Source organism: Nicotiana sylvestris, chromosome 7, assembly GCF_000393655.2.
Source record: "Nicotiana sylvestris chromosome 7, ASM39365v2, whole genome shotgun sequence".
Taxonomy (NCBI): domain Eukaryota; kingdom Viridiplantae; phylum Streptophyta; class Magnoliopsida; order Solanales; family Solanaceae; genus Nicotiana; species Nicotiana sylvestris.
The window spans coordinates 26234411-26306499 of record NC_091063.1 but is presented as its reverse complement, the minus strand read 5'-3'; the positions used below and the strand labels follow the sequence as shown (position 1 = coordinate 26306499).

The following is a 72089-nucleotide window of genomic DNA, read 5'->3' as shown; positions in this document are numbered from 1 at the left end:
ACACAGCAACAAACCAACAACCACAAGTGTTTTCCACAGTCCACAGACAACCAGCAACAGTTTCCAGAACAAAGAAAACCAACAGATGGTCGAGCACCAAACAAGTAATCCCAGAAAAGAGTAGTGAAACAACAGAAATAACAGAGTATTCGATGCAGCAACACCAGCAGTTCAACAATCACAAGCAGCTCAATCAGGGCAAACAACAGAACTTGGCCAAGACAGCTTGACCAATATGAATTCTTCTGTAGTTTTCAGACAGTGTTTGGTTACAGTGTTTCTGGAAATTTCCTTATATTTTTTCAGTTTCCTTTAACTCACAAGACCTCTCTCAAGACTAAAATTTCCAGCCACTTTTAAGTTCTGAAATGGCCTATTTATAAGCCAAACAACCAGTGCAGTCAAGCTGCCTGGATCCTGCCAATTTGCAGACTGCCCATACCTATTAAATCCCACGCCTAAGCATCTTTTTGATGCCAGCCATTTTTTTCCCACGCTTGGCCTTATTCTTTAATCAAGAATTATGGGTTCATTTGAGTATTCATTTTAAACCCCCATACTCTTGTGTCTTGTTCCCCATTTGCATTAGTTTAATCCTAAATTAGTACCCTACTTGTCAGCTCACTTAAACTAAGCTTTTTCCTGTTTTTCTTGAACCCCAGACTACCCTTGTTAACCTTGATTATTACTGCCCTAAACCCCTTGCAGCATCAGGGCATTTTGAACTTCTGAAAGTTCTATTCAAGACTGGCCTAGCCTGATTCTTTTAATTTGTTTACAATGCAGTTACAAGCTAGTAGTCACAACTAATGTCAAGCATCTAATTAACAATCAACAGGTTCATTCACTTACGTGAAGTTGTACGAATTAGAATATTTGAACATTCAGTCGTAGGAAGTTAATCGACGACATTTATCAAGTCGACTATAATAATTATAACAGGTAACAATCAGTCGTTCATATAAACCAATACATACAGGGACCTAAAGGGCTTTAGACAACTTTGGTCAATCACTGGGAACCTATATAAGTTATTTATGCGACGACTATCCTAATCGGATATGTTTATCATAGGATACGTTCAAATCACACACAGAAAACAATCGACCAAATAAAAGGTCTTTGACAGAGATGGAAGAAATCCGAATGAAAAAAAATAACAAAAATAACAAACAAACACAACGAAACATGCTGACAACTTAATTAGCAGTTGAATAAAACAAAAAGGAAAAGAAAAACTTACCGAGAAATGTCCAAACAAAATTGATCCAAATCTGACTCAACTCTGACCCTTTGAGGCCGAACAAACTTTAATCAGGGTGTTCTCACATGAGAACACCTTGATTAAGGTCTATTAGACCTCAAACCCCCGTTAAGGCTAGCCAGATTCCCAGGTTCATGTGTTCTAAGGTCTGGATTTTCAGATCTGGTTTTTAGAAGTTGTGGGTAGATTCGGACCAAACCAAGCTTGGTTTGGTCACGAGGGGGGTCAGGGGAGTGTCTGGTATGAAGATGGTGAGGTTTGGTATAGGTCTGGGTTCGACTCGAATCTTCAAATGAAGATTCGAGATGAAGGAAGGGGATTCGAGGCTAGGGGTAATAGATCCATGTTCAGGAGAGTGAGGGGGTCCTAGGGTGTTCAGGAGGTGGTCACCGGCGTTCATGCCGCCGGGTTCTGGTGAAGGGGAAACTCGGGCAGCTGCTAGGGTTTCGGGGGGTTTCAGGGCTTGGTGAGGAAGGATCTGAGTGAAGGGGGGTTCGACTAGAGGGCGTGGGGTGTGATAGAAAGCTTATATATGGTCTAGGGGTTTAGATCTGAGCCGTTGGATCAGATGATCTCAACGGCTTGGATCTGATGGTGAGGGGTGAGACGAGGTCGTTTGGTATTAAAACGGGGTCGTTTGGGTTTAAGTGATGGATTGGGTTGGACCGGCTAAACAGGTCGGGTCACGGGTGCGGATGTGGACCGTTGGATCAAGAGGCTTAGACGGCTCAGATCGACTTGCCTGAAACGGCGTCGTTTGAATTGGTGCTTGGGCAGGCCGGATTTGGACTGGACTTGAGTGCCGATTTTGGGCCTATTTCGTTTCATTCTTGGGCCCAAACCGATTTTCAACTCTTTTCTTTTTTTGTTTTTTTCTAATTTTAAAACAAAAAAATGAAAAATAACAAATAAATAGTAAAACAAACGAAATTAAAACAATCAACAATGTAACACTTCAACACCATTATCACACCAAATTAAAATGTTCAAGTAAGTTAAATCACAACCTAGAACGAACAATGCACATATATTTTTGAATTTTCTTTTAACTACTGAATTACGGTTTGATTAATATGATAGACATACCTTGTGTTTTGACTGATAAGATCAAAAAATGCAAAAAAAAATGGGATGAACCACAAATAACTAGCAGTACATGTCATGAAAAAATTGGAAAATTTGTACAGCGAGGTCACTGGTCACTATTTTTGTTTTCTTTTGGAGTGCTTGTCCGTGAAGCAAAAATCACGTGCTTACACTTCCTGGTTCAGGTGGGACCAACACAGGTGGGTTTGATAGATACCCCTTGATTTGGTCGAAGGCTTCCTCACATTCTGCCGTCCATTCTACCGCAGCATCTTTCTTCAGTAGCCGAAAAATGGGTTCACAAGTCGCCGTGAGTTGAGCGATGAACCTGCTGATATAATTCAACCTTCCCAACAGACTCATTATTTCTGTTTTGTTCTTCGGCGGTGGCAATTCCTGGATGGATTTGATTTTTGACGGGTCCAACTCAATGCCTCACCAACTGACGATGAATCCCAACAACTTTCCAGATGGAACACCAAATGCACATTTGGCCGGGTTGAGATTAATGTCGTACCTTCGAAGTCTTTGGAAAAACTTCCTTAGGTCTGCCATGTGGTCTTCCTGATGCTTAGATTTTATGATCACATCATCTACGTACACCTCAATCTCTTTGTGTATCATGTCATGAAACACCGTAGTCATTGCTCTCATGTACGTTGCCCCAACGTTCTTCAAGCCAAAAGGCATTACCCGGTAGCAATAAGTCCCCCACGGCATAATGAATGCCGTCTTTTCCGCATCTTCTTCATCCATCAGAATCTGATGATACCCAGCATAGAAATCTACAGAAGACCCGATCTCACGTCCGGCACAATTATCGATCAAGATATGGATGTTGGGTAATGGAAACTTGTCCTTGGGGCTTGCCCTATTCAAATTGTGGTAATCGACACACTCTGATCTTCCCATCTTTCTTCGGCACTGGCACCACATTAGCCAACCAATCAGGATATCGAGTGACCCGAATAACCTTTGCCTGCAGCTACTTGACTACTTCTTCTTTAATCTTCACACTCATATTTGTCTTGAACTTCCTCAATTTCTGCTTGACGAGAGGGCACGCCGGGTCAGTGGGCAATTTGTGAACCATTAGATCGGTGCTTAAGCCCGGTATGTCATCGTACGACCATGCAAAAACATCTTTGATTTCAATGAGTGCTTTGATTAGTTCCTTCCTAATGTTCGGCTCAATGTGGATGCTTATTTTGGTTTCCCTGACATCGTCTGCATCCCCTAAATTGACAGCTTCAGTGTCGTTCAAATTGGGCTTGGGTTTCTCTTCGAATTGGCTTAATTCTCTGTTTATCTCTTCAAAGGCTTCATCCTCATCGTATTCTGATTCATCATCATAATCGACCTCTTGTACAATTAGTTCAAAATCAGATTGATTTTTTAGACTAGGTTGAAGATCCGTTGTGCATGCCATGTCATTAGAACCAGTATAAAGAGAACTGTTCAGAAAGAGAAAAGAAGAAAACAGAATTAAAACAAAATAAAGAGAGAAAACTTTCACTTTATTAAAATGCGGGATAACAGAGTTTCACGCTTTTGTCGAATACAAAAATAAAACTAAACTGGATTACAACTCTAGAATAATCCAGAAAACAAGAAAGAAAATCCAGAGCCTACTACCAAGACTCCCTCCGGGTAGGAAGAGGAGTAGCTGTCCAATTGTTGATATTGGCCCTAGGCCCCACAAACTGTATATCTGCCCTACTGGAACCTTCTCCATCTTCTATAACATTGACGTCGGTGAACAGCCTTTCAAAACCCTGATTCAAATCTCCATCTGACCCAATCAGAGGTCCGAGAATTTTGGGGACTAACAACCTTCTGATACCTGCTCTGACAAAGGATCTGGAAAGACGTGGAACTAGCTTGGGAAGAACCCAAACTTTCTTCTTCAACTTTCGGGCCCACCTTACATCTGCTGCCGTAGGCTTGAATCCTAGCCCAAAAGTGTCCAGGTTCTTGGGCAAAGAAACTGGCTGGACCATACCTTGCAGATTAACCCCCAAACCTTTTCCTGGTACAAACCCGCTGTTTAGCATTTCCGAGGCTACCATGAAGGTCGCAGCTACGATCCTGGGAAGTGGAAGGTCCTCGCCTTCAGAAATTTTATCCACTGAAACCGCGTCGAAAACCTGGTACACCCATGGACCTTTACCGTCATCAGTTTCTATGAATGGCACAACGGCATCACTCACAATGCATGTACCGCCATCCCCGTGCACCACTATCTCCTGCCTGTCCCATTCAAATTTCACCATCTGGTGCAATGTAGAAGGCACTGCTTTGGCGCCATGGATCCAGGGTCGCCCCAATAGAAGATTGTATGATACTGTCACGTCTACCACTTGGAATTCCATTGTGAATTCCACTGGACCAATGGTCAATCCCAGTATGATATCACCCACCGTGTCGGTACCACCTCCATCGAAACCTCGGACGCAGACGTTATTCCTGTGAATCCGGTCATGATCAACTTTCAGCTTGTTCAGAGTAGTCAAAGTACAGATGTTGGCGCTTGATCCATTATCAATCAATACTCGGGTGACCACCGAGTCTTTGCATTTCACGGTCAAATATAGGGCTTTGTTGTGTTCTGTACCCTCTGCTGGCAATTCATCATCAGAAAACGTCACTCGGTTTACCTCGAAGATTTTGTGCACTATCCTCTCCAAGTGATTTACAGAGATTTTATCTGGAACATGGGCCTCGTTCAGGATTTTCATCAGTGCCTGGCAATGATCGCTGGAATGGATCGGCAGTGATAATAACGAAATCTGCGCTAGGGTCTTTCTTAACTGTTCCACAATGGAGTAGTCTTGCGCCTTCATTTTCTTCAAAAACTCCTCAGCCTCTTCCTCCGTCACTGGCTTCTTTACCACCGCTGGGTTGGACATTCTTAACTCTACGGGAGCAAAACACCTTCCCGAACGAGTTAAGCCCTGGGCCTCACATACTTCTTCCACAACCTCCTTCCCTTTGTACATTACCATCGCTTTACTGTAGCTCCATGGCACGGCTTTCTCGTTGGTTATCGGCATCTGCATTACTGGCCTGATGACAACTGGCCCTATGCATGCTAGCTTGCTTGGTACCCCTTGTACCGTTACTTTGACCGGCTCTGGATTCTTTGCAACAATAGGCGAACTCTTCCCCATCACCACTACTGGCTTGACGTCTACCTTTTCCAACGGTACCACCTCTTCTCCACCTGTCGACTTTTCTTTTGGACTGGCACGGATCATCATCACCGTCTGTGAGGGTTTCTTTAGCTCCCTCCTTCGTGCACAAACTCGATCATGTGGGTTTCGTGGTGTGCTGGCAACAGGTTCTGATTGATATTGGGTGCCTCCGGTGTCTGGACCTCGATCTTGTTGGTGTCAATAAGATCTTGCACTGCACGTTTCAACTTCTAGCACTTCTCGGTATCATGTCCGGGAGCTCCCGAACAATACTCACAGCTTACTGAGTGGTCCATATTTTGGGGAAGGGGATTCGACAATCTGGGCTTAACAGGACTCAACAAACCTAACGGCCTTAATTTGTGGAACAAAGCAGTATAGGTTTCTCCCAACTCAGTTAATGTTCTTTGTCTCTGCACCCTTTCATTTCTGAAAGCTTGATTCCCCCGGAAACCTGGCCCTGCGGGATTCCTGTAGGCCCTTGGTGGTAGATATATGTTTTGTGGAGGTGGATATGTATTATGTGGAGGTGGATAGGTATTTTGGGGAGCCGGCGCATGCCACTGTGGGCGAGCCGGAGGCTGGGTATATGTCTGGGCTTGATGGACGGAGAAATGTGGTTCTTGTGGTGGGTAGTAGGGTTGTGGGGGTAATTTGGAGTGTATGGGTAATTTGGGTGATGGGGTCTGGCTTGGTAGCGGGGAAAAAGACCTCTTGATCTGGACCAATTACCTGCCTCTATTGTTGCGACCTCTTCTCTTTTCTTCTACCTGAGCGCACCTCCCGTGCCACTCTGAATGGGCTGAGTTGTTGCTTTGATTGCCGAATAGCTCAGGATTTTGTTGGACTTAAGTCCCTCTTCAATCATACCGCCCATTTTCACCACCTCGTTGAAATATTTGCCAACTGACGTCACCAAGTGACCAAAGTAAGTTGGCTCTAGAGTCTGCAGAAAGTAGTCCACCATTTCCCCTCTCTCATCAGAGGATCAACTCTTGCTGCCTGTTCTCACCACCGGAACCCAAATTCTCTAAAGCTCTCTCCCGGCTTCTTCTCAAGTTTCAGCAATGTGAGACAGTCAGGGACGATCTCAAGGTTGTACTGGAAGTGACCTGCGAATGCTTGAGCTAGATCGTCCCAGGTGTACCACCTGCTCGGATCCTGTCTTGTGTACCATTCCAGTGCAGACCCACTTAAACTTTGACCAAAGTAAGCTATTAGCAGCTCATCTTTATCACCTGCTCCTCTCATCTTGCTGCAAAACCCTCGCAGATGTGCCATTGGATCACTGTGCCCCTCGTATAGATCAAACTTTGGCATCTTGAACCCTGCCGGTAATTGAACATCAGGGAAAGGACATAGATCTTTGTAAGCTACACTGACCTGATTGCCTAACCCATGTATATTCCTGAATGACTGCTCCAGGCTTTTAAATTTTTGAAGCACTTCATCCTGCTCCGGGCCCTTAGTCGGCTTTTCAGTCTCCACCGGGATTTCAAAGTGAGGATTATAAGTATATGGCTCGGGTGCTTTGAGGGTAGGTTCAGGGGGTAATATTGGTTATCGTGAGCCTGAAACAACGGCCCACTGGATGATCTTTGTAACGTGGCTGGTGGGGGTGCCACGAAAACAGGAACATTTGGTGGAGGAAGGTTCTGATTGGGTGGTGGAGCTTGAGGATCATAGGGATTTCTTCCCTGATAGTAGTGGTGACTTGGGAAGCTTGTCGAAGGGCCAGGTGAAGGGTATTCTGGCGTGTGTCCTGGTGGGAGAGTAGGAGTAACGGGTGGTTCGAACCCCTTTTGTACCCTAGCCAGGGCTAGCTGCATTTCGTTCATCTCCAGTCTCATTTTTTCCATTGCCTCTTTCAACATCTGACTTTCCGTCCTTTCCTCTTCAACACTATTTTCTGAGTTAGTCATGCTTTTCGGTATGGGCCCTTTGGATCTTGTTTGGTAATAGTAATCTGCCAGAACGTTCTAACAAACTAACTGGTTTGAAATCTCTGGAAAATAACAAACTTGTTAGCGTTAGAGTTTAACACATATTGCAATTGCACGTTGGGGAATGCAATGTTCCTAGGCACTTTAACCATTTCTAACATGTCTTTGCTCCGTATGCATCATCCCGGCTTATTTTACTTGTGCCCTTTAGGTGTTTTTGAAACTTTCCTTTATTTGCTTTCTCTTTCTCTCATTTTCTTTCTTTCTTTTCCTTTCTTTTATTCACTTTTTCTTTTACTAGTAGTCGAATATTATGTAGATTGCCTACGTATCATGTCCCCGCATGAATCAGACCGTGCGTAGTTCTACCACAAATAAAGACACCAATTTTTGGAAAATTTATTTCATTACTAAAACTTCTATTACAAACTACCCATTTGGAAAAGGAAAACAAAATACAGACTCCGAAGTACTAACATAATTTGATTCCAAAAGGAAACAAACGGACAGACAACAAATGTTTGAAAATAGAAAAATACAGATTTGAACTAGGAGTACATTAACGCTTTGAATTTTGGTGCCCATGGTGCATTGTTCGGCCTTTCCGCGGGCTTTGGTGCAAGGCCCCTTTGCAAGCTTTTCAATTCTTCCATGATTCGGTGGACGTAACCCATGACTGAAGCAAAAAGGGTATCACGGGGTATTTCCTCATATGCTAGGCACCTCATGGTGACGTAATGCCCAATCTCCTCAATTCTACCCCTGATTCTATCCCTTTCCATGAATAGTTGCTCTATTTGTTGATTGTTTGCTCCCAGTACTTGAGCGTTGTCAGCGAGTTGATCTTGGAACCTCTCCATTTGTTCTTCTATTCGGGCAATTAAATCATAGCAGCGCTTCCTGTCCGTTCTGGCATCTCGGGCTTGTCTAAAGACCCGATCTTTGAGAGTGGAATTTGTTTCTCTTAATATTTCAATGCTCGCTTCATAATTCCTTCTCACTTGCCGTAAGTGCTTTGCTCGCGTTGTTGTACCTTTTGCCCATCTGGCTCGAATTCTTGCTATGCAGGCCTCTGATCTTGCCAAACCCTCTCGGCTTTTAATGACTTGGTTTCTCAACCCAGTTATCAGACCTTCGTCGGACCGGCTCCTTTGTTGGTTGTCGGCATCCATTCTGACTCGTTGGATTTGGGCTTTCAAGGCCTTATTTGCTTGAGTCAATCTGTTCTTTTTTCTTGTGTCAACATCGACTTGCACGCTATTTTCATATTTCAGATCCTCAATTTGCTGTTTCAGCTTTCCAATTTCAACCCGTTAGCCTTCTTCTCTTTCCAGCCAGCCCCATTGTTCTTGCAAGTCATTCGTGAATTGCTGGACATGGGCTCTTTTAGCAGGCCTTTGACGAATCTGGAACCTTTTCCCAAACCATGCATCATACTTCGGGTCCACCTCGCCTTTGGCTAAATCTCGCACCATAGTTTTGGGCTCAAGGAATCTGCATTCATGCCACAATTTGCGAATTGTATCTTCCGGGACTGTGGCATTCGATCTTAGCTTGATGGTATGCTTGCTCAAATCTTCATCATGAGGGATAATCTGGAACCTTCCCAATTGACGCAATACCCGATGGGGAGCGTATGGTTGGATACTACGGACACCCATCAGAAGAACATAACATTCTTTGGCCGACATGTATATTGCTTCAGTAGCGGGCAACCACCCAAACACCCATTCAATTTGGTCTACCGTTAGTGATCTCAGTCGTATAAACCAATCTCCAGTACCCTCGGGGAACGCAACACCCGTTACCCACTTCTCAAACTTTTCAATGCAGTTTAAACTAGTCAGCCCGAAGTTCATATGCCCCACTCGATGGCAGAGATGTTCCTGTATCTACAACTGAAGTAATAGATTGCAACCTTGGAAAAAACTTCCTCCTTCCTTACACACGGTCAATGCTCGGTATATTTCTGATAAGATCAGGGGAACTATAGTGCTGTCAACCCTTTTCATTGTGACATCAACCATCCCCATGAGACCTATCTCTATTTTCTTGTCATCTCGTGGGAAAACCATGATTCCCAAGAATGCCCTTATGAATTCCAAGGTTCGTCTTGATTCCCATTTACCTCTGTTTCCGGCGTGAGCCAGTCCCAAATTTGGCTCGTCAAAACCCCGCGGATTACCATAATGCTGATATAAGAACTGAAGAGCGCAGTATCCTTTTGATAAATCATTATTTTGCACAGTCCGGCTGATATTTAACAAGTCCAGAAATCGGTGTGGCGATACCGGCCTTGGTGACAACAGATACTGACTTCTCAGATTCCCATTCATACCCGCATAACCTGCTACTTCCTCCAGTGTGGGTGTAATCTCAAAATCCGCAAAGCGAAATACATTTTGGGTCGGGTCCCAAAATGGTATCAAAGCCTCGATGACATCCGTCCTTGCCTTGACATTTAGTAGACTGATGAGACCCCCAAGACTCTGACCACTATTTTTTTGCTGCTTTTTCCCAAATCATCCCACCACATATGGAGCTGGAGAGGGACCTCGCTAAAGACGGTGAATGGTTTGTTTTCACTTGTGCTCATCCTGCACATTTATTAAGGCGATTTAAACAAAAGCAAAAAATGATTTGACTCAAAAAATGATTTGACTATATTTTCAGAATGAAAGATCCGATTTTCCGAACACGACCTTTCAGCACTTCGAGGATGAAGCCTGTGAGGGTCAACCGATCAAAACTCTAAAGGATGATCAAAAGTGGTCGTTTATGCAAAGTCAGCCTTCCGGCGTCTCTTTCGGGAACACTTGGCTATTTTTGACAAAAACAACATCACTTGATTTATTTAAGACTCTTTTCTGGTTTTTCCAAAATAGTAACCCGACATTGAGAACACAGCCTTACAGAGCCTCGGGGACGAGGATTCTAAGGCTGTGTGGGCTAATTGGTCAAAATTCAAAAAAAAAATGACCAAAAGTGGTCGTTTATGCAAAGTCAGCCCTCCGGCGTCCCTTTCAGGAACATTTGACTATTTTTGACAACAACGGCACCGCTCGACTTATAATAAAATTTTTGATATTTTCTGGGTATTTTTGCAAAAAAGGAAAGTTGGACCCGATGAGGGTTGCCTACATATCTCACATCCGGTGAGAATCAAACCGATATAGTTCAGGCAAATAAAATAGACTATTTTTTTTTCCTAAATAATCTATTTTGAAAACAAGACAAACTAAAAATAAAGACTTTTTTTTTTTTGCTTTTTGAATAAAACAAACTATTTAAAATAAAAACTTTTTTTTTCATTTTCTAAAAACAATTTGGCAGAATTTCGACACTATTCGGGCATTGGTATTTTCAAAACTAGTGATTAACTCTCTTAACCCTCTACACTACTATTTCTCTTCTTTTTTTCATTTTTTTTTCATTTTTTTCCAATATTTAAAAGTCGGTCAGCATGCGAGTCCGAAGCATCTAAATGCACATGTAGCAAGTAAGATGCATCATGATGGTCTTTTTTATTTCAGGTACACCTGTCCTAGATAGACCCAACCCCTGTGTTGAGTCTCCAAAGTCAAATGCACATGATGCAAACAAACGTTCCTACTAGGGATCCGACATGTAGTTTTGTCATACTAGGTTTAAAACCTGAGTGTATTGTTCTAAACCTGGCTTACCCGAGCGGACAACTCGAGCCGAGGAGGAGGCAGCGTACCGGGAATACAGAAGCTTTACCGGCTTAGCAACTTATCCGAACCTTGTTCTAAAAAAATGGGATTGACTCTAAACAGAAAAGAAGTCACACGAAGTGCACCCTTCTTCATGATTTAGAAAACTCAGAGAGAAGATGGGTTTCGTAACAATTTATATACAATTCATAGAATAACAAAGCGGTAAAAGCAACATTTAGCACATTAGATGAAAAAAATGTAATAAAATCAGATTATAAATAAAGCCAATATAACAATTATTCCAAGCTCAAATTTCTAACCCTGAACCAGAGATTCTGGGTTCGTTCCCCAGCAGAGTCGCCAGAGCTATCACACCTCCTTTTTCACCTACACCCCGGGGAGGGTATAATAAAGGGAATTTTTTTCAATTTAAGTGACAATCGAAACGGGATTATTTTAATTAAAATTCAGAGTTGCCACTTGGGATAATTAATGGTGTCCCCAGTCACCGGTTCAAATCCCGAATCGAGGAAAAGATTGACTTTGTATTACAGTCTGCGAACACAGAAATCCGGGTAAGGAATTCTGTTAACCCGGGAGAAGGTGTTAGGCATTCCCAAGTTCCGTGATTCTAGCACGGTCGCTCAACTGTTATAGTTGGCCTATTATCTGATTTTAGTACATGTTTAAACCTATGTGCAAATTTTAACTTAAACCGCTTTTCTTTATTTAATTTTTTAAGAAAAATTCAACGTCATCTAAAACACATCTTGAACCCCGTCACATAAATGCACCCGCGGTCCGCGACGTATTTTATCCAACATTGTTGAGATTTAGATTTGGGTCACATAAATGTGCACCCGAGTTTAAGAAGATAAATTATTAAAATAACGTGCCTAAAGCAACTACGCACGTTCAAATTTGCGAGGGCCATGGAAAATTCAACTAATGGCACGCCTCGATTTCTAAAGGATTAAAATTAGTTATATGCGGGCTATGGATTATGAACAAAATATATTGTGGAAAACCATCTTCAATAGGAGAACTATTGTGGATACATCTGCGGTACATTACTGCTAAAGTAAACATTTGCTCCAATATGTGCAGAAAACAAGCATATCAAAATTGTTTGACATAGGTTCAGGTGAAACCAAAATAGAAGAGATCAAAAGATATTAAATTCTTTATTGACAAAATATCGTGAGAATATTCATAGGATTTAATAATATGAAACATGGCCATTTCACAAGTAGATATACGATACAGCACATCATTCAGGCATCTTTAAAGTTAACCGCTAATATAATAAATAAAGGCACTAATTTGACAACTACATACAACACATCGTTAAAACACATCTAAAGGACACAATGATATAAATAGCAATACTTTTCAACTTTAGCTAACAATTTCCATAACTTTTGTTGTTTACTTTCTAAATAATGAGTTTTAAATTCAAAGGAAAATCATGTACTTCTTCAGCAACCTTCAAATAAATCAAAAGGCCTTCAACTTAAACTCACGTTTCCAACTAACCAAAGATAATAAAATATTTTACGTCAAACAAATACATGGATGCAAAATCGACAATAACCAAACTAGCTGAGAAGATCAACACTGACACAGTAGTACTATCAAAGTGCTAGAAAATAGGAGCTGACCTTATCTTCCAAATTCAAACAAAACAACAGCGGCAAAGTCAAACAGGAACCGCAAGCAAAATCGAGACCTCGAACCGGAAACCTCAGAACTACGTTCTTCGACGACCTCGAAACTCGCCGGAACAGTTTTGGAAGTGGACTATTTGGGGCGTTTTATGGGGTGTTTTTCAGGTGGAGAAGATGAGCTCTCATGGATCTTTCATGGTGGATGTTAAGCTCTAGATGTAGAATTTTTAGGAGGAAGAAGACCCTCTTTTCGTTGGCTATCCGTGTATATCCAGTGTATATCGAGAGTATCTCTAGTGTATATAGAATGTATACTGACTATATATCGCATGTATACCCCCTGTCTCCGTTAAGAAGAAGCCATTTTTTTTGCTCTCTATCTTTTGAACTTCCCCCTCCCCTCTTTCTCCAGCTCTCTAATCTCTAAATAGGCATCAAAATAGTGCATCTTCCATTACAAGTTATACTTTTAACTTCTTTAATTATCCACTAGTTAGTGTTATTATTTAATTTTCATTAGTGTTAGTTTTACCCTACCAATATAGAAGCTTCCTAATTAGTTAGGTAAGACTCTTTTTTATTTTTATTTTAAATAAAACCTAAGTTAATTTCTATCCCCAAATTATCTTAGACAATTAAATTAATTAACCCTAGTAATTATTACAACTAATTAAAAACCAAATTAAAAAAAAAATTACAGAAATTTGAAAATTAAAGAGTAAAATGTAACATGACTATTTTTTTATGATCTTTTTCTATTTTTTCAACAACAACTTACTTAATTAATCTAAAAATGTAAAATAAAATCCAAAATGCAGATGCAATATATATATATATATATATATATATATATATATATATATATATATATATATATATATATATTGTATTTTTTCATAATCTAAAATACTACATAATGCATTTTAAAATAAGATAGAAATATTGCACAATACCAAAGTTAATCCTAATTAATTAAACTAAATATAAACTATTTTTGTGTTTTCGAAATTATATAAAGATAAAAATAAGGTACTATTTTTTTAAAATTATTTTTTATGAAAAGTACATAAACTAAAATACTTGTTTGTAATTTTTATTTTTCTTGTAAGAAAATAAAATAAAAGAGTTAAAATGAGTTGAAATAGCTATATTAGGCCTAAATTAAATATTTACACGCTAAAATATGAAAAAATCTTGGGGAGGGTCAAAAACTACACGTCTACAGCGCTAAGATACAAAGTCTGGCATAACAGCCTCTGGATGTATGAACTGTGCATGTGTCAATTTTTATGAGTGTTCCTATAAAAATAGCTATTTTTTTAGGATTTGCATATCGTAATATTCAGTGGGTAATTCCTGTAGACGGATCCACACAGTGGCATAGTTTGTATGAGCTAGGGCTGGATTGAATTTGGGTTCTCATTGACGTACAGTGAGATATTGGGATCCTATGAACCAAGGTCCATTTTGGAGTATTTTATTAAAGTTTTTAGTGTTCTGGAATTTGATTAGATAATATTCGTAACCTAAATCTATTAATTGAAGGGTTTCATCTAGTTGCCATAGTGAGTTTAGTTTAAGTTTAAGATTTGTGTAGGACATTTTTTTCCGAAGAGATTAATGATAATGGCTTGATGCCACGGGCGGTAAAGTCTTAGCTTATCATTTGAGGAAATTGGGATAAAAAAAAGGATGATTAGAGGAGTTTGAGTTTTCATCATCTATGGTAAGATTTTTTAAGAAATCAACTTCTAGGCCGGTGTTGATTGGAGGAGGAGGGGGTGAGAAAAGTGTGTCACGAAAACTTACCTTGCTTTTGAGTGGGTTGAGAGATTGAGTGTTGTTTTCTTTATCTTAGTTTATAGCTTCCTTAGGATTGTTAATGCTACGATTTAGTTGGTCTTCTTCTTGTTCTGTGAGTTCAGTTTCCGAAGATTCTTCCATGGAATGAGGATTTGATTAAGGAGAATAGATCAGGGCGAACGCAAACGGTTGAAGGACCCTAATTCAGGAGAAGCTGTTGAAGGGAAACATTGAGTGCATGAATTACTTGCGTAAGTGTGTTTGTCAAACATTAGACGAATAAGGTGGCAACAGGCAAAAGATTTGGGACAAAGATAAAAAGGGATTTAAATGAAAGGAAAACGACAGATACACAACCGAAGAAGTCCTCTTCATTAATGAGAGTTTGGTTAATCCGTAGTATTTCTGTTGATAAAATTGCCTGAAATTATCTTAATTTTACGAGAATGTTTTCTTAAAGAAAAATACTTTCCACATAATCGACGGATTCAAGTAATTTCCTTTACTAATGTACGATTCACAATCCTTGTGGAGTTGTGGTAAAGGAACTGAATGACTGACGCCATTTGAGCCAAAGAGAGAGAGAATGAATGGATAAATCAATTTCTAATGAAAGAAGGAGAAAAATCACTGAAAGAATAAAGGTTACTCATAGAATTGGAATCTTATAGCCTCTTCGGTCAAGCTTATTTTTTTGCCAAAAATATTTTTCTCCCCAAAGTTAAGGTATTTAGCTAAACTTTTATAGGAAAAAAGTGCTTTTGAGTATAAATAGAAGCACTTCTTGATAAGCAGAAAAAAATAACTTCTTCCAAAAATACTTTTTTGAAAAATACTTTGGAGAAAAATACACTTAGAAGTACTTTTTAACATTTGGCTAAACATTAATTGCTTCTCACTAAAAATACGTCTTTTAAAAATATTTTTGAGAAAAATACTTTTCAAAATAAGCTAATTTTAGAAGTTGGGCTAAACAGACTATTAAAGTTCACACTAAAATTAAAACTTTTTAGAAAATAAAACTATGCGGACAAGACAAAACACAAAAGGTAAAAGACGCAAGCAAGAAAAATGGGGACCAACCTACCAAATAGCCGTCTATCTAACCAGTTAAATTAAAAATAGCCTGTAAAAATATAATATGTGCATAATTTATGTATTATATATGTATAGTTGTGTAATGTATAATATATTTATATGATTAGAAAAAGTAAACAATAAATATGATTGGTTATTTTTGTAAAGATCCATATAATTAAAAAGGAAGGGAAGAGAATGGGGCTCTATTGTCATAGGTTATACTACTACTGACTAGAGTCCGCAAATGATAGCGGCGAAATAAAGTCGAACCTTAATCAATACTCAAAATGGATAATCATTATCTAACCCATTTAAAATTAATTTGGCCAAAGTAAGTTGAACAAAATGAGGTCAAATAATGAATATAATCCAAATTTCCATTGTTCCATTTTGTTTTTAAACTAGTTTATGAACATATGCATTGTACCTGCGTCCCATGTCAATTAGTACAACGGTAAATTTATATAAAAAAATTCCAAACTCTAAAGTGTTTAACAATCTGCTTATTAAAATAACTTGATTACTGTACGTTAAATTTGTGCTTATGTTACAACATTAGAGATGATTTTTCATGGTCATATATGTCTGTTCAATTTAAGACCCCCAAGTATTCCAAACTAGCTCAACAATAGGCCTCATTGTTTATATTTCTCACTTTTATAGTTCTGTGTACCGTCAAGAGAAATTAAAAAATAAAAAGAAAAGGTAAAAGTAACGGTAGAACAGTGAGAGGGATCAATCAATATATCAATATATAAAGCTGGAAATTGACGATGTGGCATCCCAATTTGGGCAGCTTTCATATTTATCTTTTTTCTGTTTTTTTTTTTTTTTTGATTTTTTTCTCCTCTATTCTATTAGTTCAGCTTATATTTAAAAGCCTAAAAGTGTACATTCAATTCTGTAAATGTTATGGTTCTTCTCCGCTTCCCTTTAATTAATTTTTATTAATATATTTTAATGCATCAAAATCAAAAGTAGGAGATAAAAAGACAATACCTAAGCCTCATGTGCTATCAAGATATGATCCATCCGTTTTAGCTTCAAATGTGCTTTGAAAAATTCTCTAGCATATTGTTTTGGCAAATGGACCCATTTCCTCATCTTCAAAAGTATGCCTACGTTTTTAAAGTTTATACTTTTAAGTCCCATAATTGCTTCTTAATTACTCAATATTTGCTAGCTTTTGGTAATTCATGCTATCTCATTTGTATTGTGGGCGTGGTATATATCTTAACGTTGGATGTTTTTCTTCAAAGTAATTAGATTAACTCTCTAAGTTCATAAATTTTTTTCTCTCCCTATTTGTTTTTAATTTCTTTATTCGTACAAAGTTCATTATATCTTTTTGACACAGTATGATTTTGGAAGATGTTTATAAAATTCAATGATTTGAAACTAGAGCAGCAAAACCTAACTCCTTGACACGAAATGATAGCATTTGCTGTGGAATTGGAAACAAATTGCGGAAAGGGACATTTAATTTCTTGCGTTGGTTTGGATGGATTTAATTTTTTACTATAATTACTGTTTGCAATTGATAATAGAATTTGAACTTTTGCTGAAAGAAGAGTTGATGTATTGATTTTCAAATAGGAGAGTGAGTGATCTTATGGTGTAAAGATTAGGGGTGGGCATAAAATCCGAAAAATCGAATTCCGAGCCGAACCGAATTAATTCGGTATTTCGGTTTCGGTATTTCGGTACAAAAATTTCGGTGTTTCGGTCATTCGGTTAACCTTAAGTGATTCGAAATTTAATGTGGCAATCTCAATCATCCCATTCCTTATCCCTCCGTTCTTTAAGAAAATGCATATTCAAGAAACCATAACAGGAAAAGAATGGATGGCAAAGCAAATATCACTCATCTTGTCATCATTTTATCGTTTTATATACTCTTCTCCAAAACCTCTCCGCTCCATAAGCAGCACATGATTAAATGAAATCCAGTGATGATCTTCCACTCAAACTTTGAAATACTTCAAACCAGAAGGAAAGTCAAGGAAGTTTGAACAGGAACTAGAATGAGATGTTTATGTAGTAATGAGTAGGAAAACGCTAAAATTGTATCTAAATATTTTCTGCATTTGATCTGTCCTTGTTAAATTTACATGAACTAGAATGAGATGTTTATATAGTTATGACTAAGAAACCGTCGAACACATGTTTTGATAGGACCAAACTGATGGAGTCCTTGTGCATGTAATGACTACTATTTGTAATTTTGAAATGTTTCAACAATGGTTAAGAATGACCCTCTATTATATTTCAGCTGGGAGCTCTAGACAGTGAAGATTTAGTTTAAACCGAAACCATATCGAAACCGTACCGAACCAAAATAAGAAATACCGAACCGTATCGAAATATTTTAGTACGGTATTTGGCATACGCAATTGATAAACCGAATACCGAACCGAAATTTTTAAATACCGAACCGAAGTACCGAATGTCCACCCTAGTAAAGATAAGGATATTAGGTTGGAGGAAATCTTAAACCGTCTTATGTTTCTAAGTTAATTTAACTTGAGAAACCAAAAGAAGTTAAACATGTACATTAGTTTAACCCGGTTGTTTTACTTATTTAGGCTCTCTAATATTTTAGGAAAGGAAAACAATAAGTAGATATTCCTGTAATTTATATTGGAGGTTGAAAGATAGTCGCTCATATTTCTACGGCAATAAAGAAAATAAAGAAATTACTTGTATGCAAGGAAAATTTTCTTTTGTCTTATTTCTATCTTTATTTACAAAGATTGGAATCTCACACTAAGTTATGCATCTATTTTAAGCCTTATTCTTATTGTTGTCTGTTGGACTATACCAATTGGTAGTTGCTTCAGCGGCTAATCAAAAAAATATTGCCTGTGATGGAAGGTTATTCATGTTGTCTTTCAGCAACCCAAAATTGTACATGAGTGTTCTGTGAAAAAATTCATCTTTATTGTTATCCAATATTCCGATAATCATTAACCAAACAGAATTCACTATATGCGTAGCATTAAAAGGACCAAATGGTAAAACAAATTTGAATAAGAAGGAAGTGGCTGCCACCACGAAGAAGACATGCATCAAACTAATATAAGGATTCTATGAAAAATTATTAAGTTCAATGATCAAAAAAGAAAAATTATTAAATGTTGGTGTACTGTTTGTTCTCTAATTAAACTGATTCTTTTCGTATTCTCTAATTAAATTGGATAATTAATGCATAATAATAATAATCATATCCTATAATGGAGTATATTTTTATGCACTATTTTTAAAATTTTTATAGTTTACATTGAGATTTGAAAATTATTATCTTTTGATTAGTTATCGTTATTATTAGGAAGTTGAAGAAAGAAAAAGCGATTCGACATTTTTTAAAGAAAGTGTACCGTTAGAGAAGTAAGAAAGGGGGGAAGGGGAAAAGGGAAAAGTTAAAAATAAAATGGTTAAAAAAGGGGGAAAAAATGGAAATAAAAGACAAAAATTACATAACAGATTGATATAAAAGATATTTATATGCACATAATAAATATACAAGGAACTAATCATGTCTTAAATTTGTTAAACATATGCACATAAAAAGTTTTTCTTCAAATTCTTTTCCATATTTAATTTCTTTTAAGAAAAATAAAAGTATTGCTTCACTTATATAGGTTATACAAAAATCAAGTATTTTTGGAAGACTAAAAACTCTAAGTGAATGGAAAATTATGGAAAATGTATAAAGTTAAGTGCAAATAAAATAATTGGTTAAAACTTGAAATATTTGAATTTTAAGATAAAAGAAAATTTATAAATTTTGGCATTCGTAAATCTAATAATCCGCGAGAAGCGCGGGTGGATTCACTAGTTGATATATGAATATTGAATTTAATCTACTAATTGGTGAACTTAAAAATGATTTCTCTTGCATTGGTAAAAGATTTTTCCTTTTCTTCTGAAAGTTTTTATCTAGTTTCTAGTATGGGTGGAATATATTTGTAAAAATTGCAGTGACACCCTATTTGGTCGCTCCCGTTTAATTTGTACCCATTTTTTAATTTTTTTAACTTGTACCCACTGTTTAAACGATTTTACGCCTTTTTCTCCTCTCTTTTTTTCTTCCTCTTTCTTCTTCTTCTTCTTCTTCTTCTTCTTCTTCTTCTTCTTCTTCTTCTTCTTCTTCTTCTTCTTCATCATCATCATCATTATCTTCTTCTTCTTCTTCTTCTTCAATGATTTTATATGGTATTTGTGAACATATTTTAAGGTAGTTTATGATGTTTTGCAGTAGTGAGTTGTTGTGACGCTTTATATTTTACTATTATTTAGGGTTTCTTCTTTTTCTTTTTCTTAATTGCAATGAGTTCGTTAGATTTATTGTTGTTTTGACATACTGATGATTGAGGCTTGTTCTTGATGATATTTAGAGGTTATATATGTTTCAAATTTGAGCTCATTTAGAATAGATTTAGGTATTAAATCATATATTGGATTATTAAAATTTGAAGAACAAATTTTTGTTTCTGGGCAATTTGCACTTCAGGCCTATTTAGCCTTAAGTGTATGAAAACGTTGGTTGCACTTCAGATCGTTTGGCCTTAAGTGCATCTGAAGTGCAATTTTTCACTTTAGACTTATTAGCCTTAAGTGAAGGAAAACGTTTGTTGCACTTCAGATCTTTTGGCCTTAAGTGCATCTGAAGTGCAATTTTTCACTTCAGCCTTATTGGCCTGAAGTGCAATTTTTTACTTCAGACTTATTGGCATTAAGTGTAGGAAAACATTTGTTGTACTTCAGACCTATTGACCTTAAGTGCATCTGAAGTGCAATTTTTCACTTCAGACTTATTGGTCTTAAGTGCATGAAACCATTGGTTGCACTTCAGACTTATTTGACTTTAAGTGCATCTTAAGTGTAATTTTTTCACTTCAGACTATTTTTTTTTAACTTCATACCCGATAAGTCTGAAGTTGATCGTAAAGTGGATAAGCTTGTAAATTTTTTTGCAAAATGAGTATAGGTTCAATTGTGACCCCAAAACTGAGTATAGATGCAAAAGCCCCTGTATATTTCTACGGAAAATAGCAGAAAAAAAAAAAGAAGAGAATAAGCTGATTGAAAACACTTGATTTTGTGAAGCAAAAAGCGAAGGAACTTGCAGATTTTATCTATAGGCCAAAAGCTTTTATTTTTTTATTTTATCATACTGAAAAATTTTTGTTTAACCAAAATGATCAATGTACACAACTGACTCATGTGACTCCAGAGTCAGATCCTACGAAAATAACCAAAGTAAAACACTACTATAAGTCTAGACTACATAAGCTATCGGTAGCCAACATAATTAAACGTTTACCAGTTAGCAGCCAACAATAAATATTTACCAAACAAATACACTTACCAAAGTTTTTTTTTATATCAAAGACTTTTAAATATTTACCAAACAAATGCAATTACCAAAAACAGAAAACTTTTCTGCCAAAAAAGAAGAAGAAGAAACTGGACATCTCCAAACGCCTATGGGCCCATAATTAAGTTCCTTTGCGATCAGTGCCTTAATACGGACAAATGGCATATTGATCGAGTGCATCTTTATTTCAAGATACTAATGTTATAATTCGCGTTGCGTCGTGTATACTTCTCAACGAATAAAAATATTTCTAGAAATCGTATTAATATTATATTAAAAATATTATGTTTGAGTTATAAAATACAATGTATGCTCGTAAAAATAATAAAATGTCGATCCTGTGTGCCTAACTCAATTACAGAAAAAATTACCCCATAAAATTTTTCAATTATCCTTCAATATATTTAATTAAACTTTGTTCTAGTTTTATAATTTCATCACTCCAAATTCAAAAATTATCATTATTCCTCCTTAGTTTCAACACACATAAGATTTAAGAGATTTATGATTTTCGTTTTAGAATTCTAATTTAAGAACTCCACAAAAGACGAATTAGGTTGCTGAATGCGTTAACTAACTGAGAAACCAAACCTTAGTGTCCATTTTATTTTATTTATTTTAGAATCTTTTTCGCGAATAAATCATGAATTTTCTAGAATATTATTAAGGATTTCATCGAAAACAACGCAAAATAATGCAGATTGACGACCTTTTTTAAATGCTCTTCAATAAGGATATTAAATAGTAGTTTCCTACTTATTCTCTCTTCTTTCTTTTTTTCCTTTTGAATCTACTCAATTTTGACTTCACTTTAATGTTGATATTAAAAAATAAGCTTACTATATTATTATTTTTCCTTTTAAGCCAACCGGAATCACTGTTGTTAGGGATATATTAATTGAAGGAGTTTCCCACTTATTCCCTTCTTCTATTTCCTTTTTGTCATATGACTATTTTGGATTTTGTAGAAATAAATACTTATATTTATAATTTTGTGCAACTTAAAATGCACTTATGACTGATAAAAAAGACGAACAATATTTTAATAAGGGACTTCGTGCTTTTAATATAATATAGATAGATAGATAGATACAAATATAAACACGATAATATACCAATATTCTAATAGAGGGATCAAACGGTTGGCCCCTAATCACTACTATTTTTTGGAGCTTTATAAATAGACTCGTGTCTCTAGTAACTTGAACATAATTTCTTAATTCACTTATCTTGATTCCTACTACTGTTAAGTGTTACCAAACCCTAAAGCATATGTTACTACGTCTTTGTCTCCTCCAAACGCACGTTCGCAAGAGCTGGAGAAGTAAATATTGTGGCAGAGGTTACACGTAAAGAATCATAGCTCTAGAACATGAAATTTAGCTCTGCGTAAACATGATAACTAGCCACACAACTAATTGTAAGCACGTAATTTTTGACCCTTAGTTTTAGTATTTTAATATTTTTTAAAATATTTACTTGATTTTATTTTAATATAATTTTAATCTTTTTACTTTTAGTCCAAAGACATTAAAAAACATAAAATAGTTTTATTTATCGTGTTTATCACTTTTCTATATTTTTATCTTTAGTTTAAGATCAATTAGTATATTTTTATTCATGGTATCTTAAGTTTATTTTGACTTAAGCCTATTTTCTTTACTTTTTACTTTATTGTTATAATATTTAAAAATACAAAAACGTAGTTTTACTTTAAAATTTTGTTTATTTACTTAACTAAGTTTAATTAATATTTTGGTAGGATTTTTGAGTTTGTCTTTGTCCAACAAGAAAATTTGTAGGCCCAAAGGTGTGAGTCCATTTCTTTTAACTTAAACCCAATTATTCTTAGCCCATTCTTTCCAACCCATTAGCCCATTTATGTGCATAATTTAATCCTAGCCATCTATTTCTTTCTAATCCAATGGTCATCATCCCTTCCCACCTTCATATAAAATACTCAATTATAGAAACCCTAACCCAAGTTTTCAATTCCTAGTCTTGAACTAAAAAAGGAACCAGCCGCCAGTCCACCCTCCATCGTCGGATCTCTCACGCCGCCGACCAGCCACGCAGTCGCTGCCCTCCTTCGAACGACCAGTCACTCCATCCCCCGAACACTCCAACAGCGGAACCGTTACAGTTGCCTACCTCAGGACTTCCCATGACCGCGCCACCCTTTCGAAACTCCATCTCCGCCGCCTAACTAAGAAGAAATGGCACATCAACAGTATTGTACCTCTCGTGTTTGGCCTGAACATGATCCCATGGCTATGTAGTTCTCTCGTAGATGGAGATACTTATGGCAGTATACAACTGGCCGCCGTCAAGATCTGTTCGAGGCTCGGTTCGCTTATTTTGTTCCTAGTTTGGTCGTCGTGTTGAATTCCGATTCATCAATTTACTATTAAGAGAAATTTTGCTCGCCTGAAGGTCTATTCTTTTCCTCTATCTCATCAGTTCGTTCAATATATTTTGGAAGTTTGTTCAGTTTGTTTGTGATGATGAAATTCATGACGAGTATGAAATTGTCCTCTTAATACATAGAATTGAGCTTTGTTTGGAGTTTGAATGATTGGTTGCTGGGTTAGTTAAAGTAATTAAGTTAAATGACATTAGTGACATAATTAAAGTACTGCATCTAGTAGTAGGGTTGGGAACTTGAGATTAAAAAATGCAATTTGTATGTGTTGTACTCCTTGTCACATTTTTACCTTCTTATTTCTATTTATCCGCTAGTAGTATGCTTAGGCCGACAACACTTGGGTAGGCAAGCCTTAGGATTTTGTAGTTTTGAGGCGAAAGGTTGTTCCTGTAGTTAAGTTTATCCGGGGAATGCCCCGAGGGATTTGTATATATTTTATTTCAGGGGTATGCCCCGAAGTGAATGTAATTGGAGGCCGTGATGAACGTAGTAGAAGAAGTAGCGTAGGATAATTTAGGACTTTAATTTTTCTTCTTTTAAGTTTCTTTTATTTAGGTGGGGACGACCTCGAGCCTCTTGTGTGTTTATTTTTCTTTTTGTGTTTTTTACCTCAATTGAATATTTTGAAAGCCAACTTGATCGAGTACGCAACCGTACTAGTTACGGGACTTGGGGAGCGCCTAACACCTTCTCCCCAAGTCAAATGAACCCCCTTACCCGAATCTCTGGTGCAGACTTAGTTGTGGAGTCTGAAACGTTTTAAAAAGAAAAATCATTTTAAAAACGGTGACCTGACACACTGAAATCAAATGTCAGGTCGCGACTCTCAGTTGTTTCCTTTTAAACACAATTTTGTCACTTTCTAACTGGAAAACCCTTTTCAAGCTTTACTAAATCCTTTTATTTATTTAAGAGAGTTAGTAGAAGTTGGTTAAAAAAGGGGTTGTGACATCTCTGGCGACTCTGCTGGGGAATCTTGCGGGTTCGAGCTAGTACTTGATTTTGTTGGCTTTTAGAATATTTGGTTGAGGTTTTTATGCTTTTTCATTAGCTTTACTTAATTTTTATTATATTTTTATATCTTGTTATTTGCTAGTTGTTTATGTGTTTACAGTTTTTGCTTTATGTATTTGCTGTTTTATAACTGTCATCATATGTATTACCCAGTCAATTCTTTCTGCAACAAGTCTCGGAGCACGTGTCGCGTGCACGAACTCTTTGTTGAGTCACCCTTGATTTAGGAGGGGGTCCGACGTATGGAGTGGGTGGAAAGCTTGAGCAGCCACCATCGACCATACGCTCCCCCGAATTGCCTTGTTAGTGAACCCCAAACTTAGGTCAGCCTTTAGGTCATTTTTATTTGCATCATGTCATTTAGACCTAGTAGGGCTCGGTCCCAGATATTGTGTCCCTTTGTAGGAAGCCTGTCCAAATTTTGTCAAAATGGGCTCGTGGCCCAAAATGACATTTAATCATTCTATGTGCTAAATATTGTATCTGTGAGGGTAAAAAGGTCATTTGGCGGACCGATGCTTGGGAAAGAAGGGTGAAAATGAAGAAAGTAGGATCCACTCACATTTTTTTTCATAGTTTTCCAAAAAATCAAAATGAAAATGAAAAATCCAAAAAAGATTTTACACTTTTCCATTATTTTCCAATTTATTTTTTTAAAATAGAAAATCCAAAAAGATTTTACATTTTCCATCATTTTCCAAAATTCAAAAATTCAAAAAAAAAATCCAAAAAGATTTTACATTTTCCATTATTTTCCCAAAAATTCAAAAAGGGAGAAAAAGAAAAATCCAAAAAAAAATATTTTTCAATTTTCATCAAAAATACAGAAAAAAGGAGAAGAAGATGGTTTTTCCAAATTAGTTGTATTTTTTTAAAGGCTTCCTCCCATGTTCAATCTTCCCGAACTACGCGAACCTGATTCTCGTCTTCTGGGGCAGGATACGTAGGCAATCCACATAGGGTCCGGTCTTCCTAGTAGGTCCTAGGTTCTTGGCTTCCGGAGTCGTAGCCAAATCTTGCATGTATAGTCATATTTGGCCACATTGGCCGTTTTTGCAAAAATAGAAGTGTTTTCTCAAAGTAGTTTGTTATCTCTTGTCTTAGGATCTTGAGTCTACAATAAAGTGTCCTCTTAATTCTAAGGTTCATTCGTGTCAAATTTGCATGTTTAGCCACTTTTGGCCACATCAGCCATTCTTGCAAAATAGGGTTATTTTCGCAAGAGTGGCTCAATTACCCATGTCTTAGGATCTTGAGTTTATAACTCGGTTTCATATCACTTTAAGGTCCATCCATTTCGTGTTTGCATCCCTAGCCACATTTGGCCACATTGACCATTTTTGCAAAAAAAAGGGTCTATTTCCGCAAAGTAATTTTTAAGACCATGATTGTCGGGATATTAGAGTCATGTAAGCTTTAAATGGAGTATTTCTCATGCATTAGGGGTCAACTTTGTCAAGTTTGCGCTAATAGCCACTTTCAGCCACTTAGACCATTTTGCAAATATAGCCAAGTTGTGTCCAGCATTTGTCCACTAGGAAATGTGGTGGGGTCACGTAGTGTCCCGAGTCGCTAACCATGTTTGCTTCATTCAGGTATGGACCCGCTGATTCGATCCAAAGTGCTGATGGTAGTAAAAATTCCTAGGAAGTTGATCAAGTGGTGGAAAATGTTTTCATCGTTAGAGCAGCATGAGTTAATGTAGAAATTAGGCACCCTAACTTCCCTTCTTGGTATCACACCCCTGACTTAGTGGAGGCGATGCTGACTTATTGGGATCCACAAAATTTAATTTTCAGATTTGGAGAGTGTGAGATGACTCCTACATTGTCGGAAATGTCTGGTCTCACTCGTTTAAGCTATATAGGCAAGGACAAGATTCCTCAGTGACTTGGGCCTGAAAGATAATAAGCACTTAAAATGTCTCGAGCAGTCCTGGATATCTTTGGATTATTTGTTTGCTAGATTTGGACCACATGATAGTTTTGACGTCTTTTGGGATGAGTTCTGCACAACCAAGGAAAAGTGTCAAAGACGTCGCCTCGAAGCTTTCAGCCTTGCTTTGTTGGGATTATTGGTTTTTCCATTAGATGAGAGGCACATTAGCACCCGTCTGCAGTCAGTGGTAATGGCATTATTTCATGAGAAGCAACGCAAAACCGTTACCGTTGTGCCGATGATCTTAGCAGAGTTGTACCGAGCCCTGAGTGAGGTTAGGGGAGGTGTCAGATATTTTGAGGGAAGTAACCTTTTGCTACAGCTATGGATGATGGAGCATTTGCACACCGCTTCCTTACTTTGTCCCATCGACCGTGCCTTGAGAGATCGGGTGGTATGCATCAAACGTAGGATGAAATCTCCTAAGTTTACGTACCCAGTAGGCGTCACGACTTGGATTGAGTCCCTTGGTTTGAGGACAAATGGGAATGTTTTGTGGGCTTACCTTTGGCTACCTTTGGATGATATCTTGGTAGGGTGCCTCATACAGCCTTTCCTGATGCTGATAGGACTCAAGTGGTCAGGCCATACACCCCCGTTAGGGTAATGCGGCAATGGGGCAGAAGACAAGAGGGGCCTCCAACTTTGAATCTTCGGAGGCACATCATAAATTTTAGCAAAAAGGCGGCTGATGAAATTAGGTATGTGCAATACTGGAACAATGCAAAGAAGATGAAGAAAAATACATTAGTAGAGGACGTTGGCAGGCCCGAGTGTACTCAGGAGTACTTGATTTGGTTACAGTCTGTCCCGCCAGGGGTCAGCACCCTATTGCCAGCACAACTTAGGGGTCGGGCAGTTCAGACAGATGATTTTGAGGAAGCATCAGACCAAGATCCCTGGGATAGGCTTGAGTTGATAAAGTCTCAGTTAGCGGGATTGACAGCAAACGTGGAGCAGCATGGCCAGTATTTGTTTAGGGTCGGCCTTCAGGATGTGGGGGCACACGCCAGGGCCTTTATTCCCAGCATCAGTGTTTCTTTACGAGGCATGTTATAGAGTTTGAGCATGACGGACAGCCCAGGACCATCCCGGTCAGGACAGTCGCATTTAGGAGCAGCTTGAGGAGTCATTCTATTTTGGTGTTTTGAGATTGTCGTATGTTGTCTTTTACTTTCGTGTCTTGTCTAGAAGTACTGAGTCCTTTAGGTAGTGTCAAAGTCTGTCGTAGTTTAGTTGAGTCTGTCAGGTCTTTTATTATCGCACTTCCCATTGTATTTTAATATCGAAAACTTTTTAAATGAAAAATCCCCAAAAGATTTTGTTTTTAGTTTATTTTCCATCACTTCTCCAGAACTACGCTTGGTCTGATTCATGAGGGACATGATACGTAAGCAACCTACATCGGGTTCGATCAAATCATTTTTGGTTCAAAATAAAAAGAGAAAGAAAAAGAAAAGAGTGATAAGAGGTGTTGGAAAAGAAAGAGAAGAAATGATTGAAATGAGCAAATTGGGATGATGCCATATGACCCTGTGACCCTCAAAGCCATTTTAGAACCGTTAATCATTGCTAGGTGCATTACACGTAATGTGATATTATTATTTGATAAATGCTCTAAAGCTAACATGGTGGTTTTGTGTTGTTGTCCTCTGTTATCTCTATTACGGTTCAGGAAGGTGGTTAGTTTGTTGGCATCCTCACAAGTCATTCATACAACACCCGATCAAAACGTCAAACAGTCATGGTTAGCAAGGAAACAGACACTGGAGTTGTAGACCCACCAAGGGAGATTGTTGAATCGGAACTGCAAGAGGAGGTCCGGAGGTTGAAGCATCAGATGGCAGATATGTATCAAGCCTGGATTAAGGGACACCCTCCACCCTCCTTCCCTACCAACTACACAGAAAACCCTGCTTCCATTCCACCACTCTCTCAATCCCAGATGCCCAATACCATTGATCTTTCCCAACAACACGCACCTGGCTTTACCCCTTACCACAACTACCCCGACACTTCAGCCCAAACTGTTCATGCTCCGCCAGCCAAAACAACCTCGTACCCTGCTCCGACATTTGCTCCTATTTTTGTACCTCCTCCATAAGCTACCCTCCACCGATCCTCTAGTGAGCCTGCATTCCCCGCTACAGATGCCCATTACTATGCACCAGAGCCCACCTTCAAAGTCCCAGATCCTTACTCTTACACTCCTCAATTTGAGATATTGAAACTGACAAACCACCCAAGAACGCAGAGCAAGAAGAGATGTTTAGGAAGGTACAGAGTCTGGAGCAATCATTGATAAATATGCAAGGGTTGGGAAACCAAGTAAGTGTGGCCTATAAGGATTTGTGTTTGTTCCCCGATGTCCAAAGGGTTCAAGATGCCCAAGTTTGACTTGTATGACGGACATGGGGATCTTGTAGCTCATCTGAAAGGTTATTGCAGTAAAATGAGAGACGCTGGGGGAAAAGATGAACTACTGATGGTATACTTCAGCCAAAGTCTGAGTGGGGCAACTTTAGAATGGTACACCCGCCAGAATGCTAGCAGGTGGTACACCTGGGACGATATGGCCCAGGACTTTGCCCGGCACTTTCAGTACAATATAAACATTTTCCAGACCGCCTATCTCTGACCAAGGTGGAAAAGAAACCCAGTGAAAGCTTTAGAGAATATGGGTTCTGATGGAGGGAGCAAGCTGCATGAGTCAATCCTCCGATGGAAGAGGACGAGATGGTTAAATACTTTCTTCAAGCCCTGGAGCCCACTTACTATGGCCACTTGATCTCAGCCATTGGTAAGTCTTTCAATGATGTGGTGAAGATGGGAGAAATGGTGGAAGAAGGGCTCAAGTCGAGTAAGATCGTGAGCTATTCTGCTATAAAAGCAACCACCCAGGCAATCCAGAGTGGTACCGGAAGTTTTCTAGGCAAAAAGAAGAAGGAAGATGTCGCTATGGTTGTCTCTGGATCATGGCATGACCAGAGGGGTTCACCTTATCATTACACCCATCCTCGACCCCGACCTCAAACCTACGCCCAAGCTCCATATAATCCACCTCAATATTACTTTTCCCCGCAAAACCCCCAATACTCAGCCAGGCCATCCTAATACCTTGTTCACCATGCACAGTCATATGCTCAACCCCCTCCTTACCCGCAATGGCGTGCTCCAGCTCTGCAAAATATCTACTCAGCTTCACAAAATACCTATCCACCCCCACAACCCTATCAAAACCCCACTGGTTCAAATTTTCGATCAAGGCCAGAGTATAGGAGAGAGATGCAGCAGCGGAAACAAACTTTTACCCTGATTGGAGAGTCCTAGGCTAGTTTGTTTCAAAGGTTAAGGCAGTTGGACGTCTTGAGGCCGATTGAGTCAAAGATACCTAATCCCCCTCCAAAGTACCTCGACTATTCCCTAAGATGTGCCTATTGTTCTGATGCTCCAGGGCATGATATAGAGAAGTGCTGGAATTTGAAAACGGCAATCCAAGAGCTTATTGATAATAACCAAATTGTAGTCCAAAGCCCAGATGCGCCGAACATCAACCAAAACCCTTTGCCAGCCCATGCAGAGACGCATAAGATTGAAATAGTTCACAAGGACGGGGAGCCCAGGAAGTCCGTCATGATGATTCGGGCCAGTGAAAGTAGTTTGGTTAAAGCTCCTGACTCTACCAAAGCAAAGCCCTTGATAGTTGAAGGGGTGACAGAAAAGCCGAGCTCGCTCAATTTGAAACCACCAGTGTTGGTCGTGAAAGGGTTGCCAAAAGATGTTAGGGCAAGTCCGGAAAGTTCAAAAGTGGTAGTACCAGGGATTCCAAGTAAGCCTGTCATAGTTGTGAAGGGGGCTCCTACTACCTCTATCATCATTAAACCAGTAACCCAGCTTCCAATGGTGGATGTCAAGGTTGTTTCGTGGAATTATAAACAAGTGATAGTGACATACAAAGGAAAGTAAATAGAGGAAGAAGTTAATGAAACTGGAGGATTGACTCATTCTGGGAGATGTTTCACCCCAGAAGAATTAAGGAAAGCCAAGACATTCAAGGATAGCCCAATTCCAGTAAAGAAATCGGTCACCGACGAAGAGGCTGAGGAGTTCCTGAAAAAGATGAAAGTGCAGGATTATTCAATTGTGGAGCAGTTAAGGAAAATACCAGCTCAAATTTCACTTTTGTCTTTGTTGATACATTCAGATGAACATTGCAAGGTCTTAATGAAGATTTTAAATGAGGCACACGTTCCTGATAAGATCATAGTGAACCACTTGGAAAAGATAGCTGGCAAGATCTTCAAAGCAAATAGGATCACTTTCTCGGACGATGAACTTTCTATGGAGGGTACAGAACACAACCGAGCTCTTTATCTCACCGTGAAGTGTGAAGATTTTGTTGTCTCAAGGGTTTTGGTTGATAATGGCTCTAGTGCGAATATTTATCCCCTGTCTACTTTGCAAAAACTGAAGATTAGCACCGAAAGAATCCACTTGAACAGTGTATGTGTTTGAGGCTTTGATGGGGGAGGTAAAGATTTTGTTGGAGATATAATGCTCGAATTGTCGATAGGTCCTGTTGAGTTTACCATGGAATTCCAAGTGTTAGATGTGGTTGTCTCCTGCAATCTGTTGTTAGGCAGGCCCTGGATACATGCTGCTAAGGCAGTCCCATCTTCTCTACACCAAATGGTGAAGTTTGAATGGGGCAGACATGAAATAGTTGTGCACGGTGAAGAGGACTTGTCAGCTTGTAATGATACAATTGTTCTGTTCATCGAAGCTAAAGATGATAAGATACCTTGGGTCTATCAGACTTTCGAAATAGTGTCTGTTGAGAAAATTCCTGAAGGAAAATGCATTCTGGGTCCTAAACTATCCTCCGCGTCTGTCATGGTTGCGAATGAAATGTTGAAGAATGGTTTTGTGCCGGGCAAGGGTTTGGGCTCATCTCTGCAGGGTATTGTGCATCCAGTGCGCCCCAATGGGAATCCTGGTACATTTGGTTTGGGATTCATGCCCACAAGAAGGACGTGAAAAGGGTTAAAAATCTAAAACATAAGGTATGGTCGCTCCACAAGCCCGTCCCACACATTTCTAAATCTTTTGTCAAGCCAGGGGCCAAAAAACCTCCAACCTCCTCAATCCCAAAACCTGTGGTCGATGTTGATGAAGAGCTGATCAAGAGGTTCCAAAGTCTGTTCGAAGAGGTCAATTTGGAAGAAGTTGGTGAAGGCTCTAGTAAAGCAAATGTGCAGCTCGTTGGCCCAAACGTGAAGCTTAGAAATTGGGAAGCTACTCCTCTCCCCACCAGGAAGGAGTTTTGGTAGTTTGCTTTGTTTTCCTTTCTGTTATCTGGGTTATTCCAAGGTTGTAATCCAGATTTTTAGTTTTTGCTTGTTTTGATGCTTAAACCCTTCTATCCTTTTATTTTCAATGAAATGCAATTTTTTGTTTTTCGTTATTCTTAATAGTGTTTTATTTTGTTCTTTTTTCTTTTGTACAGTTTTTTTATGCTGGTTGCAGTGACATGACATGCATGAAGAGTTTTCAGTCGAGTCTTAAAAGCCAATCTAATTCTGAAATAACAATCCAAGAAGTAGAATATGATGATGAAATAGAATATGATGAAGAAACAGCATTTGAGGAAATCACTAAAGAGCTAAAACAATTTGAAGAAAAACCAAAGCCTAATTTGAGTGAGACCGAAGCAATCAATTTAGGGGACCAGGATGATGTTAGGGAAACCAAGATAAGTGTGCATTTAGAATCGCAAGTTAAGGAAGAAATAATCAAAACATTGTTTGAGTACAAAGATTCTTTGCACGGTCATATGACGATGTGCCGGGCCTGAGCACTGATCTGGTAGTTCATAAATTGCCAATTGATCCAGCATTCCCTCATGTCAAGAAAAAGTTGCGAAAGTTCAAGACTGATATGAGTGTGAAGATCAAAGAAGAAATCACAAAGCAGCTTACTGCAAAGGTCATTCGAGTCACTCGATATCCTACTTGGTTAGCCAATATTGTGCCAGTACCAAAGAAGGATGATAAGACCAGGGTCTGTGTTGATTACCGTGATCTTAACAAAGCAAGCTCAAAGGATTATTTTCCATTGCCGAACATTCACATTCTGATTGATAATTTTGCCAAGCATGAGATTGGGTCTTTTGTGGACTGTTACGCGAGATATCACTAGATCTTAATGGATGAGGAAGATGCAGAAAAGACAACATTCATCATGTCATGGGGAACATACTATTATCGGGTAATGCCATTTGGTTTGAAGAATGCTGGAGCAACTTACATGAGGGCGATGACCACCATATTTCATGACATGATACATAGGGAGATCGAGGTTTATGTAGATGATGTGATCATAAAGTCAAAGAAGTAGTCTGACCATGTTGAGGACCTGAGAAAGTTTTTCCAAAGGCTCCGCAGGTACAACCTCAAGCTCAATCCAGCGAAATGTGCATTTGGGGTCCCGTTGGGAAACTGCTAGGATTCGTGGTCAGTCGACGCGGTATTGAGTTAGACTTGTCGAAGATCAAAGCCATTCAAGAGTTACCGCCGGCAAAGAATAAAATAGAGGTGATGAGCCTACTTGGAAGGTTAAATTACATCAGCAGGTTCAATGCTTAGCTCACGACTACCTGTGAGCCCATCTTTAAGCTGCTGAAGAAGAATGTTGTGGTCAAGTGGACTGATGAGTGTCAAGAAGCATTTTATAAGATTAAGAGGTACCTGTCGAATCCACCTATGCCGATCCCACCAGAGCCTGGAAGACCTTTAATTCTCTATTTGACAGTCTTGGACAATTCTTACGGTTGTGTATTGGGTCAACATGACATCACGGGAAAGAAGGAGTAAGCAATCTATTATCTCAGTAAGAAGTTCACTCCCTATGAGGTTAAGTACACTCTGCTTGAGAGGACATGTTACGCCCTGACTTGGGTGGCACAAAAGTTGAAGCATTATCTGTCGTCCTACACTACTTACCTCATTTCTCGCATGGATCCTCTAAAGTATATCTTTCAGAAGCCTATGTCCACATGAAGACTTGCACAGTGGCAGATTTTGCTTACAGAGTTTGACATCATCTATGTGACTCGGACCGCGATGAAAGCCCAAGCCTTGGCCGACTACTTGGTCGAGAATCCGGTGGATGATGAATATGAGCCACTGAAGACTTATTTTCCTGATGAAGAGGTCATGTGTGTTGATGAGGTTGACCATGATGAAAAGCCAGGTTGGAAACTCTTCTTTGATGGAGCTGCTAACATGAAAGAGGTCGGAATAGGGGTTGTACTTATCTCTGAAACAGGGCAACACTACCCTGTAACAGCCCAACTTCGATTTTATTGCACCAACAACATGGCTGAGTACGAAGCATGCATTCTGGGTTTGAGGTTAGCTATAGACATGGGAGTCCAGGAAATACTGGTTCTGGGAGATTTAGATTTGTTGGTTTATCAGATTCAAGGAGAATGGGAGACTCGAGATTTGAAGTTCATACCGTACTGGAAGTGCCTGCATGATTTTTGTCAACGATTCAGATTGGTTGAATTTAGACATATTCCCAGGATTCATAACGAGATTGCTGATGCCTTGGCTACTCTGGCGTCAATGTTACATCATCCAGACAAGGCTTATGTCGACCCCGTGCATATCCAAGTTCATGATCAACATGCTTATTGTAATGTGGTAGAAGAGGAAATCGATGGTGAACCTTGGTTCCACGATATCAAGGAATACATCAGGTCGGGGGTATATCCAGTACATGCTACAAGTGACCAAAAGAGAACCATTTGACATCTGGCTAGTGGATTTTTCTTGAGTAGAGGAATCTTGTACAAGAGGACTCCGGATTTAGGACTGTTGAGGTGCATAGATGCTAAAGAAGCTTCAACTATCATAACTGAAGTGCATTCTGGAGTTTGCGGGCCGCATATGAACGGGTATGTTTTGGCAAAGAAGATACTTCGAGCAGATTATTATTGGATCACCATGGAACGGGATTGTATCAGTTTTGTTCGCAAGTGTCATCAATGCCAGGTACATGGTGATTTGATTTATTCTCCCCCATCTGAGTTACACACAATGTCTGCACCTTAGCCATTTGTTGCTTGGGGCATGGATGTTATCGGACCAATTGAGCCAGCAGTGTCAAGTGGGCATAGGTTTATTCTGGTGGCCATTGATTACTTTACCAAGTGGATCGAAGCTGTAACTTTCAAGTCCGTGACCAAGAAGGCAGTGGTGGATTTTGTTCATTCAAATATCATTTGTCGGTTCGGAATTCCCAAGGTGATCATCACAGACAATGCTACTAATCTCAATAGTCATTTGATGAAAGAGGTATGCCAACAGTTCAAGATCATGCATTGGAACTCCACCCCGTGTCGCCCCAAGGCAAATGGAGCTGTTGAGGCTGCTAACAAGAACATAAAGAAGATACTTCGTAAGATGGTTCAAGGTTCTAGGCAGTGGCATGAAAAGTTGCCTTTTGCCTTACTGGGTTATCGCACTACTGTTCGCACTTCAGTAGGTGCAAATCCCTATCTGCTGGTATATGTAATTGAGGTAGTTATACCTGCAGAAGTTGAGATCACATCCCTTCGGATCGTTGCAGAAGCTGGAATTGATGATGATGAGTGGGTCAAAACACGGCTAGAACAGTTGAGTTTGATTGATGAGAAAAAATTGGCTGTAATATGTCATGGTCAATTGTATCAGAAGAGAATGGCATACAACAAAAAGGTGCGTCCTCAGAAATTCGAAGTGGGCCAGATGGTATTGAAACGCATCCTTCCTCATCAGGTGGAAGCCAAAGGCAAGTTCGCCCCAAACTGGCAGGGGCCATTCGTTGTGACAAGAGTGTTGCCAAATGGTACTTTGTATTTAACAGACATAGAAGGCAAATGTGTAGATATGGCTATCAATTCTGATGCAGTTAAGAGGTACTATGTATGATTTCTTTGCTTACCTTCAGTTGTATTTTGTACTTGGCATATTCAAAGCTGAAATGACGAAGGCATTTTGTTCCGCTACCCAGACACTTTAATCCTTTGTTACCCCTTTTGAGCTTTATTTATTTTCTTTCATACCCCTCTTTTGAAATCAGTAGTAGAAGTAGAGAATGAAAAAAAATGATGACGAATGAGTGAAAATAAGAAAAATGAAAAAAAAAGGAAAAAAAGGAAAAAAAGAAAGAAAAGAAGAAAAAGCAAAAAAAAGAAAGAAGAAAAAGAAAGAAAAAAAGAAAAGAAAAAGGGAAACAAAAACAAACAACTTCCTTTTGAACTACGTTCGACCTGATTCCTTTTAAGGATATGTAGGCAGCCTTCCCATCAAAATAAAAATTAAAACTCCCCGGACCCAAAGAAACTGGGGCAGAAGTTTTGGTTTTTGAAAAGATCTGATTCCAAAAGTTGTAATTTTGACCCCTTTTCATCTTAAGTTAGTTTGAGCCTTCATGCCACCCTTTCTTTCTAACCCTGTCCAAAAGCCTAGATTACGGTCCAAAGAAAGACCTTCGGATCAATCTTTGAGGATGTCAGGTCAAGCAAGATAGAGGTATGATTTACATCATGGGTAACACTTTGTTCACGGGCGCAAGAGAGAAAATTTAAAATGAGAGAGTCTTATTGGTGAAAACCCTCATGGGCACCGTAAGGCGATGGTGAGCTGAGAGAAAATTTAAAATGAGAGAGTCTTATTGGCGAAAACCCTCACGGGCACCGTAAGGCGATGGTGAACTGAGAGAAAATTTAAAATGAGAGAGTCTTATTGGTGAAAACCCTCGTGGGCATCATAAGGCGATGGTGAGTTGAGAGATGAACAAATGAGAGAGGCTTGTTGGTGAAAACCCTTTGGGGCACTACAAGTCTAATGAGGCTCATAACTTTACAGAGAATTTGGATCAGTGAAAGCCCGGTTTTGAAGTATGAAGACAGGACATGAACTGAAAATACGATTGGTTGGACGGATTAGGCTGATCAATCCGAAATGCATGTCATGATCATTGGAGCTGGCTGCTTCCCTCAGATAAGTCTTCTTTTCTCATTCTTCTTCATATAGTCATCTGTGCTCAAAATTTTCCTTTGTTCCTTTTGTCAAAAATCATTTCACTTTGCTATTTGAGTCTATTTTTATGGGTCTCTTTTGAGTCATCCCTTGTTGAACAATCAGGAAAGGATTTCAAAGCCTACTACCAACTTCTAAATTGCACAAAGCGGAGTCCGGCCAGGCACATCACAATTGACTTGATTTAGAATAAGCAGTATGGTGATAACTGAGGTTCAGGCAATCAAGTGAATCTTGAATTTTGAGAAAATACAAGGATTCAACAACTTTCAAAATGAAAAACAATGCAACAAGTGAGTGTGAGAGATTCAGGTCATGCAGAGGTTTGGTGGTCCAGTTCTAGTCAAAAGGTCAAACAACATCTTACTATCCCGAAGCAGCTAATCAGAATGAAGCATGGCAGTGGCGGAAGCAGACACTTAGCAAGGATGCCACAAACTAACCACCACGTTTTTAAACTAACAAGATTTTATTTGTCAGAAATAGGGGCAAGAAAATTTTTAAATCCACAGGGACCTTCCATGGAAAAGCATGGTTCAGGGAGCAAGAAATTCTATTCAGAATCCTCAAACATGAGAGCATGGCTCAGGTAAGTTCGTACTCAGTTCTCAGGACCCTCCAGGATAATGGGATCTAATTTAAAAATTTTAGGACCCTCCTGGATAATGGGATTTAGTTTTTAAATTTTCAGGACCCTCCTGGATAATGGGATTTAATTTAAAATTTTCAGGACCCTCCTGGATAATAGGATTTAATTTTTAAGTTTTCAGGACCCTCCTAGATAATGAGATTTAGTTTTTAAATTTTCAGGACCCTCCTGGATAATGGAATTTAATTTAAAATTTTCAGGACCCTCCTGGATAATGGGATTTAATTTAAAATTTTCAGGACCCTCCTGGATAATGGGATTTAGTTTTAAATTCTCAGGACCCTCCTGGATAATGAGATTTAATTTAAAGTTTTCAGGACCCTCCTAGATAATGAGATTTAGTTTTAAATTCTCAGGACCCTCCTGGATAATGGGATTTAATTTAAAATTTTCAAGACCCTCATGGATAATGGGATTTAGTTTCAAATTCTTAGGACCCTCCTGGATAATGAGATTTAATTTAAAATTTTCAAGACCCTCCTGTATAATGGGATTTAGTTTTTAAATTTTCAGGACCCTCTTGGATAATGAGATTTAGTTTTAAATTCTCAGGACCCTCCTGGATAATGGGATTTAATTTAAAATTTTCAGGACCCTCCTGGATAATGGGATTTAGTTTTAAATACTCAGGACCCTTGTAGAAAATGGGATTTAATTTAAAATTTTCAGGACTCTCCTGGATAATGGGATTTAGTTTTTAAAATTCTCAGGACCCTTCTAGATAATGAGATTTAGTTTTTAAAATTCTCAGGACCCTCCTGGATAATGGGATTTAATTTAAAATTTTCAGGACCATCCTGGATAATGGGATTTAGTTTTGAAATTTTCAGGACCCTTCTGGATAATGAGATTTAGTTTTTAAATTTTCAGGACCCTCATGGATAATGGGATTTAGTTTTAAATTCTCAGGACCCTACTGGATAATGGGATTTAGTTTTAAATTCTCAGGACCCTCCTAGATAATGAGATTTAATTTAAAATTTCCAGGACCCTCCTGGATAATGGGATTTAATTTAAAATTTTCAGGACCCTCCTGGATAATGGGATTTAGTTTTTAAATTTTCAGGAACCTCCTAGATAATGGAATTTAGTTTTTAAATTTTCAGGACCCTCTTGGATAATGGGATTTAGTTTTAAATTCTCAGGATCCTCCTGGATAATGGGATTTAGCTTTTGAATTCTTAGAGCTCTATAGGTAACATGATCCGATTAACACTCACAAATATGCTCAGATCTCAAACTGGGGCAGAAAAATTTCTTTTATTTTGTCTGTTTTGTTGCAATATCAAGTGCCCACCTGGATAACGAGGGAATACAATTCAAGTTTTAGTAATCCGGCGCACACCTGGATAACGAGGGAATACAATTCAAGTTTCTGGTAATCTGGTACCCACCTGGATAACGAGAGAATACCGTTTTGAGTTTTAGTAATCAGGCGCCCACCTGGATAACGAGGGAATACAATTCAAGTTTCTGGTAATCAGGCACCCACCTGGATAACGAGGGAATACAGTTTCGAGTTTTGGTAATTAGGCGCCCACCTGGATAATGAGGGAATACAGTTCAATCTGTTGGTAATCAGGCGTCCACCTGGAGAACAAGGGAATTCATTTCAGACTTACTTCAATTTGCAAATTTAAGAAGCATCAGAAGCCCGTCTGAAGAACATGGTCCACTTTTCAATCTCATGTTGAAGATCAAATAGAGATTCAAGGAAGATTCAATACAAGAAGTAGATAGGATCTTGTATTTTCTTTCACTTTGCTGTAATTTTTCCTTTTATTTTTGATGTAATGGCAGGAACCGCGGACCAGAACCTCGATGGCACTTCACTCGACTCTCCACCTCGGTACTCCATCATCCTTATCACTTCTGAACTACACGTGGTCTGATTCATTTATAGCCAAGGATATGTAGGTAGCTCAGATACCAGGGCTCGGTCACAATCCTTTTAGCCACCTTTATTTTCTTTTGAATAAGCGTCGGGTCATAAATCAATTACGTTGCTTATTGTTCTTTGCTCCAAAAACTCTTCGTGTTTCCAAGCAAAGAGGGCCAGCTGTAAGCACGTAATTTTTGAACCGCGCAAATTTTAAAGTTAGTTTTAGTATTTTAATATTTTTTAAAATATTTACTTGATTTTATTTTAATATAATTTTAATCTTTTTACTTTTAGTCCTAAGACATAAAAAAACATAAAGTAGTTTTATTTCTCGTGTTTATCGCTTTTCTATATTTTTATCTTTAGTTTAAAATCAATTAGTATATTTTTATTCATGGTATCTTAATTTTATCATGACTTTAGCCTATTTTCTTTACTTTTTACTTTATTGTTATAACATTTAAAAATACAAAAAAGTAGTTTCATTTTAAAATTTTGTTTATTTACTTAACTAAGTTTAATTAATATTTTGGTAAGATTTTTTAGTTTGTCTTTGTCCAACAAGAAAATTTGTTGGCCCAAAGGTGTGAGTCCATTTCTTTTAACTTAAACCCAATTATTCTTAGCCCATTCTTCCCAACTCATTAGCCCATTTATGTGCATAATTTAATCTTAGCCATCTATTTCTTTCTAATCCAATGGCCATCATCCCTTCTCACCTTCATATAAAATACCCAGTTATTGAAACACTAACCCAAGTTTTCAATTCCTAGTCTTGAACCAAAAAAGGAACCAGCCGCCAGTCCACCCCCCGTCGTCGGATCTCTCACGCCGCTGACCAGCCACGCAGCCGCTGCCCTCCTCCGAATGACCAGTCACTCCATCCCCTGAACACTCCAGTAGTAGAACCGTTACAGTCGCCTAACTCAGGACCTCCCATGACCGCGCCACCCCTTTGAAACTCCATCTCCGCCGCCAAACTAAGAAGAAATGGCAGATCAACAGTATTGTACCTCTCGTGTTTGGCCTGAACATGATCCCATAGCTATGTAGTTCTCTCGTAGATGGAGATACTTATGGCAGTATACAACTGGCCGCCGTCGAGATCTATTCGAGGTTCAGTTCGCTTATTTTTTTCCTAGTTTGGTCATCGTGTTGAATTCCGGTTCATCAATCTACTATTAAGAGAAATTTTGCTCGCTTGAAGGTCTATTCTTTTCCTCTATCTCATCAGTTTGTTCAATATATTTTGGAAGTTTGTTCAGTTTGTTTGTGATGATGAAATTCATGCCGAGTATGAAATTGTCCTCTCAATACATAGAATTGAGCTTTGTTTGGAGTTTGAATGATTGGCTGCTGGGTTAGTTAAAGTAATTAAGTAAAATGACATTAGTGACATGAATTAAAAGTACTGCATCTAGTAGTAGGGTTGGGAACTTGAGATTAAAAAATGCAATTTGTATGTGTTGTACTCCTTGTCACATTTTTACCTTCTTATTTCTATTTATCCGCTAGTAGTATGCTTAAGCCGACAACACTTGGGTAGGCAAGCCTTAGGATTTTGTAGTTTTGAGGTGAGAGGTCGTTCCCGTAGTTAAGTTTATCCGGGGAATGCCCCGAGGGATTTGTATATATTTTATTTCAGGGGTATGCCCCGAAGTGAATGTAATTGGAGGCCGTGGTGAACATAGTAGAAGAAGTAGCGTAGGATAATTTAGGACTTTATTTTTTCTTCTTTTAAGTTTCTTTTATTTAGGTGGGGACGACCTCGAGCCTCTTGTGTGTTTATTTTCCTTTTTCTATGTTTTCTATCTCAATTGAATATTTTGAAAGCAAACTTGATCGAGTACGCAACCATACTAGCTACGGGACTTGGGGAGTGCCTAACACCTTCTCCCCGAGTGAAATGAACCCCCTTACCCGAATCTCCGGTGCAGACTTAGTTTTGGAGTCTAAAATATTTTAAAAGGGAAAATCATTTTAAAAACGGTGACCTGACAAACCGAAATCAAATGTCAGGTGGCGACTCTGAGTTGTTTCCTTTTAAACACAATTTTGTCACTTTCTAACTGGAAAACCCTTTTCAAGCTTTACTAAATACTTTTATTTATTTAAGAGAGTTAGTAGAAGTTGGTTAAAAAAGGGGGGTGTGACACTAATTATTCAGAGAAACATAAAAATAACTAAGTTTGGCGGAAGAAAGATGAAATTTGATGAACTCCAACCTCCACAGCAGCTCTTTGCTCTCCAAAATCAACTTTCCTCTCAAAAACGAGTTTAAGAACTATTTATAGATGTAAGGTCAAAGTACTCAAGTTCAAAATCAACAAGGAAACAAATTCTCTTGGGTAGGAGCATCTGGCGATTCCTGCTCTGGGCCAAGATTGGGACCTCACTAGGCAAGGTGAGGGGCGCGGTGGTGGAACTCGCTAGGCGAGGTGGGGCGTGAGGTTGAGCTCTCCCTGGCCAAGTGGAGCTAGCGCAGTCTAGGGCCTGGTCTCCTCTGTGCCATGCGTCGATTTTTCTTTCGTGCTCTATTCTTTTCAACAGCATTATGTGTAACTTTCATTCCACTTTGCGTTCAAATGGTCATACACATAAAATTGACTCAATTAAGCTCAAACGTCGCACTTGTTATTATTAAAATACCAAATTAAAAGGTAAGTAATGTACTAAAAATATAAAATTATAGCTAAATATCAAATATATACTTTTTTTTATGTAAATTTCCCCAGACAGAGGTCTGGGTGTTGTATTGCAAAAAAGATCAGTGAGGGGGACTATACCTTACCTCAGAACTAAATACAACATGGTGATTCCTATCACCCAAAAAGGACAGCAGATTATTCTACCAATCTACTGCCATACCTATATATACATCATATTCAACTAACAAAAAAATTGTTCTTCTCATATTTTGTTCTGATACTAGGCATTTGCCACTTATCTATAATGAAGGCGCCTTTAGCTTCTTTTGGGAGATGTTCGAAGAATTGTCAAATCAAATTTGTGCCAGAGATGGAGGCTGTTTTGGCTAAAGCATCAGTAACCTGATTGTCTTCTCTAAAACAGTGATGGACTGTTGCATTTGCATACTGGACCAAACTTGTAATTCTCTCCACCACCATCTTTAGCTTCATGTTCTTGTTTCCATCTTGATTGACCATGATTACTATGATATTTGAGTCAAGTTCGAGAACAAAATTAGTGAAACCGAACTGGTTACACCATTTTCCTCCGAACTCAGTAGCTCGAGCTTCAGCCATGTTATGACTGTCACAGTCAATCCACATTGCGAATGCCATGATACAATTTCCCTCCTCGTCTCTGTTGTTTCCTCCTATACTAGCTTTCCCACTTTCCTTGATGTAACTTCCATCTGTGTTAATTTTGACCTTGCCATGGGGCGGAGGATGCCACTGAATTTGCCTCCATGTTTGGACAGGTTTCAATCTTTCAATTTTGTAGCAAAGGGAAGGCCAGTGGTGTGGGGTCTCCATTTGGCATGAGCTTGGTTACCATGGATTTGAGATTCCATATCACCTGATGTTTCATGACATTGTGATGAAATTTCCTTTGTGTGCCATATCTACTTGAACTTCTTTATTTCCAGATTTTCCAGCAAATAAGAGTTGGTGCAGCTTATAGAACCAGGCCATGGATTTTATTCTTTGTTTTTGCATCCCACCAATTCTTGAAGATTGCCACAATAGGTGCATTTGGGTGAATAATACCCAAAGAGCTGCCAATATTCTTCCAAATGTGCTTTGCAGCTTCACTTTCCACGAAAACATGTTGCATGGATTCCACCTATGGGACACTACAACAAGAACATCTCGAAACAATATTAGTACCAAACTTACTAATCATGTCATCAAAAGGTAATTTTCTTTTCATAATTCTCCAAGTTAGAAAGGACATTTTAAAAGGGATTGCCTGATGCCAAACATTCTTTAAAAAATTATTTTTTGTTTTTTTATGTCTAATTAAATGCCATGCTGAATTATTTGAGAACTTTCCATCATCCGACTAGGTCCAAATAGGGAAATCATCTTCTGCGTCATTACCAATATCAATTCTACAAATAAAATCAGTGATGTGAGAAGGAAGAACCTGGTTTAACCTGTTGATGTCCTATTGCCCATTTTGTTAAGAATTCCTTCACCTGAGTTTTGGCCGATTTCCTGATGCCTTGGACCTGATGGGTAAGTGGACCATCACCCGTCCAATTATCCCACCAAAAGCTTGAGGAGCCATTTTGAATGCTCCATTTGATGTGAAATTCCACCTTTTGTCTGGTCTTTAATATGTTTTGCCAACCATGGGAGTCAGCCGAAACCATGGATTTACTTACCGGGTGAGATCTTGTGCAATATTTGGCCCTGAGAAAGGTGGCCCATAGAGAGTTCTGTGTTCTAAACCTCCACCATCTCTTAATACTAAAAGTATCAATAACATCTTTCATTTTCTTAATTCCAATGCCACCTTCATCTTTGGGAAGACACATATTATGACAAGAACTCCAATGATATTTGTTTGACCCATCTGTCGACCCCCAGAAGAAGTTTGCAAAATATTTTTCCATGAGTAATAGTGCCTTTCGGAGGACTCATGGCAGATAGAGTGTAAGTGGGGAGGGACTATAATACATGCTTGATAAGTGTGATTTCCCCCCCTGGAGATAGAATTTTACCTTGCCAACCATTGATCCTTTTAACAATCTTCGCTAACATTTCATCAAATAAGACTGTGTTTTTCCTTCCATGATAGATTGGACATCCCAGATAATTGAAAGGAAACTTTTTATCTATGAACCCTGATGCTTGCCTTATTTTATTGATCCTGGAGGCAGAGGTATTAGGAGAAGTGATGAAATAACTCTTGTCATTATTGACTTTTTTCCCTGAAGCCTTTTCATATCTCCTGATTTGTTTCTTGATAAGCTTGATGAATTTGTTGTTACCCCGGCAGAATATGACAATGGAATCAGTATATGCAAGATGATTGATCTTTGGACCTCTGTTATTCATGTTGAAAGGAGTAGAGATTTCACAGCTGATGAGATTATTCAACGACCTGGATAACACTTCAGCACTAATAATGAACAAAGAAGAAGACAGTGGATCTCCCTGTTTCAAGCCATGAGATGAGGTAAAGAAACTTCTTCTATTACCATTAATAATAATAGAGTACCAGACTCCATTAACCAGACCCCAAATGATGTCAATCCATTCCTCCGAGAATCCAAATTTCCTCAAAACTGACATGATAAAGCTCCAGGACATTCTATCGTATGCTTTCTCCATATCCAATTTGATAATAACATTTCCCCCACAGTTTTTATTCTTGATGTTCTGCGTGATCTCCTGTGCTAGCAAAATGTTTTACGTAATGGATCTTCCTTTGACAAACCCACTTTGGTTCTCTGAAATGATTCTATGAAGCATAGGATTTAGCCTTCTCGAAAGAATTTTGGATATGATCTTGGTGATGAAATTGCTTAGATTGATGGTTCTAAGTTCTGAGAAGTTAGTGGGAGATTCTACTTTGGGAAGTAAAACCAGGCAAGTGTGTGAGAAGAACTTGGTTAGTCTCTTTCCATTGAAAATTTCTTGCACGAAGTTAGTGATATCCTCTTTGATTATATCCCAACATTTCTGAAAAAAGGTGTCGATAAAGCCATCTGGACCAGCTGCACTATTAGCTCCCATATCAAAAACAGCATCCCTGATTTCCTCTGTGTTAGGTATGGAAGTCAGGGCAATGTTGTCTTCTTCTGTGATAATCCTGGGGATGCATTCCAGTATATCCTTATCATTGGATTGATGCTTGATGTTGAATCTCGTGTAGAAGTGTCTAATTGCAGCTTTTGCAATGTTATCATCACCTTCCACCCATCTGTCTCTATGATCTTTGATCTTGTGAAGTTGTAGCCTTCTTCTTCTTTCTCTGATTAGGCTATGGAAATACTTGGTATTTGAATCACCTTCTTCGAACCACTTGATGTTTGCTTTCTGTTTAAGAATAGAGTCTTGCATGGTCATCCATTTGATGTATTCGGCTTGCCCTCGATTAAGCTCCTCTCTAGATAGGTTAGTATTATTTTGTAGATCAAGTTCTTCAAGGGCATTTATTTTGGCTTCCCAGTGATGAACATGCTCATATACATTTCCAATCTCCTTCTTCGACCATTATGTAAGCCTTTTACTAAGCTTTTTAAGCTTATGTTGAAGTATCCACAAGGCATTCCCACTAATATTAGAGTTCCACACATCTTCTACCAGGTTCTTGAAGGAAGGTTGCTCCGTCTAGAAATCCAAGAATTTGAAGTACTTAATACTATTGTTGTTTGTGTTATAGCATTTGAGAAGTAAAGGCCTATGATCAGAACCAGTTCTTGGAAGATGCTTGACAACATTATTTTGCATAATCTGGCACCACAAGTCATTAACAAAGACTCAATCAAGCCTCTTCCAAATTCTTCTTCTAGCTTCCCAATTATTGCACCAAGTGAATTTAGGCCCAACATAACCCAAATCCTTAGCTTTACAGTTGTCCATATATGAGCTGAAATCTAAACCTTTATACATTCTGTGAGGTCGACCACCCTGTTTCTTTGCCGGATCCAAAATAACATTGAAGTCACCTCCAATGCACCACGGGCCATCAATCATCATGTACCATTGAAGCACGTAATGTATTTCCTGGGAGAGGATAACTATCTGACAAAGATGAAAGGAACTGGATTTAATGATAACAATTCATTTAATTCCTTTTCCTAAACAACAATTATAGTTACACTTAATATAGTTTATTTGGTTACGAACTAGTAGTATTTATGTGTAATTATCTTATAATAATTTGATAATGTACATAATTTTTTTTAATGGAGAAGTGATTTGATTCTTCTGGATAGCCCAAACATTTGAATGCTTTGAGTGATGGGGCTTAGCACACACCTTTCTGAGAAGCGATTTCATTCTTGGATAATCTACGCGGTGTGCCCGTTAAAATATCAATTAACACCGCATACAATTAAAATATTTATTTTACTATGTATACCTGCTTAATAATTTTTTTACCATGTATATATAACTACTGTATTCCAAAATAGAATACTATATATTCCAAAATAGAATACTGTAGTATATTTCGTTTTGATATTGTATTTCAAATTAGAATAATGTAGCATATTTAGTTTGATATTATATTCCAAATTAGAAAATTATCGTATGTTTGGCTCGGATACTGTAGTATGTTTGGTTTGAATATTGTATTCCAAATTAGAATATTGTAGTATATTATGTTTGGATATTGTATTCCAAATGTGGTACGTTTAGTTTGAGTATTTTATTCTAAATTAAAATATTATTTTATGTTTTGTTAGAATATTATATTTTAAATTAGAATATTATTTTATGTTTGGTTTGAATACTATATTACAAATTAGAATATTCTATATGTTCCGTTTGTTGTATTCTTCTGGAGCGATTTAGCCGCCGAATGTTTATGGGAAGCGATTAATTTGATTCTTCTGGAGAAGCCAACAAAAACCCGGGGGAGGTGGGGGGGGGGGTGGTGGTTAGATAGGCACTATCAAATTGGTACCTGACCTCTCCTTATCGACGACTTTCTCTCATTGACTGTTAATAATTACTCCATCTAGATATACTTTGCATATGTATTTATTGTTGAGTTTTGGATTGTTGAGTTTTTGTTTAAGATGAAATAGTCTTAAAATGAGAGTGAATGGGAAATGAGATTTGGATTTGGATTTGATCAAATGATCGATCGATCGATTAATTATTTGGACCAAATTTATTTGTTAATAGTGAATATTAACGTGATATAATCCGTGTTTGTAACGGATGTTTTTCAATCCGTGTATTGTGTTGCACCAAGAAAGCAACAAGATGCCTAGTGCACCTCCCACCATGGTCAAGTGTTCATCCACCAAGCAAGTGTTCATTCCATCATGTAAGTGCTTCCTCCATGATATCCTAATGTTTGTTCCACCATGGAGGGGGCAGATTTCTATCACATGACTGCTATAAATAGAGCAGAAGTTGTAGAGAAAGAAGAACACATCCGAAAAAAACACTCGGAACACTCAGTATACAATTGATATACACTCTGTATATAATTGATATACACTCTGTATACACTCAAACTACACTTTGTATACAATGTGTATACACTGGAAAAATGAATTGCAATCTTATATCCTCTTCAGTAAGAATTCAACATCGGCTATACATTGCATTCCTTCTTCTCAGAATTTTCATTCGACTTCTGAGTTCTCCTTCCTTGTTATGCAATGTTTTAAAACTATAAACAAAGCAACTGTAAGTGTGATTTGCTGCCGAACTTTGCGTTCGCTGAAATACTGGGGTTTGAAGTACCGCTACACCAGTATGTAATTCGTTCTATCCTGGGAGGAAATAATCCATAACCTTGGGTACTAGGAGGGGATTAAATTCCTTAAGGAAACACTGTGAATTCAGTGGGCTCAAATTATTTTTTGTTTCAGTTACATCATTCCATATTTATACCAGATAAGAAGTACTATACAGGAAACAACAACAACAAGCTTAAGGAATTTAATAATTTTAATTTCTGTATTTGTGTTACTTTTATTATTCTGGAAACTTAAAACATTTGTGGTATTGTGTACTCCCATTTGGAGAGTAAAGCCTTCGTGGCGTTTCGTTGGAGATTAAAATCTACGTGATTTTTTACTCCAGTTTTAAATGCTTATTAAACGTTTGTGTCATTTTTACAGTAAAAATGGCGAATGACGGAAATCAAGCTGTTCCGATGATGACTGCCAACGCATCGACAAGTCGAACTCCGGCGTTGGCACCGGCAGAGAAACCCGAAAAATTTTCCGGGATGGATTTCAAGCGCTGACAGCAAAAGATGTTCTTCTACTTGACTACGTTATGTCTACCGAAGTTCATCAAGGAAGATGTTCCTGATCTTCCAGATGAAACTCCAGAGAATGATAGCTTTCTCGTGATTGAGGCGTGGAAGCATTCTGACTTCTTGTGCAGGAATTATATTCTTAGCGGACTGGAGGATAATCTGTATAATGTATACAGTGGCGTGGAGACGTCAAAAGAATTGTGGAATGCGCTTGAAAAGAAATACAAAACTGAAGATGTCGGGATGAAGAAATTCGTCGCTGCAAAATTTTTGAACTACAAAATGGTAGATAGCAAGTCTGTTATTACCCAAGTCAAGGAGTTACAAGTGATTATTCATGATCTACTTGCTGAAGGTGTATTTCAAATGAATGCTAATGTTGAAAGTAAAATTTTTAGTAATTTTACTAACGAAATTTTCATTGAAGGTCTTGTCATCAATGAGGCATTCCAAGTAGCAGCAATAATTGAGAAGTTGCCTCCATTGTGGAAGGACTTTAAAAATTATTTGAAACACAAACGAAAGGAGATGTCCCTTGAAGATCTCATTGTTCGATTGAGAATCGAAGAGGACAATAAAGCTGCTGAAAGGAGAGGCCGTGGAAATTCAACAATAATGGGAGCAAATATTGTTGAAGATAACAAAAAGAGAAAGAAGGCTTCTGGTCCGAAATACAACCCAAGCAAGAAGCGGTTCAGTGGAAACTGCTACAACTGTGGGAAAACCGGACACAAATCTACGGAGTGTCGTGCTCGGAAGAAAGACAAGCAAAGGGGTCAAGCAAACATGGTAGAAAAGCATGATGATGTTGATGACTTGTGCGCCATGCTTTCTGAATGCAACCTGGTAGGAAACCCAAAGGAGTGGTGGATTGATTCTGGAGCCACTCGCCATGTTTGTGCTGTGAGGGAAGCATTTTCTACATATGCTTCTGCTGGACCCGAAGAGACGCTCTCTATGGGAAATGCTGCTACAGCAAAAATTGAAGGATACGGTAAGATATTTCTCAAGATGACTTCTGGCAAGGTCATGACTTTGAACAACGTCCTTCATGTTCCCGAGATTAGGAAGAACTTAGTCTCTACTGGACTTCTTGTAAAGCACGGTTTCAAGTGCGTTTTTGTATCTGACAAGGTAGTGATTAGTAAGAATGAAATGTTTGTAGGAAAAGGTTACCTTACTGAGGGCCTTTTCAAGCTGAATGTAATAGTTGTTGAAACTAATAATAAAACTTCAGCTTCTTCTTACTTACTTGAGTCAAATGATTTATGGCATGTACGTTTGGGTCATGTCAATTATAAAACCTTGCGAAAAATGATTAACTTGGAAGTATTGCCTAAGTTTGAATGCGAAAAATCAAAATGTCAAATATGTGTGGAATCTAAGTATGTTAAACATCCTTATAAGTCGGTTGAAAGGAATTCAAATCCTTTAGACTTAATTCACACAGATATTTGTGACATGAAGTCAATACCATCTCGCGGTGGAAAGAAGTATTTCATAACTTTTATTGACGATAGTACTCGATATTGCTATGTTTACTTACTTAATAGTAAAGATGAAGCAATAGACGCATTCAAGCAATACAAAAATGAAGTTGAAACGCAACTTAACAAGAAAATCAAAATGATAAGAAGTGATAGGGGTGGTGAATATGAATCTCCTTTTGAACAAATATGTTTAGAATATGGAATTATTCATCAAACAACAGCCCCTTACACGCCCCAATCCAATGGGATTGCGGAAAGAAAGAATCGTTCATTAAAGGAGATGATGAACGCATTGTTGATAAGTTCTGGTTTGCCATAGAACTTGTGGGGGGAAGCCATTCTTACGGCCAGCCGAATACTAAATCGAGTGCCCCATAGCAAAACACAATCCATTCCATATGAAAAATAGAAAGGAAGGAAGCCCAACTTGAATTATTTTAAAGTGTGGGGGTGTTTGGCAAAAGTGCAAGTTCCTAAACCCAAAAGGGTAAAAGTAGGACCGAAAACAGTTGATTGTATTTTCATAGGATATGCGACTAATAGTAAAGCATATCGATTTATGGTTCATAAATCAGAAAATCTCGACATTCATAATAATACGGTTATAGAATCAGATAATGCTGAGTTCTTTGAAAATATATATCCATATAAAAAGGAATGCGAGTCGATTGGTGAAGGATCTAAACGACCTCGGGAAGAAACAAAAGAAAGTACATTTAATCAGGGGGATCCAAGACGTAGTAAACGTCAAAGAACGTCTACTTCGTTTGGACCAGATTTTGTGACTTTCTTATTGGAAAATGAGCCTCGAACATTTAAAGAAGCTATGTCTTCTTCGGAATCATTGTTCTGGAAAGAGGCAGTCAATAGTGAAATAGAATCCATATTGAACAACCATACATGGGAATTGGTTGATCTTCCTCCTGGAAATAAACCTTTGGGTTCTAAATGGATTTTTAAGAGAAAAATGAAAGATGATGGCACTATTGATAAATTTAAGGCAAGACTTGTTGTCAAAGGGTATAGACAACGAGAAGGTCTTGACTACTTTGATACATACTCCCCAGTTACAAGGATTACGTCCATACGGATGTTAGTAGCATTAGCTGCAGTGTATGGTCTTGAAATTCATCAAATGGATGTTAAAACGGCCTTCTTAAATGGAGAGTTGGAGGAAGAAATTTACATGGAACAACCTGAAGGGTTTGTGGTTCCAGGTAAAGAAAATAAGGTATGTAGACTTGTTAAGTCCCTTTACGGACTAAAACAAGCACCCAAACAATGGCATGCGAAATTTGACCAAACAATGTTGTCAAATGGTTTTAAGATAAATGAATGTGATAAATGTGTGTACATTAAAAATGTTCCAAATCACATAGTCATTGTTTGCCTATATGTGGATGATATGCTGATAATGAGTAATAACATTGCCAACATAAATGCTACTAAGCGTATGCTAACTAGCAAGTTTGATATGAAGGACTTGGGAATTGCGGATTTAATTCTGGGGATTAAGATCCAAAAGACTCCTCAAGGTCTGGCATTGTCACAATCTCATTATATTAAGACAGTACTTGAAAAATTCAAGCACTTGGGCTTTAAAGTTGCAAAGACTCCAATTGACGTAAATCTTGCACTAGCAAAGAATAAAGGCCAAAGCATATCACAATTGGATTATGCTCGTGTGTTGGAATGCTTAATGTACATCATGAATTGTACACGACCAGATATAGCTTGTGCTATAAGTAAACTAAGTCGATACACGAGCAATCCAGGTCAATCTCATTGGATGACAATGAAACGAGTTTTGGGATACTTAGAACATACCCAAAACTTTGATTTGCACTACAGTAAATATCCTGCGGTGATTGAAGGATATTGTGATGCAAATTGGATCACCGGTTCAACTGATTCGAAGTCCACAAGTGGATATGTATTCACTATTGGTGGAGGAGCGGTATCTTGGAAGTCGTCCAAACAAACATGTATTGCCCGCTCTACAATTGGAAGGGCTGGGAGCGTTATGTATAACGGTAAATCTCGTCATATACGATGAAGACATAAAACCGTTAGGCAACTTCTCTCTAGAGGAATTATCACGATTGACTATGTAAAGTCAAGTGATAATGTGTCGGATCCACTTACAAAAGGCTTAACTAGAGAGGTAGTTGAGAAATCATCGAGGGGAATGTGACTATGGCCGAGAACAAGTCATTGTGGCGGTAACTCTACCTAGAAGACTGGAGATCCCAAGATCTAGGTTCAAGGAGATCAAACAAAGTCATTAATGACGGTTCAACATTGTCAATAAAATTTTTTAGTCCATTCTCGTGATGAGACAATGTTCAGTACCAAGGATAAAATATTAAGGCTTTTTAATGATTTCTAAATTTGATACAGGGTATATCAAATAGTGTATCTACGGGATGACACGTTTAGGAATCACCTATGTAAGTGTGAAGTGTTAGCCGCTTCAAGGAGAATTTTGCAAGGCCAATTCTCTACGCACTTATGAAACCAGGCAGTGTTCATGGCTGAAACGAACACAACAATGAGAACCAAAGACGGTTAAGGGATTGATTGTGTGACTTATGGTTGTCTAGGTATACACTAAAGTTCGACGGTTCAAAGATATCAAATCTACCGATTGACCGAGTATATCCGACATAAGTTCACTACGGAAAGTTCAAAGGGAAACCTACTTATCCAGATACAATTAATTCTTGCTTGCAAATCACACAAGTTTTTCATGCATACTTCCGTGATATAGCCATTCCCCATTCATGTGGAGGATTGTTGAGTTTTGGATTGTTGAGTTTTTGTTTAAGATGAAATAGTCTTAAAATGAGAGTGAATGGGAAATGGGATTTGGATTTGGATTTGATCAAATGATCGATCGATTGATTAATTATTTGGACCAAATTTATTTGTTAATAGTGAATATTAACGTGATATAATCCGTGTTTGTAACGGATGTTTTCAAATCCGTGTATTGTGTTGCACCAAGAAAGCAACAAGATGCCTAGTGCACCTCCCACCATGGCCAGGTGCTCCTCCCACCAAGCAAGTGTTCATTCCACCATGTAAGTGCTTCCTCCATGATATCCTAATGCTTGTTCCATCATGAAGGGGGCGGATTTCTCTCACATGGCTGCTATAAATAGAGCAGAAGTTGTAGAGAAAGAAGAACACACAGAAAAAAACACTCGAAGCACTCAGTATACAATTGATATACACTCTGTATATAATTGATATACACTCTGTATACACTCAAACTACACTTTGTATACACTGAAAAAACGAATTGCAATCTGATATCCTCTTCAGTAAGAATTCAACATCGGCTATACATTGCATTCCTTCCTCTCAGAATTTTCATTTGACTTCTGAGTTCTCCTCCCTTGTTCTGCATTGTTTAAAAACTACAAACAAAGCAACTGTAAGTGTGATTTGCTGCCGAACTTTGCGTTCGCTGAAATACTGGGGTTTGAAGTACCGCTACACCAGTGTGTAATTCGTTCTATTCTGGGAGGAAATAATCCATAACCTTGGGTACTAGGAGGAGATTAAATTACTTAAGAAAACACTGTGAATTCAGTGGGCTCGAATTAATTTTTGTTTCAGTTACATCATTCCATATTTATACCAAATAAGAAGTACTATACAAGAAACAACAACAACATTTATTACTAGTATTCTAAAGCTTTATAAATAGTAAGGAAATCATGTTCAGTTTCTCAATTCACTTTTTAAGTTTTTAAGCCAAGCCTAAGTCACACTACTTTGCATTTGGCGAAGAGCCAAGAACTGGTAATTAAAAGGTATGTTCCTATTTTACTTCATCAAGCTCAATTCATATAATAGTACATTTCTTTATAGAAGTAAAGTATTATATTGCTATATTTTCTTCGTATAGAATATGTTCTAACACCCGGTGCAAATAAATTTTTACTGCATGATGACCATAAGTTCGTTTTTTGGTTATTTTCCTTTTTACTCCTTTAAAAGAAGAAGGAAAGTGGATGGGTTTGCTGGTGAGGCTGAGGTTACACGGCGCTGCGGAAATCATCATCCGACTGTTTGGGGAGATCATTTTCTTGCCTATGCTCATCTCTCGGTAAATTTGTATATTAAGAAACTAGTTTTTTTTTTTTTTTTTTGCATATTAATTCTTCTTGTTTTTAGCACAATATATACTAGCTATTCGTTTGTTCATTTATTTTCAGTTGAAGCAATTCTATTGATCCATCTGTTCGTAAAAGTTGAAGTATATGACCATTTCATCTAAAATTTTAAACAGTTAGATAGAGCACACTTTTATTTATTTAATTGTGTCTCAACATACCCCTCACGTGCGGATTTGATTCATTTTCATGGGCCATGAAAATTCTTTTTTGTTAATCGGTGTACTCGAACTCAAGATGTCTGAATGTGAGAGCACCAAGTTATAAAAAAGAGAAGTTATATTTATGTACTTGCACAGGGAGCCAATGAATGTGAAAAGAAACAGCATGAAGACCTAAAAGAAGAAGTGAGAAAAATGCTAGAGGTGTCTCCCTCAAATCATTGCAGAATCTGGACCTAATAAACGCAATCCAGTGTCTTGGAGTAGCGTACCATTTTGAACATGAGATTGAGGAGTAACTGGCCTTTATCTATAGCTGTTATGACGAATTGAACGGTGAAGCTGATGAAACTGACCTCCATCTTGTTGCTCTACGGTTTCGGATACTTAGGCAACACGGTTATTATGTCTCATCTGGTATGCAATTGTTACTCGAGATTGAAAGATTGAAACCTGTCCAAACATGGAGGCAAGTTCAGTGGCATCCTCCGCCCCATGGCAAGGTCAAAATTAACACAGATGGAAGTTACATCAAGGAAAGTGGGAAAGCTGGTATAGGAGGAATCATCAGAGATGAGGAGGGAAATTGCATCATGGCATTCGCAATATCGATTGACTGTGGCAGTCATAACATGGCTGAAGCTCGAGCTGCTGAGTTCGGAGGAAAGTGGTGTAACCAGTTAGGTTTCACTAATTTTGTTCTCGATCTTGACTCAAATATCATAGTAATCATGGTCAATCTAGATGGAAACAAGAACATGAAGCTAAAGATGGTGGTGGAGAGAATTACAAATTTGGTCCAGCATGCAAATGCAACAATCCAACACTATTATAGAGAAGGCAATCAGGTTGCTGATGCTTTAGCCAAAACAACCTCCATCTCTGGCACAAATTTGATTTGCTAATCCTTCGAACATCTCCCAAAAAAAGCTAAAGGCGCCTTCATTATGGATAAGTGGCAAATGCCTAGTATCAGAACAAAATATGAGAAGAATAATTTTTTTGTTAGTTGAATATGACGTATATATAGGTATGGCAGTAGATTGGTAGAATAATCTGCTGTCATTTTTGGGTGATAGGAATCACCATATTGTATTTGGTTCTAAGGTAAGGTATAGTCCCCTCACTGATCTTTTTTGCAATACAACACCCAGACCTCTGTCTGGGGAACTTTACATAAAAAATGGTGACAGTAGCAACGAGGAAATACATATCGTTTTACCAAGATGACAAAGCACATGATGATGTGTTGCTAAATTTCGCAAAATTGGATTACAACATATTGCAGAAGATGCATAAAAGTGAGCTATCTGATATCACAAGGTAATTTGCAAGATAGATACTCACTAATTAACATCACAAAACGGAATTATTTTATTATAAAATACATCAATTTTCAAATCCAACTTTACATTTTTTAGGTGGTGGATGTTGAAAATGGCAAATTCCCACATCGGTGGGAGACTTAATTTGGGAAGAATTTCTCCCTATAAAAGAAGGCCTAATGTTTAGGATTTAAACACACCTCTCATTTGCCTTCTTATCTTCTTAAGGCATTTGTATCTTCTCTCTTTAGTATTATTTCACTTGTATTTTTGGAGTGGAATAAAATATTGGTTGTGTCCGAGGAAGTAGGCAAAATTGGCTGAACGTCGTAAATTCTGGTGTTCCTTTTATTGTTGCTTTATTGTCTTATTTATTATTTGGTGGCTGTCATAATTTTTAGTATAGTAGTTGTGACTCATTCACACTATATACATTTGGCTTCCGCAACAATTGGTATCAGAGCCAAGGACTGTCTAAGTATGCTTTGTGGGTGCAGCATAATCTGATCTTCCACATCAGAAAAGATTTATCTTGGTAACTGAGTCAAGGTTCTGTCTGAGTATGCTTTGTGGTTGCAGCTTAGTCTGATCTTCCACACCAGAAAGATTATAATCTTTATTTGTGTCGTCAGCTATTAAATAATATGTGTGTCAAAGATGGGAAACAATAAACAAGAAGAATCTACATCAAGTGTCAACAATACGTCATCATTGGCATCTTCGCTTATGACAAGAATTGTGTCAAATGCGAAATTTGCGGTAGAAATTTTTGACGGGTCAGGATATTTTGGAATGTGGCAAGGCGAGGTTCTAGATGTCCTTTTTCAACAAGGGCTAGATCTTGCTATTGAAGAAAAGAGACCAGATGTTATTGGAGAAGAAGATTGGAGAATTATCAATCGTGTTGCTTGCGGTACCATTCGATCCTACCTTGCTAGAGAGCAGAAATATCCATACACGAAGGAAACTTCTGCAAGTAAATTATGGAAAGCACTGGAGGATAAATTTTTTTGAAGAAAAACAGTCAAAATAAATTGTACATGAAGAAGAGACTGTTTCGGTTCACCTATGTTCCCGGTACCACGATGAATGAATATATCACCAGTTTCAATAAGTTGGTCACATATTTGCAAAATATGGATGCAACTTTTGATGATGGTGACTTGGCCTTGATGTTGTTGGGGCCACTTCCTGATGAGTACGAGCACCTTGAAACTACTCTACTCCATGGAAATGACGAAATTTCTCTCAGAGAAGTTTGTTCGGCTTTGTACAGCTATGAACAAAGAAAGGGAGAAAAACAGAAGGGCAGAGAAGGAGAAGCACTGGTTGTGAGGGGTCGTGCTCAAAATCAAACGAGTGCAAAGAAGGGAAGATCCAAGTCAAGATCTAGACCCAACAAAGATGAATGTGCCTTTTGTCGAGAAAAGGGGCACTGGAAGAAAGACTGTCCGAAGTTGAAGAATAAGGTCAAGCATAATAATGGAAAGGCCATTATGGATTCAAATGTAGCTGATTGTGATGATTCAGACTTCTTATTAGTTACAACAGAGTCATCAACATCATCAGACATATGGTTGATGGACTCGGCTTGTAGCTATCATATGTGTCCCAACAAGGGCTAGTTCGTACATTTTCAAGAAGGAAAATATGGAGTCATCCACTCAACGGTTAAAAGCCCTCTAACCTTATATGGCATTGGTTCGATACGATTAAGGAACCATGATGGAATGATAAGAACATTAATAAATGTTCGATATGTACCGGGTTTGAAGAAGAATCTCATATCTGTGGGAGCCCTAGAATCAAAAGGGTTCAAAATCATTGCAGAAAATGGAGTGATAAGAGTATGCTCCGGTGCACTAGTGGTAATGAAGGCCAATCGAAAGAACAATAACATGTACCGTTATCGCGGTGGTACAGTTATTGGGACAACAACAGTAACATCCAGTGACAAAAAAGAGGCAGAAGCAACCAGGCTATGGCACATGCGCTTGGTACATGCTGGAGGAAAATCCTTGAAAACTTTATCAGATCAAGGATTTTTAAAAGCAGTAAAGGCTTGCAACTTGGAGTTTTGCGAGCATTGGTCAAAGGAAAACAGACAAGGGTTAAATTTGGTACAACGATCCATAATACTAAAGATATTTTGGATTATGTACACTCTGATGTTTGGGGTCCTTCCAAAACACCTTCATTAGGCGGGAAACACTATTTTGTAACCTTTGTTGATGATTTTTCCCGAAGAGTGTGGGTGTATACAATGAAGAGCAAAGATGAAGTGTTGGTAATTTCTCTAAAATGGAAAATGATGGTGTAGAATCAAACAGGCAGGAGGATCAAGTGTATTCGTATAGACAATGGAGGTGAATACAAAAATGATCATTTTAATAAGGTTTGTGAAAATGATGGCATCGTCCGACACTTCACTGTCAGACATACACCACAACAGAATGAAGTGGCAGAACGTATGAACCGGATCTTGCTGGAGAAGGTACGATGTATGTTGTCCAATGCTGGCTTGGGAAAAGAATTTTGGACTGAGGCAGTTACATATGCATGCCACCTCATTAATCGCTTACCATCTACTGCTATTGATGGCAAGACACCATTTGAAAAATGGTATGGAAAGCCTGTTGTAGATTATGACTCTTTGTACGTGTTTGGCTCAACTGCATATTATCATGTGATAGAGTCAAAATTGGATCCAAGGGCAAAGAAGGCTATTTTCATGGGGATTACTTCTGGAGTCAAAGGATATCGCTTATGGTGTCCTATGACAAAGAAAGTAATATTCAACAGGAATGTTACCTTTGATGAATCTGCTATGGTAAATAAGGTAACAGAAGATACCAACAAAACGAGGGTGCTTCTAAGTAGGTGGAGTTTGAGGGAAAATTTATTTTTCCTACACAAGAAGCAGAGGAGGAAACAAATGAAGATTATCCTCTGGAAGAAAAGCTAGTAGAGAGGGAGATTCCAACTTAGGAACCTCAACAACAACTTGAATCAATTGCAACTAGCAGGCCAAAAAGGACAATAACAAAACCTGTTCGTCTTATAGAGGCGGTTGCTTGTGCCGCCTCAATTGCAGATGATGATGTTCCGACCACTTATAAACACACAGTCCAAAGTTCAGAAGAAGATAAGTGGAGGATTACCATGAATGATGAAATATAATCCCTCCATCAGAATCATACATGGAGATTGGCCAATCTCCCGAAGGGAAAGAAAGCAATTGGGTGCAAATGGGTATTTGCAAAGAAAGAAGAATTTCCTAACCAAGAAGATGTTCGCTACAAAGTAAGATTGGTGGCCAAAGAATATGCTCAAAAGGAGGGAATTGATTATAATGAAATGTTTTTTCCAGTTGTAAAACATTCCTCCATTAGAATTATGTTGGCTTTGGTAGCACCGTTGGATTTGGAACTAGTTCAAATGGATGTAAAAACTGCATTTTACATGGAAACTTGGAGGAGGAAATCTACATGACTCAGCCAGAAGGATTCAAAGTTGCTGGAAAAGAAAATATGGTGTGAAAACTTGAAAAATTATTTTACGGATTGAAACAATTTTCTAGACAATGGTACAAGCGATTTGACGAGTTTATGTTGCGGCAAGGGTACAAGAGAAGAAAATACGATCATTGTATGTATTTGCGCAAGCATAAAGATGGTTCTTTGTATATCTTCTCCTATATGTTGATGATATGTTGATAGCTTCCGAGAATTCGGAAGAAATTGATGAGTTGAAGATTCAACTGAAGAAGGAGTTCGAGAAGAAGGATCTAGGTGAGGCAAAGAAAATTCTTGGCATGGAGATAATAAGAGATAGACGTTCAAAGAAACTCTGTTTATCTCAGAAAGAATATTTGAAGAGAGTACTGCAGCGTTTTGGCATAGATGAGAAGACTAAGCCGGTTAGTACTCCACTTGCTCCCTATTTTAAGCTAAGTACTACTATGTCGCCAAAAGATGAAGCTAAACAGGAGTATATGTCAAGGGTACCATATGCAAATGTAGTTGGTAGCTTGATGTATGCAATGGTCTATACGAGGCCTGACATTTCACAAGATGTTGGAGTTATTAGCAGATATATGCATAATCCAGAAAAGGAGCATTGACAAGCTGTGAAGTGGATTCTACGGTATAACTGTAGATGTTGGGTTAGTTTTTTAGCAGGAAGACAATCAGTCTGTAGTTGGATATTGTGACTCAGATTTTGCGTGTGATCTGGACAAACGAAGATCAACTACTGGTTATGTGTTTACTTTTGCAAAGGCACTAGTTAGTTGGAAGTCTACTTTGCAGTCAACAGTTGCTTTGTCTACAACAGAGGCGGAGTACATGGTTATTACAGAGGCTGTGAAAGAGGCAATTTAGCTTCAGGGGTTGCTAAAAGAGCTTGGTGTTGAACAAAAAAGTATCACAATTTTTTGTGATAGTCAAAGTGCTATTCAATTAGCGAAGAACCAAGTTTATCATGCAAGGACGAAGCACATCGATGTTCGGTATCATTTCGTACGAGAAATCATAGAAGAAGGTGGAGTCACGGTGAAGAAAATTCATACTACAGAGAATCCTGCTGATATGCTGACAAAAGTGGTGACTGCGGTCAAGTTTCAACATTGTTTGGATTTGATCAACATTGTTGAACACTGAAGATTGAAGATGAAGACACAACCAAAATTTGTTATTGAGAGAAAATTGAAGATGTGGAATTTTGCCAAGGTGGAGATTTGTTGAAATTGGCAAAATGTTTGTCCCACATCGGTGGGAAAACAAAAGTTGGGGGGATTTTCCCCCTATAAAAGAAGGCTTAATGTTTAGGATTTAAACACACCTCTCATTTGCCTTCTCATCTGTTTAAGGCATTTGTATCTTCTCTCTTTAGTATTATTTCACTTGTATTTTTGGAGTGGAATAAAATATTGGTTGTGTCCGAGGAGTAGGCAAAATTAGCCGAACCTCGTAAATTCTGGTGTTCCTTTTATTGTTGCTTTATTGTCTTATTTATTATTTGGTGGCTGTCATAATTTTTGGTATAGTAGTTGTGACTTATTCACACTATATACATTTGGCTTCCGCAACAATTGGTATCAGAGCCAAGGTACTGTCTAAGTATGCTCTGTGGTTGCAGCATAGTCTGATCTTCCACATCAGAAAAGATTTAGCAGGAACATACTAACCAAGGTGTTATGCTTCATTTCTATTGCTGATGACATCTATGATACCTATGGAACAATAGACGAACTCACTATCCTTACAAATGCAATAGAAAGGTATCTTGTTTTCTTCTTTTTGTAACATTAACTGCTTAACTTTTATTTTACCTTGTAGTAATGTGTACACTAAATAAGAAATTTCATTAACAATCTTACCTGTATTTGAACGTAGGTGGAACATTAACGACGCTTCAGAACAATTACCGTCATATATGAAAGCTTTATTACCTAGCTCTTCTAGATGTTTACAGTGAAATTGAGAAAGAGTTGGCAAAGGATAACAAGTCATTTCAAGTCAACTATTCCATAGCTGAGGTAAACTAATTTTATAGCAAATAGTTATTTAGTTAATGCATATCCAGTAGCGGCTCAACAAGATTGGAGGCCTAAAGTCAAAATTTAATCGGAGGCCTTTTGAAATGAAACCTTCATATATATATTTTTACTAGTTTTAGCATACGCACGTTGCGCGTGTACCCTGTCACAATGATTAACTATTTTAAAATAAGATTTCATTAATATTATATTAAAATGTGTGCTTGAGTTATAATAAAAATGCAAGATATGTTAATGTAAATAAATAGATTATGAATTTTTAGCTGCAGTTTTTTTACTTTGATATAATCTAAGTGTATGATATAAAAGTGTAAGAGATATAGTTCGTCACAAATCTAAAATATTAATTATAATTACACTTTAATCAAATACATTACAAAATTTAATTTTTAAATAAAAATTTATTCTAAAATAGTAAAGAATCAATGAGTACTTTATTTTTGGATCTTTATGTTATTGAACCGCTAGTGTTATTTAACGTTCGTGGACTAATTTTTGCTCACTTTCTTTCTCATTTATATTCTAAGGATTTTCTTTGTTATTCTAATTGATGAGCTAAGTATTAAAATATTTTACAAATTACCGATGAAATGACTTCAATATAATGTAAATATGTGAACATATACATACATACATACATGCATACATACATACATACATACATACATACATACATATATACATATATGTATATATATATATATATATATATATATATATATATATGTATATATATATGTATATGTATATGTGTATGTATATGTATATGTATATGTATGTGTGTGTGTAAATTTCACATATTTACTACAGAGGTAACAAAAAATTTAAAAGAAGAGAATTAAAAATTAACCAAATATATAAACAATTTTTCTCGGCCCCAACTAAAAGTATTCTAATAACACAACATAGTGAAGGAATTGTATTCTACATTACGAACTTCCAACTATTCAAGGTTTTGTAATTTTATAAATGCAACTTTTCTAATAAGTAAAAGTTTTAAAATAAGGAAGAATTTTATAAAGAATAATATAATCGATTTTAAACTCCTAAATATTAGGAATTACTACAGTTCAAATAGGAAAATATTTAATGACCAAAATTTTAGTTGATTTTAAACTCCTAATTTATAGGAAAAACAATTGAATGACCATTTTGTCCAGTGTAAAATCTATTTATGAAGGGTAAAAAAGGCGAACGACATTTCGATAAATGCCTTCGTGCTTTTAATATAGTATAGATATAGATTTAAAGTCTATTTTCTACCTTTTTGAAATGTAAAGTTGTTTATGATTTCTTTTATAAATCATTTAACCTCTCCTAAGACATTGTTGATCTTAAGAAATAGAACCAGATTCAAGAAGTTGATAACTTAATATCAAAATAATTATTTGATTTTTCAGTATACTTGTTGCAATACTTGAAATCTGAGGAAAAATATTAAAAATGCGCAATATAGTTCAACAGTATTCTCCAGCTCTTCTGATCGTTAGAAAAGAAGTGATCTTTTTTATGAAACAGTATAGCTTATCGAAAACTTAAACTTTTGCAGAAACTAAGAAAGAGAGCATAAGAGTGTGACATACGTTTTCTGATGAGAAAAATTAAAATTGAGATGTGAACTACTAGAGACACCAAAAAAGGGACTATTAGATTATTACACATTTTCTAGTGATGAATATGAAAAGAAAAGAATAATGTAGGTACTTCACTAATAATGTCAATTTTGTAAAATGTAAATAACCCAATATTTTATATTTAGGGTAAGGATTTTATGGGGGAGTGATTCTCTTTCTCTTATTTTTGCTCAAAAGATTATATCAACAAATTAAAGTTATATTACTTTTTATAAAATATTTCACTTTTCTACTTGAAATACTCAATATTCTTTTCTTAAAAAAAAATCAACTTACAATATATTTTTGGTGAAAATTTGGCTACACAACCAAGAATTGTGTTGGAATAGATATGATATAACCTGCCTTAATTAGATATTTCTGGTTCGAGCCCAATGAATGATATCAAGTTAGAGTGCACTTTCACTTTTACTAAGTCTTACGCGGTGTAAATTTAAAATAGTCGAGTCTTCAATACAAATATCAAATATGAATAGAAAAAATAATAATTTGGGGAACCCAAAACTTTGGGGCCTTAAGCTATTGCTTTACTTGTTGACCCTTTGGCCGCCTTTGAATCCACCAATTAAAATATTTATGAGAATTCATGAGTGTGAGCTCTTTTTTCGGATAAAAAAGTTGATAAAAAGGCATATTTTCAAGAGGCCAAATGGTATCATGGGAATAACGTCCCAACAATGGAACATTATGTGAAGAATGGAATTCGATCTGGTACTATCCCATGCCTTGCCACTCTCTCTTGGTTAGGCATTGAAAATGCAGAAACAAAGGAGGCACACGACTGGCTTGCAAGTGAACCTCCAATTCGGGTTTCTTCTTCTATCATTGCTAGATTATCAAATGATATGTCATGGGCTGCTTTCCAGACACGCCCCATGACCCCTTGGCCGCGCCCCATGGTGGCCTAGCAAGCCTCATAATGCCTAGCGCCATGGTTGGCTCCGTGGTCTTGGCTGCGTCAAGTGACAAGTGCGCATGCGCCTCTGTCGCTCCACCGATACCTCTCGCCAGCGCCCAAGGGCTGGCCAATGACAACAGAGCCGCGCGCCCTGACAATACCGCGCGCGCAGATCCTGATGCCTTGCCAGCGCCCAGCTGCAGGCCCATTCCAGCAGCGCCTCGCGCACAGACCCTGATGCCAAGCACCAGCGCCCAGCCTCAGGCCAACACAGCAAATGTCGCGCGCGCCCACAGCAACGCGCGCGCAGTCCTTGACACGCAAGACAAAGTTGCTGCCATCGGACTTAGTTCTACCTTGTAATAAACTAAGTCCTTTTTCATTGTAATTATAGGCTAGTTTACATCATTTCCATTTCAGTGTGCTTCTACAGCTTTATTAGGACTAGTCATGTAATGTTGGTTTATTTTTTTAAAGCATTATTAAGGGGGACCAAACAATCAAACATTTTCAAGCAAGCATTTTTCTGGTGTCTCTCCCCCTCGACACCGCATCTTTGTAATCAGCATTTCAGTCATCAATAAAATCATCATCATCATTCAAAACCCAATTCTCTCTCAGCTTCCGTAATTGCTCTTGACATTGGTTTTCCCGCACGGCACTGACAATCTAGTCTAGCGTGCGGAGGGGACCTCATTGGCGGACAACAACCTCACTGACATCGGTTGCTTAGCCTTACATTGCCCTTCCAAAGAACATCAGGAAGGCGTTGCGTAACAGTTGGTATCAGAGCCTAGGCTTGACATCGGACGAGGGAACACATTTGCCATAATCACCATTTCTGACCATGGTGAATCATGGGGAGCGTCTAGCATCCCTAGAAAAGACGGTTGACCGATTACGACCCATCGTGGATACGGTGCCTGATCAAAACAACAACCTAGTGCAAAGGTTGGATGATCTGGACCGCCGAATGCGGCAGGCAGAAAATGATATTGCAAACATCAGTCGTGACTCTGACGATGACCGACAAACGGAAACCATCGAAACTGCCAATATTCATGGCAAATTTGAGGACCTCCAACAGGAGCGTGCCGACGATTTAGCCCATCAGCAACAAGAGGCAGACAGACTAACTGCCATGCAACAAACCATAGACGACTTGACAGGCAAGCTCAATGTTGTCAATACTGCCCTACAGAGCCTACTTCGAGGAGGCGACAACCACATCAGAGGTGCAGCAAACCGCACCCCCATTCCACAAAAGCTTAAGATACCGGAGCCAAAGCCATACGAAGGATCCCAGGATGCTAAAGAAGTGGAAAACTTCATCTTCGGCATCAAACAATATTTTGATGCCGTGGGCCATTTGGAAGAATCCAAAAAGGTAGCGACTGCTGCCATGTATCTTCAGGGCGATGCCAAACTTTGGTGGCGGGTCAAATACGAAGCCATCAAGGCCGGTGAAGATACTCTCCAGACATGGGATGAATTGAAGGTAGCCATACGCCTGCAGTACTTCCCCGAAAATGTGGAATACAATGCAAGGAGAAAGCTACAGGAACTCCGCCACATCAAATCAGTGCGGGAGTACGTGCACGAATTCTCCGCACTCATGCTAAACATACGCGACATGGGGGACAAAGACAAACTCTTCGCATTCATAGAAGGTTTGAAACCTCATGCCCGTATGGAACTACAGAGACAATGGGTAGACACCCTGCCCAAAGCCATTCAAGCTGCAGAATGCCTTAGCGATTATTATTTGGGAACTCAGAATAACAGGCCCCAGCCGTCTGTCCGAGGAGGATTCAACGGGAACCATCCCAGCAATGGTGGCCCAAGCAAAAGTGGGGGAGATCGGAGTACATCCAAACTAAGACTCCTCCCTCCAACAGCAACAGTGATGCATCCATCAACAACAATCATTGGAGAAAGCCTCCCTCAGAATGCCGTCATTGCGGTGGGGCACATTGGAACAATGAATGCCCAAACATCAAGGTCAATGCTCATCAGACTGTCGAGGATGAGACAGATGCATCAGACACATCTGAAGACAACCAGGTAGGCGCCTTCAATGCAATTGTTGGCTCTATCCCTCATGCCTTAGCGGGGACCAGTGCATGTCCTCCTAAGAAAACATCAGTCCCGATCACCAGGAAAGGGAAAGAAAAGATGGACGAAGGACCTCCTAAACAAGCGAGGACCCTCATGTTCGTCGAATTGAAAGTGAACGGCAAGCCCCTTCACGCATTGATAGACACGGGTGCCACCCACAACTACTTGTCATCAACGCAAGTAGCGCGCCTAGGTCTTGTGGTACAAAAGAGCAAAGGCCGCGTCAAGGCTATCAACTCACCACCTCAGACATTGGGTGGAACAGCTACAAATGTCCCAGTGAAACTTGGCCCATACAAAGGAAGCATCGACCTGCGCATTGCAATCATAGATGACTTCGACATCATAGTGGGTTTGGAGTTCATGAGGCAAACCAATACCATACCGGTACCATATGCCAACATGCTCCTGATGATGGGAGAAAATGGGGCCAAGCCCTACACCATACCATGTTTTCCCATAAAGATGGCCGCTGAAAACATCTCGGCCATGCAGTTGGAGAAGGTAGTCGACAGACATGAACCCTTGGTTCCGGCTACTCTTCGCAGCAACAATCAGCCATCATGTCATCGACCTCAAAAGACTGGTGATGCTCCTTAGCGTGTGAAGACTTGTTAGCCATGCCACAAGGACAAGTCGGATCACTCATCACAGACGGGACCCTCGCAGCCATTACATATCCCTCAGAGACCATGGGAAAGTGTTTCCCTCAGATTCATCACGTGATTGCCCCAAGTCGGTAATCTTGCATCCATCATGGTTGTCATAGATCAGTTTTCAAACTATGCAACCTTCATAGCAGCCCCGCAGAACATCTCAGCAGAAGATACAGCTCGACTCTTCTTCTCGCACATTGTCAAACATTGGGGCCTGCCCAAAGACACTGTTAGTAGGTGCGACTCACGCTTCACTAGCAACTTTTGGACCCATCTCTTCAGATGCTTTGGGTCAACATTGAGTCACAACTCAGACATCCATCCACCATCGGATGGCCAGATAGACCGGTTCGATGACATACTGGAGGAATATCTCCGCAACTTTGCAACCGGATCACATAAACATTGGGTGAAGCTCTTAGATGCTACTCAACTGTGTTTCAATTCTCAAAAGAGCCATCATACAAACAAAAGCCCTTTTGAAATTGTTACCGGACAGCAACCTCTTCTCCCGCAAATGGTGAATGCATCAACCATGCCGAAATCTCCTCGAGCTGCCAACTTCTCGAGCGAATGGGAGCGCAACATGGGGATAGTGCGGAGCTATCTCATCAAAGCCCAAGAGCAGGCAAAAAGGTTCACCGAACAAAAGCTTTGCTTTGCCCAACATCAAACAGGGGACAAAGTAATGCTATGCATCCCAAAGCGGTACTTGTTTGCAGAAAGGACCCATGACCGTTGCCTGCAACAAAAATACATCGGCCCCCTGCCCATTGAAAAACGTATTGGGAAGTCCACATACCAGGTGAAAACTCTATCCTGATGGAAGATCCATCTAGGCATCCATGTCAGCCACATGAAATCATTGTGTCGCTACAACAGCAAGCTCACAGAACAGAGGGGCGCATACCTCCCATCCAACAACCATCAGAAACATCATCATCATAAGGCTCCGAGGACGACGCCAACTCAGGTGGGGGAGAATGTCATGGGCTGCTTTCCAGACACGCCCCATGACCCCTTGGCCGCGCCCCATGGCGGCCTAGCAAGCCTCACAATGCCTAGCGCCATGGTCAGCCCCGTGGTCTTGGCTGCGCCAAGTGACAAGCGTGCATGCGCCTCTGTCTCCCCATCGATGCCTCTCGCCAGCGCCCAAGGGCTGGCCAATGACAACAGCTCTGCGTGCCCTGACAATGTCGCGCGGGCAGATCCTGATGCCTTGCCAGCGCCCAGCTGCAGGCCCATTCCAACAGCGCCTCGCGCATAGACCCTGATGCCAAGCACCAGCGCCCAGCCTCAGGCCAACGCAGCAAATGTTGCGCGCGCCCACAGCAACGCGCGCGCAGTCCCTGACCCGCAAGACAAAGTTGCTGCCATCGGACTTAGTTCTACCTTGTAATAAACTAAGTCCCTTTTCATTGTAATTATAGGCTAGTTTACATCATTTCCATTTTAGTGTGCTTCTACAACTTTATTAGGACTAGTCATGTAATGTTGGTTTATTTTTTTAAGCATTATTAAGGGGGACCAAACAATCAAACATTTTCAAGCAAGCATTTTTCTGGTGTCTCTCCCCCTCGACACAATATCTTTGTAATCAGCATTTCAGTCATCAATAAAATTATCATCATCATTCAAAACCCAATTCTCTCTCAGCTTCCGCAATTGCTCATGACATTGGTTTTCCCGCACGACACTGACATTCTAGTTTAGCGTGCGGAGGGGACCTCATTGGCGGACAGCAACCGTACTGACATCGGTTGCTGAGCCTTACGTTGCCCTTCCAAAGAACATCAGGAAGGCGTTGCGTAACAGATATTGTATCACATGAGGTATACCATAATTAGGAACTAAGTTTTGTCGTTCTTTAGTTCAACCCTAAATATTAAATAATATTACATACTTATTCGTTATAGTATTTATGAGTTCTATTGGGATCGAAATAACATGGTGCACGCGGAAACTAACAATACAAAGTTTGGTGGACGATAAATCAGACGACAAAAGAAAAATATACTAAACTAAACATAATAGTTTATAATGGTTTGGTCAATTGATCTACATATGATAAAACTAATATAAAAGAAGAAAACTATCGAGAGAAAAATCTCTCCCTGAACAAACTCTTTAATGACTACATTGTAGATATTTTTTGTTGTACTCTTATGAGAAGTAGAGATCCTTAATTTATAGATATGCAAAACTTGTCTTCCAAGAAAAGGATAAGACATATTAAGGAAGTTTAATCCTTTTAAGAGTCATTTTCCATTCCTTTAAGAAGGAGAGTCCTAATAGACTAGAAATTCAGGACAAATCCTAACAATCTCCCCTTGGCCTGAATTTTCTTGACAAAGTTGATTCACCTTCTTCACATAATCTTCATCACTGCTGCTTGCCATAATTAAAAATCGGTAAAGGTTGAAAATCTTGGTATTGATTAAAAGAAGCCCAAGTATGGGTTAAAAGGATTCCACGTGTTAAGAATAAACATGGGGTAAAAGAAGCTCATGCATTAAAAAGAAGCGTGAGTTAAAACTGACATTGGAACTCATGCGTTACAAGTAGGCATGACTTAAAACTAGCATTGGTTAAAAGTGCCAAAATATGGGTTAAAAGAGAAATGTAGCAGCAGGCGTTTTGAATACAATTGTGATTGTAAATTTATCTCCACATATAGTATATTGAATAAATCTTCATTATCGTCCTGATCTAAACACGCATTGAGTCTGTCTTCAACCTCGTTCAACCGTTGACTCTGCATCATTGGCTCTGATACCACTTGTTGGGATCGAAATAACATGGTGCATGCAGAAACTAACAATACAAAGCTTGGTGGACGATAAATCAGACTACAAAAGAAAAATATACTAAACTAAGCACAATAGTTTATAATGGTTTGGTCAATTGATCTACATATGATAAAACTAATATAAAAGAAGAAAACTATCGAGAGAAAAATCTCCCCCTAAACAAAACTCTTTAATGACTACATTGTAGATATTTTTTGTTGTACTCTTGTGAGAAGTAGAGATCCTTAATTTATAGATATGCAAAACTTGTCTTCCAAGAAAAGGATAAGACATATTAAGGAAATTTAATCCTTTTAGGAGTCTTTTTCCATTCCTTTAATAAAAAGAGTCCTAATAGATTAGAAATTCAGGACAAATCCTAACAAGTTCAACAATAGTTATTTTGCGAGCTTAATATATAGTTGATCAAGGCCTTAAGGCATATCTAAAATTTTAATTCTGTGGGTTCAGACTCAGGTTTCAACCGTTGGACTCATCACCTTGTTTGAGTACATATGGGTTCGCCCTTCAATATTTTTAGCAATTCTAATGGTTTTTGCACAAATAAATTTAGACTAAAATTATGGGTTCAAATGAATCTACACCTACAATTGTTCATACCATTTTTGTGTAATGCTTGTCGCTCTTATGGATATGCAGAGAGAGCAAGAAGGAGGAGATACATCAGGTGTCGAATGTTACATGAATGAATATGGTGTGACAAAGGAAAAAGCATACATGGAGATTAGGAAAATAATGGATAATAGTTGGAAAATTTGAATCGAGAATGCCTAAAACCTATAGTTATACCGAGGGTTTTACTCATGCCAGTGCTCAACCTTGCTAGGATGTCGGAGTTCTCATACAAAGATGAAGATTCTTATACTTTTTCCAAAAACAACTTGAAAGACATCATCTCTGAGGTGCTAGTTGATCCCATTACAATGTGAAAACTTGAAAATTAAAGCTAAAAACATAGAGCAAATGGAATTAAAAAAAACAAATATTGCAGTTCTCTAGAATGCTTATATTTTATTTTTAATTTATTTCGGTAGAACGGAGAATATTATGATCTATATTTACTATGTGTGATTATATTTAACTTCACTCGAGCCTCGTCTGATTGATGCTCGGGGCTCCCAGGACCCGCTCGAACATACCGACAAGTTTAAAATCATAAAACGAACTCGATTGAACCTTCGGAACGCCCGAAACAACGCTAAATCTAAGAATCACCCCCTAAAACCAATTGAATCAAATTTATGAACTTCAAGTTCTTCAATTTACTTCTAACGCGCCGAAACGTACTTATGCTACTCGGATTGACACTAATTTTTTTGTGCAAGCCTTAAATGATACAACGAAATTATTACCGTCCCAGGAACTCTGTTCAGACCTCGATAACATAAAATTCGCTCCAAACCAAATACTTAAGAACTTCAAAATCCTTAATGTTTCAACTTCCACTATTAGGCGCCGAAACACTCCCGGGTTATCCAAAACCCGATCCGGACATACACTCAAGTTCAAAATTATCATACGAACCTATTGGAACTATCAAATCCCGATTTCGAGGTTGTTTACTCAAAATGTTGAACAAAGTCAAACTTGGCCTTTTAAGCCAACCTTAAGGAGCCAAGTGTTCCGATTTCAACCCGAACTCTTCCAAATTCCGAACCAACCTTTCCCGCAAGTCATAAATCTATAAAAACAAGTACAGAAAGTCTTATCTAGGGGTGGGGTTCTAAAAGAAAAATGACCAGTCGGGTCATTACATTCTCCACCTCTTAATCAAACGTTCGTCCTCGAACGGGTTTAGATTCATACCTGAAGTGCTGAATAAATATGGATATCTACTCTGCATGTCCTCCTCGGACTTTCAGGTCACCTCCTCGACTTGTTGGCACCTACACTGGACCTTCACCGCAGAAATCCTCTTGGATCTCAACTGGCGGTCTTGTCTATCAACAATGGCAACTAGCTCCTCCTCATAACCCAAACTCTCATCCAGTTGAATAGTACCGAAATCTAACACATGGGACAAGTTGGTGTGATACTTCCGGAGCATCGATACATGGAAAACCGGATGAACTCCCGATAAGCTGTAAAGCAAGCTCGTAAGCAACCTCCCCAACTTGCCTCAACACCTTAAATGGGCCAATAAACCTTGGGCTCAACTTGCCTTTCTTCCCGAACCTCATAATACCTTTCATTGGCGGGACTTTCAAGAGGACCGTCTCGCCAACCATGAATAATTCATCACGAGCCTTCTGATCCGCGTAACTCTTCTGCCTAGACTGAGTTGTGCGAAGCCTTTCCTGAATTAACTTCACCTTATCCAAGGCATCTTTCACCAAGTCTATGTCGTACAACTTAGCCTCACAAGGCTCAAACCACCCAATAGGAGAACGAAATCGCCGACCATATAAAGCCTCAAATGGAGCTATCTCGATGCTGGATTGATAGTTATTGTTGTAACCTAACTCTGCCAAAGGCAAGAACTGATCCCACTATCCTCCAAAGTCAATCACACATGCTTCAAGCATGTCCTCTAAAATCTGAACTGTCCGCTCCGACTGCCCGTCGGTCTGAGGATGGAATGCTATGCTAAGATCTACATGGGTCTCCAACTCACTCTGAACGGCTCTCCAGAAATGGGAAATGAATTGAGGGCCTCTGTCTAATATGATGGAAACAGGCACACCGTGCAACGGGACTATCTCCCGAATGTAAATCTGAGCCTACCTCTCTAAAGTATAGGTAGTTGCTACTGTAATAAAGTGAGCCAACTTGGTCAACCTCTCAACAATGGCCCACACTGCATCAAACTTCTGCAAGGTCTGGGTCAACCCAACTACGAAGTCCATAGTAATGTTGTCATGACCCTAAAATCCCTCCGAAGGAGTCGTGATGGCACCTAGTCTCTAAACTAGGTAAGCCTAACATTTACTGAACTAACATTAATATTTATTAACTTCAAATGAAATTTCTCTAAACAATTACAATTCCCAAAACTGGTAGTACAAGTCATAAGCTTTTCTAAGAGTAGTTATACAAAATAAATACATCACTGTTCCGAACAAAAGGAATATATGGAAATAAGTACAATTGAAGGTGACTCCGAGGACCGCGAACACTGCAACAGGTTTACCTTGGGTCTCCACCGCAACGAACAGCTACTATCGATCAAATACCTGGATCTGTACACAAAATATACAGAAGTGTAGTATCAGCACAACTGACCCCATGTGCTGGTAAG

At 38.5% G+C, this 72089-nt stretch overlaps 3 protein-coding genes and 1 pseudogene across 3 annotated transcripts; 3 read left to right on the top strand and 1 right to left on the bottom strand.

Annotated features, from left to right (window-relative positions):
- Window positions 1-31061: 31061 nt before the first annotated feature.
- Window positions 31062-32669, top strand: LOC138872884 (uncharacterized). Its single transcript, XM_070151302.1, has 2 exons — window positions 31062-31467; window positions 32365-32669. Exons 1-2 carry the CDS (start codon window positions 31062-31064, stop codon window positions 32667-32669), a joined length of 711 nt encoding a protein of 236 aa, XP_070007403.1.
- A 923-nt stretch (window positions 32670-33592) lies between these two features.
- Window positions 33593-38848, top strand: LOC138872883 (uncharacterized). Its single transcript, XM_070151301.1, has 5 exons — window positions 33593-34147; window positions 34589-34699; window positions 34781-34949; window positions 35073-35433; window positions 38791-38848. Exons 1-5 carry the CDS (start codon window positions 33593-33595, stop codon window positions 38846-38848), a joined length of 1254 nt encoding a protein of 417 aa, XP_070007402.1.
- Window positions 38849-42086: 3238 nt separating this feature from the next.
- LOC138872882 (uncharacterized) lies at window positions 42087-42590 on the bottom strand. Its single transcript, XM_070151300.1, has one exon. It carries the CDS (start codon window positions 42588-42590, stop codon window positions 42087-42089), a length of 504 nt encoding a protein of 167 aa, XP_070007401.1.
- A 12443-nt stretch (window positions 42591-55033) lies between these two features.
- On the top strand, window positions 55034-69783 carry LOC104210537 (sesquiterpene synthase 15-like; annotated as a pseudogene).
- The last annotated feature ends 2306 nt before the right edge of the window (window positions 69784-72089 follow it).

What these genes read in the sequence shown, in the direction of transcription:
- LOC138872884 (XM_070151302.1), top strand. Translation starts at nt 31,062, where the DNA reads ATGGAATTCCAAGTGTTAGATGTGGTTGTCTCCTGCAATCTGTTGTTA. An exon ending in GCGCCCCAATGGGAATCCTG is followed by an intron (nt 31,468 to 32,364) that starts GTACATTTGGTT and finishes CAATTGATCCAG; the next exon opens with CATTCCCTCATGTCAAGAAA.
- LOC138872883 (XM_070151301.1), top strand. Translation starts at nt 33,593, where the DNA reads ATGAAAGCCCAAGCCTTGGCCGACTACTTGGTCGAGAATCCGGTGGAT. An exon ending in ACTTCGTAAGATGGTTCAAG is followed by an intron (nt 34,950 to 35,072) that starts GTTCTAGGCAGT and finishes TTATACCTGCAG; the next exon opens with AAGTTGAGATCACATCCCTT. An exon ending in AATTCTGATGCAGTTAAGAG is followed by an intron (nt 35,434 to 38,790) that starts GTACTATGTATG and finishes GTTGGTAATCAG; the next exon opens with GCGTCCACCTGGAGAACAAG.
- LOC138872882 (XM_070151300.1), bottom strand. Translation starts at nt 42,590, where the DNA reads ATGGAGACCCCACACCACTGGCCTTCCCTTTGCTACAAAATTGAAAGA.